General features: G+C 31.1%; 1 protein-coding gene across 1 annotated transcript; it reads right to left on the reverse strand.

Annotated features, from left to right (window-relative positions):
* Positions 1–19,522: 19,522 nt before the first annotated feature.
* On the reverse strand, positions 19,523–41,769 carry LOC148271801 (uncharacterized). The gene is made up of 7 exons (XM_088240917.1): positions 41,739–41,769; positions 37,226–37,256; positions 32,966–33,150; positions 30,947–31,237; positions 26,870–26,996; positions 24,185–24,319; positions 19,523–19,959 (listed from the first exon to the last, which is right to left on the reverse strand). Exons 2-7 carry the CDS (start codon positions 37,229–37,231, stop codon positions 19,828–19,830), a joined length of 876 nt encoding a protein of 291 aa, XP_088097043.1. The 5' UTR covers positions 37,232–37,256; positions 41,739–41,769; the 3' UTR covers positions 19,523–19,827.
* Positions 41,770–72,089: the final 30,320 nt, after the last annotated feature.

Consider the following 72,089-nt stretch of genomic DNA (forward strand, 5'->3'; position numbering starts at 1 on the left):
CTATGGCCGTGAACACTTCATAATTTATGACTACTACCGCTGTTTGATCAATAGCCTTCAGCTTCTAAATTTTGACAGCAAATTAATTATTTATTATTACGATAATGTTTATTATTCTGTCAGTTGCAATGCTTATATGAAAGTGGTGAGCTGGAGATAAACAGCAACAATGTTTTGAGTATGTCTGAATGCTTGTAGACTGTCTGGATTTCCTCCCTAGGTAGTTATTAAAATCTAGATTTGTCGCAACAGATAAAGATGACATTTTTGAAAAAGGAATATGTAAGTAAGAAAGGAAAGTGAGGTTACTGACTACGTAATAAATGTAAGCAACGAATGTCTTGAATAAGTAGAAGAATTTGTGTATCTGGGAAGCGTGTTTTCAAGAGATACATACACTTATGTATGAAAGTAATATATGTATGGAACTGGTAGAGGAAGGATGAAAGCCGCGTGAACGCAGTTGAAATGCGATCTTTTTGACGAATGTGAGGGAAATCGATGTATGACTGGGTTATAAATGATAAAATCAGGTGAGAGTGTAAATCTGAGTCAATTATAATTGAAAATAAAAGTAAAAATTAAGAAAGGGTCTCTGAGACGATTTGGTCTTGTAGAACGAATGGATGACGAAATAATGGTAAAAAAAAAATATGGCGAAAATGAACGGTATCGTGAGAAGAGAACGACCAAGTTCAAAATCTTAAGTTTTGTCATGTCAAAAGCAGACTGAACCGAAAGGCATTGTATGAATGTGGAAGAAGCTAGAAATGTATGCCAGGATAGACGTGTGTGGTGGTCTATTCTCTCTGCCTATCCCTACGGGGAAATGGCGTGATGGTAATAATAGTAGTAGAAGAATATGTAAGTCTAGACATTTACTGGGTTTTTTATTTGTCATCACAAATTTAAATCTTAAGAACTCTCTAAGGAGGAAATCCAGCAGGTCTGCAAACATTTGGACATACTTAAAACATTGTTGATAAAATCAACTAGCATAAAAATTTTGCCTAGTAGGTGAAATGGTTCAGCGCGTTTGCCTACCAAGCTAGAAGTCTCGTGTTCATGTTTTACTGAATAAAAAAAAAAAAGAATGGAGTTTTTTGCAATTTAATTGTTGTTTTATTTTGATTGTTATTTCCTTATTATATTATATCTTTTTTTATTCAAATTTTTAATTTTAATCTATATGATAACTTTATTTCCTTTCACTTTATTATAATTATAATTTTTGACCAATTTCAATTTAAATATATTTTTTAATTTTTTATTATTTTTATTTTACTTTATTTTTTTTATGAAAAAAAATGATTATTTTTACAAATTAGGAAACAACAAGATGCACATACGTCTTTTTTTTTTCTTTTCTCAAATATAGAAAATAATAATTATACTAGAAGAATATGTTACATTTCAAATATTGATGAACCTAAACGCCTACCGAAAAGACAAAATATTCTGAAGATCTCGAAAAAAAAATAACGATAAATAATAAAAATAATAATAGCTTAGTAATTCCTTTTTCATAATTTATTAAAACAATAATATGATCTAAATGAAACGCTTAGCTTGCTATATCAAAATAAATACAATAAAACATAATTGCACCGGTCATTTAACTAGCGTGCGCTCTCGCGCACTGCTAATAGCCGACTGATTTGAATGAATGAGAAAAGCACACACGACTTTTTTCCTTGTATTATGCATGGTACATGTATTCATCGTGCTATCTGGATGCTGTTGTCTCTTTCACATAAACACCGGCCACAAAACAGCGTCTCTGCCGTTCTTATTACAAGTTCTTTACTCGTGCTCTTTCTTATACAGTTAAACAATTTTTGTATGGTATTGTAATCCCTTTAATTCCTTTATTTAAACGTAGTTATGTGAAAAGCAGCCAGCCCACAACTTTTAAACAGTGAGATTTTGATTTCAGAAAGGTCGATTATATGTTTTGTTTAAACAGCCAGGCGGCTTTCATCCAAACAAACTGAAATAATTTCCTTCTGAAAATTTCATAATGTCAAAATGTCATGAAAATGAATGTCGGCTCATACATTCAGAGTTTGTATGAGGTCCATCAATATAAGATTTAACTGCCATTAAAACCATTTAATCTGGTCAAATATACAATTAAATTCTTTTAAACAAATTACAACAGAGATGAAAAACATTTAAGAGAAGGCAATAAAGAAGTCTAGGCATCTATAGGGCTTATGACCTGTCATTGGCTGGTTTAAGTGGCGACTTAACACACTGTGTAACATTCACCATTCTGCCCATATTTGAACATCTATATTCCTTCAATTCTTTCATCTGTTGATGTTTGTGAAGTTAAAGAGCTGAAACCTTTATTTATGCGGGTGAGATTCATCTAATTGAATTATTTCACCTACACACTAGGCAACGCCTGTAGATACCTAGACTTCTACATTGCCTTCTCTTAAATGTTCTTCATCTCTGTTGTAATATGTTAATATAAACAGCTCCCCGGGGAGTTCAATCCAGTCCCTGTCTACAAAAATCTCGACAAAATTAAAATTATTGTTAATAATTTTTTTTTTGTGTTATAAAAAATTAATGCATGCATTATTTATCATTTGCCAACGTTAAAAACTTTCCAACTGTTGGGTAGATTTGATTACTCACTCTTTTCACAAAAGTGCTATTATCTCAGTTTCACGTTTCTATGGCTGGCCGTTTTCTGTATAATTACGTTAAATTATTCATTGCATAACAAAGATAAATATTCTTTACATTAAAATCATGCATATTTGTACAAATTTTACTACGCAAATGGTGGAAAAATGACAATTTGAAGATAACAACAAAACTTCACCGTTAAAGAAAATAAGAGATATATATCAAGTATTATATCCTACGTAGACTCGTGTTATACCATATCCACATAAGTGCTTTTATAACTAACTAGAGAGACCGTTAATTAAATTTGTACCTTCAATCATTTTAATTCTAATTCGGGGCAAGTGTGAATCAAAAGCACTAAAAACCAGAGAATTTCTCTGTTTGGCCGATTGAGCAAATATACCCTTATTTTTATAGTTTTAACAGACGAGCTTTTGTTCCTATAACTACTCCTGTTCCAACTGACCTTATAGATAAAATTGTTAAAAATTTAGAACGGAAATGACAGGCCAGAAATGCTTCTTCGTTTAATGCTATCAAATTAGAAGTATTAGTATGAGTAAAAATAAGTGTTTCTTGTTACATAATTGAAGATTGAATTTTGACCTGAATTGATTTGAAATGTGATTTGAATTGAATTTGAGTTTTGAGAAATATTGAGAAAGTCAGAAATATAAAAGAAAATGAATTCTAAGTATACAGGCGTTGCCTAGTATGTAGGTGAAATAATTTAATTAGATGAATCTCACCCGCATAAATAAAGGTTTCAGCTCTTTAACTTCACAAACATCAGCAGATGAAAGAATTGAAAGAATATAGATAGTCAAATATAGGCAGAATGGTGAATTTATTGTGTATGCAGACAATTGGTAGAATTTTATATTTAATTTAATAAAGTATCCAAAATAAAACAAGTTTATTGGATTGTAATTCTACTTTATTTTTTTAATTTTTTTTATAAAATTTTTTTTTGTATAGAAATCCACAAACATAAAATAGCAATTATTTTTAGTATATAAGGAAACTTTGTAAATATTTAGGTTAGTTTGTTTGAAAATGTCCTAACAAGACGAAACGCGTCACAACATATACTTTGTATATTTTATAAAAAAAAAAAAAATAGAATTACAATCCAATAAACTTGTTTTATTTTGGATACATTACCAAATTAGAATAGTGAATGTTACACAGTGTGTAAAGTAGCCACTTAAACCAGCCATTGACAGGTCATAAGCCCTGTAGATGCCTAGACTTCTATATTACCTTCTCTTAAATGTTCTTCATCTCTGTTGTAAAATGTTAGTATAGCTCAAACTTTACTTTCCTCCCCTCTCTCTGCTTCCATGAACGTTTATATTTCTTAGTAAAAATTCACAACCAACAATAATTAATTAGATGCAGGTAGTAGATGTTCATTTGTGTAAGTATAAATTAACAGTTGAAATTAAAAATTAAAATTAAAATCAAATGTAAAAGTTAAAATAAAAATAAAAATTAAACGTTTAAATTAAATTTATCGAAAAAAAAAAACTTAAGATAAATTCTATTTTACACATATATAAAAAAGAAAAAATAAAAGAATTTGTGATGAATTAGTCACTCAGATACCAACATAATAATAAAATTCTTAAATTCCACACAAGTCATGGTCAAAATATCTTTGTCTTCATTGGTTTAAAAAATTATAAAAATCTTCCCAATGAACTAAAACCTATTAAAAATAATACATCAATTAATCAATTTAAAGTAAATCTAAAGAAATTTTTTGAACACGTGTAAAAACTACATTAAATTTTAATTATTATTAATGTACTCGTATTATTATTTTATGTTTTTTCATTATATTCCTATGTTTTTATTTTTTTCCCATATACTCGTATTTAAAATAATATTAACTCTTATAATGAACAATAAACAACTTTACTACAACAGTGTAAGTCACTCTCCAAGCACAAGAGTTAGTCTCTTTTTATGAGAGTTAGAGTGATAACATTTATTAGATGTGTCAAAGTAGATATGTAAAGAATTTTTAAAAAACATGTACCATTTATGAAATTCATTCATTAAAATAAAAAAAAAAATAAAAAAAAAAATTGTCAAATCGTCTGCCGTACAGAAACCAATAAAATCATTATTTATTTAATAAAATAAATAAAACAATTTTTTTTTTAACCCCTATTTTTTTCCGTCGACCGGTTTCAAAAAAAACAAGGTTCTTCGTCAAGGTTTACATAACTAATATTTTTTTTTATTTTATCCATGTTTACTAAATACTACTCGTGAAGCCAATAGATCAAGTCTTTTTTTCCCTAAAAGGGTGGTTATTTGAGATCCATATTTTCGAATGTCAATGGGTGAATTTTGAATTGCATTTGTACGGCTTCTGGGTGTGTAAAACAGTGCATGATATCTCGCTCTAGTATAATTATTGGAAACATACAAACTAATCTCTTTCAGTATTAACAAAATTTTGAGTTTGTCCAAATTTTTGTAGACAAGGACTGGATTCAACTCCCTGGGGAGCTGTTTATATTAACATATTACAACAGAGATTCCCAGGTGCAACAGATGAAAGAAGGAATATAGATGTTCAAATATAGGCAAAATGGTGAATGTTACACAGTGTGTAAAGTGGTCACTTAAACTAGCCATGAACAGATCATAAGCCCTGTAGATGCCTAGACTTCTATATTATCTTCTCTTAAATGCTCTTTCAGTATTTTTGGATAATATATACTTTCAGAAATCAGCTTATAAAAATGTTTCACAAGAAAAATTCAGGGGTGTAATCCAGCGTATTTATATATTTTGGAATTCAATCATAAACAAGTACCTGGTACCTATTTAAATTCAATATTTGAATATTAACAATTTTTGGTTTTGAAATTTAATCACAAACAAGTACCTAGGTACTAGGTACCCACTTATCAATGAAAAGTCTTTTTACAAGCTAATAGCAGGTAAGCCAACGTTCGGGCAGGACAACGTCTGCCGGGTTCGCTAGTCTATTATATTATTTTAATTTTATGCATTTAAAATACTAACAGATGTACAGGTTAAATGAAAATAAATAGATACTATAAATACTATACTATAAAAACAGTAACCATTAAATATCACGTGTTAACTTAATTATACTTAAATAAAGCGACGACGCCGACGCGCGACGATTTAAACTACATATGTAAGAATAAAATTGATTTAATATATTAATATACGAGTACTATATTAGTATATTTAATATACTATATATTAAATAACACTGGGAAACATACAAGACGACGACATAATATTAGTCAAAAATGCTGAAATACACAAATATAACACCAGACAACAACAACACTATCATATTGAAAAAGCAAAGACAAACACAGGACAGTCAAAAATACTACATAATGGACTTAAACAGTACAACGACTTACCTTACTACTTGAAAACTTTTACTGGAGACAGATTTAAAATCAATCTGAAAAAGCACGTGATGACTAAACTAACTAGACTAGACGAGACGTAAAATGACCAGACAATATTAAATTTCTAATGTTACCCTAACGGGTTTTTTGTTGTAAATTGTAAATATTTTTTTTTTAAAAAGAAAAAAAAAATTACAAACGAAATATGGACAGTACAAAGAGATAGTGGGAAAAAAGAAGGAAATTGATGAGGAGTAGTGAAGGATGAATATAGAAAAGTAGGAGTGGAAAATTGAATTCGATTTGATGATGAGAAAAAACAGCAAAAAAAGACAATACGTCTTTTCTTAATTATTTAGAATCAAGCCTATTAGTTCTCTTCTGTACCAATTTTTTATTTTTTTAAAATTATTTATAAATTTATTGCATAAAAAAGTACATATTTAATATCAGGGAATCTAAATAAACGTAACAAAGACTGGATTCAACTCTCTGGGGAGCGGTTAACATAAACATATTACAACAGAGATGAAGAACATTTTAGAGAAGGTAATATAGAAGTCGAGGCATCTACAGGGTTGATGACCTGTCATTGGCTGGTTTAAGTGGCCACTTTACACACTGTGTAACATTCCCCCTTCTTCCCATATTTGAAAATCTACATTCCTTCAATTCTTTCATCTGTTGATGTTTGTGAAGTTAAAGAGCTGAAACCTTTATTTATAAGGGTTAGATTCATATAATTAAATTATTTCACCTACACGTTCTTCATCTCTGTCTAAAATGTTCTTCAGCTCTGTTGTAATATGTTTAAAATATTTGCCTTAAAACAGGTTGTACCTAGTTAGGCAGAGAAGAGAAAAAAAAAGAGAAATCTATTACCTAAGTATGTATGTAGTAGATTAAAAAATTGTAATTTTTGTTAATAAACCATTATTATTATTACTTGTTTCAAGAATTATTTTTGAACATTCATTTCTATCAATATTAAATTTATTATTATTATTATTATTTATTTGTTAATTTATGACATAATACAAGGTTTGTAAAGTTTACATATTACATTACATTACATATTTTATTTGTACGAAATATTCCCAATCAGCAAAAGTGCTGGTATGAGGGGATATTTTTTTTTAATTTCAAGTTTCAAGGTTTCAAGTTATTTATTTTTTATTAATGACAAAATACAAGGTTTTTAAACTTCACATATTATATTATATTACATATTTTATTTGTACGAAATATTCCTAATCAGCAAAAGTGCTGGTATGAGGGGATATTATATATAATAACACAATAGTTTAAATATAAATCCGATAAAAAAACATCACATATCACTCGTCACACGGGCTATAAGAACTGTTTTATGTAGATCTTTTTTAAGTACGTATGGGTTTTTTATATTTTTTAGATCATTAGAAAGTGAATTGAAAAATGTATTGCTGTATACAAAATACTGTTTTTTTTTCTGTTGGTCCTAGGTTGTTCGCAAGTTAAATTATTTGATGCTCTTTTATTTATTTTATGTATGTTGCAGTTAAAATTAAATTTAATATTTGTCTTTATTTTATTCTTTTTCATCTTAAATATAATTTTTATTTTTTCTGTGTAGATCAATTTATAATCATACATTATTGTGGCATTACGTACACCCATGGACAAAAAAAGTTCGCACTTGTAATAAAATTCTTAATTTAAAATAATAAATATTCTCAATCGCTTGGATTTTTTTAAATATTTTTTTTTGTAGATTTGATGACTAAGTAATGTTTCCAAGTAAAATATAAAAATAAAAGTTCAATATATATTTATAAATAGGGTTTTTTCCAGGTAGTAGCTCCGTTACCATTGTTCTTGTACCCGACATAATTGATTTATGGCACTGTGTCTTTATTGGCAATCGCAAATAATTACATTTGGTTAATAGATTTGTGTGAAGGGTAAACAGACCGATATTTTAAACAAAAGAATATAAAAATATAAGTAATTTTTCGGGTTCGATAGTATTTTAATATTTTGTAATATCGTATTTGCTCTTAATCACTAAAGAAATTCTGTTTGACATCGACAAATATAGATTTTTTATAATATCTAATGATATTTTATGTTCCTAAACATGGTTAATGATTTTGATCAATTCCTGGGTATTTTTGGCCCGTTGTTTTGTAATTTTCTGTTTCATTATTGCCCATAAATTTTCTATCGGGTTAAGGTCCGGACTGTTTCCAGGCCAACTCAGTGATGTAACTCCCAAAGACTCATTGAATTTAATTACCTGTAAGAAAAATGAAAAAAAAAAAAAAAAAAACTCAATGAAGTCACTGAAATTAAATATTTAGGTGTAATGTTGGATTTAAAACTTACATTTCACCAAAACGCTAAGATGGTAATAAATAAGATTGCAAAAAAAATATCAATTTTGGGAAGGATCAGAAGATTTATTGATAAGGACTCCTGCAACACTATTTACAAAGCAATTATTGAACCACACGTTAACTACTGTAGTAGCATTTTATTTGTATCAAACAAAGAAAACATAGATAAACTAACTGTATTACAAAATAAAGCCTTTAGAATCATTTTGAAAAAAAAACAGATATACGAGGGTAAAGTCGATGGTAAATGAAATAAAATTATTAACATATAAACAAAGAATATTTTACAATACAATGATATTTGTTCATAAAATTATAAACTCTAATAAAAAAACAGAATTTTGGAAAAAAATTGATCGGAACCAGCATGAACACGATCACAATACTAGAGAAAAGAACAAAATTAGACTTCCATTTAGGAAAAAGGCAAAGTCACAAAATTCAATTTTATTTAAAGCAATTAAAAAGTATTACGAAATGGAAAAAAATATTTATGAAGAAAAAAACATATCAAAATTTAAAATAATGGTCAAGACATATGTGATAAACAATTTATAAATTAAATATATTTGCAATGTTATTATTAGAACACACATAACAATATGTATGATATGTGTGCCCTACTTTAAGATTTAAATAAAATAAAAAAAGATATGATAATACAAACCAAGTTACATCAAATTAAATTTATAAAATAAAGTTATATACTCACAGATCGAGCTCGATGGCAAGGCGCAGAATCATCTTGAAAAATAGGATTTGAACTTAATTGTGTAATGTCTTCAACTGTAGGAAACAAATGATTTTCCAAAATAGTTTTGTGTTGTATGGCATTCATAGTGCCTTGGACTATCTATAGTGGACCAAAACCATGAGCTGTCATGCACCCCCATATCATGACATAGGGTGAATGCTTTACTGTTCGGGTAATACATTTAGGGTGAAATCTTTCGCAGGTTTTCACCGGACTATCGTCTTGCCATCTGGACCAAACACATTAAATTTAATTAAAATACTTAACTTCAATATCAATACATAGATGGCGCTCCAACTCGCTTGTGGATTGTTTCTCAAATTCGTAACATAAATACAAAAATCAAAAATGTTACCTGGTGTGGATATTCGCTAATAAGCGGAATGGGGAATGTTGTAGTACTTAAAGTGGCCACTTAACCCAGCCAATGACAGGTCATAAGCCCTGTAAACGCTCGAATATCCATAATTCTGAATTTGAAAAATTCTACCTCATCTCTGTAGGGATATAAATAAAAACATTAAATTTAGATTCATCGGAAAAAATGACTTGTTGTCAATCGTTTATTGTCCAATTTTGGTGCATTTTGGCCCAATCAAGACGAGACTTATTCATTTTCTCCGTTAAAAGGGTTTTTTTGCGGGACTTCTTGCTTGGAATCCCTGCTCCAATAATCTCTTGGAAACCGCCCTCACCGAGAACGTGGTTTGACACGTAGACTGGATCTCTCCGTGTATTTCTGCAGCAGTTAGAAAACGATTTTGGTTGATAAGCTTGGCAACCAGCCGATCTTCTCTAGGAGTTGTCTTGCGCTGCCGACCACTTCCCTTTTTTCGCTCCAGAGAGCCGGTTTCACAATTGTTTTTTTAAAAATTCCTCACAGAACACCCCGAAAAACCGATTCTACGAGAAATTTTACGATTTGACATATTTTCCTGTGACAGAGTAATAATTTTCGATTTTACCGCGATAGACATTTGACCCAAACTCTCCATATTTTCGTGGCGATGTTTCTTCAGACGTGGTTTTTAAAAGACTGATGAAGCTTTTAAAAATGTAATTACTTTAAATGTGTAGCCAATATATTCCGTAAAAATAAACAAAAGCAATTGTAAAATAATAAAATCGTTTCTAAGAAATAGAGTCAGGAAACTGGGAATTACAGATAGCGGGGTAAGTGCGAACTTTTTTTGGTCCATAGGTGTATATGAATATGGATTTCAATAAATTAAAAAATATATACATTTAAAAAGTGCATAAATGCTGTTGATGTTTAAATTTATTTCAACAGAGAGGGAAAACATTTTGAGATGGGAATATGGAAGTCTAGGCATTTACAGGGCTTATGACCTGTCATTGGCTGGTTTAAGTGGCCACTTTACACACTGTGTAACATTCACCATTCTGTCCATGTTTTAACATCCACATTTCCTCAACTCTTCCATCTGTTGACTTTTGTGAAGTAAAAGAGCTGAAACCTTTATCGCGTGGGTGAGATTCATCCGGCTGAACCAAATCACCTACTAGGCAACGCCTGAAAACAATTTTTCAATTTTTATACTTCTTCTTTTACCAGGTAGTAATTCAACAATGTTTGATTATGTCCAAATGCTTGCAGACTGGCTGGATTTCCTCCCTAGGGAGTTGTTCATATTTAAATTTATTTCAACAGAGAGGGAAAAAATTTTGAGATGGGAATATGGAAGTCTAGGCATTTACAGGGCTTATGACCTGTCATTGTCATTTTTCCCTCTCTGTTGAAATAAATTTAAATATGAACAACTCCCTAGGGAGGAAATCCAGCCAGTCTGCCAGCATTTGGACATAATCAAACATTGCTGTTGATGTTATTTATAATAGATATTACAATTTGTTCCGTTTATCCGTACTCATCAAAAGATTGACCTTTTAGAAGTTCACGGTATCGATTTCACGTTGATTATAATAATCTACGTAGCGAATGATGGACCTTTCTCTACTCTGACTATATACTATATATAACATAGTCCATCTTGTATTTCAAGATGTTATCGAAGGTTACTAGATGATGAAAATTAATGGTGCAAACAACTAGTTTGAAAAACAACTTGCTAGAATGAATCAATCCGAAACTTCTAGACGTAGGTTCTGTTGTGCAGATGATGAAACACCTTTACGCATGGAATGTTAATGTAATGCTTCATTTCACAAAAGAATCCGTATCCTCGGAGGACTATTTGTTAAAACTGAGGATGTAAGAGCACCCGCCCTCTGGCCTATTGACCCGTTACTTGAAGGACCTGGGCCTCGATTATGATGGGAAGATAAAGATGTCATACCTTAACCTTGACGGTATAGTTGAAGATAAATTCCCTCGAGCGATTAAAAAGATATCCTACCGACCCCCCACCTTCAAGTTTTGGGTAGGTACATCGATATGAAACAAGGGGAAGCGTACGTCACGGTACACATATCTACGCTCTAAAATGACAAATCTTCAGTATGACGTCATTGTTAAAGATAAAAGTCTCCCGACCGATTATTACGGTATACTACCGGTACCCCCCACCATCAAGTTTTGATGTAAGTACATCGGTTTATACCGACGGGTCTAGAAGCCCTCAATACGCATTAAAAGAGTCAAAAATTTCGTTCCACCTTGCAATTTTTCCTTTAATTATGATTTATTAAAATTTTTATTCGTTTTGAGGTTGGCACTGATTTCTTAAAAGCCTATTAAAACTATGAGAGAGAAATAAGTTTTGAAGTCGAATTAAATTCTGACACAACTGTCACTTTAATAAAACGAACGCCTAGATGTGAAAATAATGTCGCTAAGTTCTGTTCTAGTCACAAAAAAAGATTATCTAGGCGTAAGAAAGTTACCATTGTAAAAAACAAATTTAGTGATTATATTTTTTCCATCTGTTTTACTATCTTTCCGAGTGTATGTATCGAGACGTTAAAGAAGCTGGTTTTTTAGTCGATCTGTAGATACGTACAGACGATTGTATGATTTCCAAAATTCATACAAAATTTATGTTCAAGCGAGAATTTTTTGCTTGAATTGGGATTTATTGGAGTTTATAATCGCTTTGAAGTGAGCACTTTTTATAACAGAAGCCTATTTAAACTATAAATGAGAACTGTTTCAAATGTTAATGAGATAAGGAACGTGGACTTTTATTGTTTGCATGAAAATTGATCAAAGAATCAAATTCAGTGTTGCTAATGAAATAAACAACATTATTAAAGGAAAAGTTCCGAGATATTTTCAAAATAAACTAAAAAATAATGAGTTCTTTCATAGAAACTATGCAACAAGAGGATCTAAAAATATAAATCTGGAAAATAAATCAAAAGCAATGTCCCAGAACTGCCTTGTGTACAAGGGAATACAATTATTTGAGGAAATGCCAGAAAGCATAAAAAATGAAATAAATGTAAATATTTTAAAAATTAGATGTAAAAAGTATACATGTGAAAAATATTAGGTAGTATATAGTGTAAGTAGTGAATACAATTAATGAAAATGTAAATATGAAACAATAATATTATAAATTAGGATATTAAGTGTATAATTGTGATAAAAAAATGTTAGAATAAGTATAGATGTAAATATTGTGTTGTAAATATATATTAGACTATGTTTATCGTAGAACTAAATAAAATAAATAAATATGATGTCGATATGACAAGCAGGTAGAACATACCGAGGTAAGATACAGATAGTACAGAAGTTAAGTATACCGTCTCGATATATACAGATGAAGATAGCGTTCATAATCGAGGCAATGAACCGCGATTACGAACGGCTATCTTCATCGGTATATACTGAGACGGTATAAACTAATATCGATATTTATGTACGAAAGTGTGTATATTTGTATGAAAACTCAAATTGTCCTTGTCAGTAACCGGTAATAAAAACATGTTAAAAAAAAAATTGTGAGTGTACAATTTTTTTTTTAAGAAAAACATTTTACTTTGTAGATAATATTGAAGATAAATTTTAATTTCTTTGAAAGTGAAATGTATCTTCAATTTTTAGTTTTTTGTAATTAACTTTTACATTTTTTATATAAACATTTTTTTATTCATTTACGCGCCCTACGGGCTTTTACATATATTAAAAATAACATTCAAGTGCAGCAGTGAAACATAAGTATGTAAATTTAGTAAAAATTAAAGATAACATAAGAAAGACTAAAAGATACAATAATAAGTAAAAATAAGGAAATGTACTTGGTATGTAACATAGGTATATGGATACATAGAAAATTATCTAATAAATTTACATATGAAAACATACACACATATATACACACGCATATGCATACATACACACACACATATACATACATGCATGTACATATATATACATACACATACATGCACATACATATTCATACATATAAGTTTATACATTATTATAGAGATACATGAGAAAAAAAAAATAGTAAATAAAGAACAATAATAAGAAATTTTATACATATTAATTTATAACCTTTTAAATACTTAACAATATTTTGAGTTTGTCCAAATTTTTGTAGACAAGGACTGGATTCAACTCCCTGGGGAGCTGTTTATATTAACATATTACAACAGAGATGAAGTCATCATGATGTCAGTCATGATGACTTCATCTCTGTTGTAATATGTTAATATAAACAGCTCCCCAGGGAGTTGAATCCAGTTCTTGTCTACAAAAATTTGGACAAACTCAAAATAATGTTGATAAATTACCTGGTCCATGAAGAAGTATAGAAATTGAAAAAATAATATTTTCAGGCGTTGCCTAGTATGTAGGTGAAATAATTCAATTTGATGAATCTCACCCGCACAAATAAAGGTTTCAGCTCTTTAACTTCACAAACATCAACAGATGAAATAATTGAAGGAATATAGATGTTCAAATATAGGCAGAATGGTGAATGTTACACAGTGTGTTAAGTGGCCACTTAAACCAGCCATTGACGGGTCATTAGCCCTGTAGCCTGGACTTCTATATTACCTTCTCTTAAATGTTCTTCATCTCCATTGTAATATGTTAATTTTAAATACTTAACCTTGGCTAGTGTCTCGGACTCACGGACCAAAGGTCCGTGGTTCGAATCCTACTTTACCCCAACTCGATTCCATTTTCTAATAGTGAGTTATTTACAACTCGTTGAAAATGGCCCTCAAAATTAAATATTTGGGTAAATCATAAGAACGCAAATATTTCTTTTTTATAAAAAAAAAAAAAAAATATTCATATAAAGACAGACGAAATATATCAACTTCACCATACTCGTTACCTAGCTGGTGTAGTCTAGGTATTGGTAAATTGTAATAATAATTATGACTGCCAGGAAATTAAAAAAATAACGTTAGCTGCCGGGTATTTCGAACAAGATCAGGTTACCAACAAAAATACGTTGAATCTTTATTCAAATTCTAGCGGACCCGACAGACGTAATCCTGCCCGAACGTTGGCATGCCTGCCTGGTCCCGAAATAGTTTTTTAGATATTCGACCTTTCCACCAACTGGTTTCAATTGTGAATCAATGATGAATTCCAAAACCAAACAATATTAATATTAAAATATAGAATATAAGTAGGTACTTGTTTATGGTTGCATCCCAAAACATAAAATAAATATTTTTTCAATTATGGCACTCTTTTTGCAAACGTCAAACTCCGGTTTTCTCACCAACAGAGGGGCGTACCTATGTAGGAATACGATTTTTAAAAATGTAATAAATTTAATATTATATAAGTATTACCAAAAATCCTGTAAAAAAAATAATGGGTTGAAATTATAAGGAATTTAAGGAAAGAATCTGATTGAGATCTACGTCGTCGCTTTATTTTAGTATAATTAATTTAATACGTGTTGTTTAATGGTAGGCCCTACTGTTTTTTTAAATACATTTTTTATAATTTCTATCTATATTCATTTAACCTGTACATCTGTTGGTATTTTAAATGCATAAAATTAAAATAATATAATAGACTAGCGGACCCGACAGACGTTGTCCTGCCCGAACGTTGGCTTACCTGCTATTAGCTTGTAAAAAAACTTTTCATTGATAAGTGGGTACCTTGTACCTAGGTACTTGTTTGTGATTAAATTCCAAAACCAAAAATTGTTCATATTCAAATATTGAATTTAAGTAGGTACCAGGTATTTGTTTATGATTGAATTCCAAAACGGAAAATAAATATTTTTTGAATTATGGCATTCTTTTTGCACGTTGAACGTCAAACTCAGGTCTTCTCACCAACAGAGGGGTGTACTTATGTAGGAAAATGATTTATAAAAATGTGTTGAATTTAATATTATTTTAGTATTATCAAAAATCTAGTAAAAAAAAATGTGAAAATTATAAGGAATTTATGAAAAGGATCTGATTAAGATCCACAAAAATAAATGCTGTTTGTAAAAATTAAAAATTAAACTTTTTAATACACAAAAAAACAACATCTCTCCATTTTTTTGTAAATGCATTATTTTCCAATGCAACCCTAGTAGATCGATGACTAAAACATTTATTCGCCTTACTTCTTTTTTACATATAAGATTGAAGATTTTAATATCTACGAACACGCACAGCGCAAAGATCTATATTTCTCTGAAAACCAAACGTAAATCGGTTAAGCCGTTTAGGAGGAGTTCAGTGAGATCACACGTATTTATTTATTTATTTATTTAACTTTTTGTACATAATGTTATTTGTACATTGGCGGGCTTATTGCCAAATGGCAATTTCTTCCAACCAACCAATAAAATAAAAGTTTTATTTTTATAATTCAAGTTACAGAACATATTCAATAGAAAAAAAAAAAAAAAGATTAAAAAGTGAAAAATATATAAAAATATAAATAAACGTATTTGTTTATAAATTACCTTAAATCAAAACTATTACTCAATGGGAAAAAGGAAAAAAGCGGAAAGAGGAAAAAGGAAAGGAGGAGAGATTAAGGAAGAGAAAGGAGATGTTTCTTCAGACGTGATTTAAACAGAGATAATGTAGTAACATCTTTGATGGTGGGTGGGAGATGATTCCACAGTCGAGCCGCATGGACACTATATGAGTTAGAGAAGAAAGAGGAATTGTGTATGGGTATTAAGAGAGTGCCTTGAGAATGAGAACGAAGAGGTAAACCATGAACTGATAAGCGTTGAAATTTTTCACACAGGTATATAGGAGCGTTAGGACTATATATAAAGATGAAGTTTTTCGTGCGTAAATATCGATGTTAGTTCAAACCGTCTCGATATGTACCGATGAGAAAAGCGTTCATAATCGCGGTCCAAGAGTTATGATTGACATTTCATTTTACTTTACTTTTATTTTTTATTTAAACCAATCCACAAGTCATTAAATAAACATTTATGTAAATTTGTTGCAACAGAGAGGGAAAACATTTTTGAGAAGAGAATATGGAAGTCTAGGCATATACAGAGATTATGACCTGTCATTGGGTGGTTTAAGTGGCCACTTTACATGCTGTGTAACATTCACCGTTCTGCCTATCTTCGAACATCCACATTTCGTCAACTCTTCCATCTGTTGATTTTTGTGAAGTTAAAGAGCTGGAACTTTTATCACGTAGGTGAGATTCACCCGGCTGAACCAATTCACCTACTAGGCAACGCCTGAAAACAATTTTCCAATTTGTGTACTTCTTCTTTTACCAATTTATTACCAATCAAGATCAGAATAACTCCCTAGGATGGAAATCCAGCTCGTCGGTAAACATTTGAACATACTCAAAGCATTGTTAAACCCTTATGGGTTGGTATATAAACGGTCAATTAAGATATAAATAATTATGAGACACAATTGCTGCAGGAATACATCAACCGAGCTGTCTTTGGACGCTTCACTTTAAAGCCTTAGCATTCTTGGCATTGGTGAAAACAAGCCATTGTTAGTTCTGTTATTTTCCACGGCAAATAAAGTGTTAGTATGGGTGGCGCGATTTAAAACATTTATGTTAATTTGACATATTTATAATATTATGAGCATATTACCAGATAAAATTGTATTTTTTTTATTTATTTATTCACACTCTTTATCAAAATACAATTCCATGTTCACTTGGCCCAGCTAACAAGGGTACATACCCCGTTCTAAGCTAGGCAATTACATTTTAATGTATTATAATAGTTAACAAATTAATATAGAACACCGACAAACAAAATATAAACTTATTCGGATTACTTCACTCAAATCAACAAATGGAAGAATTGAAGAAATATGGATGTTCAAACATAGGCAAAATTGTGAATGTTACACAGTGTGTAAAATGGCCACTTAAACCAGCCAATGACAGGTCACAAGCCCTGTAAATGCCTAGATTTCCCATATTCCCTTATTGAAGGTTTTGTCCATCCCCGTTGTAATTTGTTAATCTTAATGACTCCTGAGGGGGTGAAATCCAGTCTTTTGTCTACAAACATTTAGACAACCTGTCAATGGTTATGCCGGTAGATAAAGCAGTTGTATGAATCAATCGTTTCGCCTCGGATGTCAATATATTTCATGATTGTAGGATTTCTTTTAGGCAGGCAATTTCCAAATTGTAATATGTATTATTTTTAATTGAATCGGCATTCACTTCGTAACACTTCATTATAAATTATTATGAAAATAAAACTTTGTTATCAGTGGATCACAATTTTATTCTTTTACAAGAACACAACTATAGTTTCGGGAGAGCACTCCTCCCATCGACGGGTGATATAAAACTAATATAATAAACACAGAATATTGTTCACAATGTCATCGAATCTAAACAAAAAATAAACAGATTAATCAGTGAAACTTAGAGCAGGGGGGTTTTATTCTTATCTAAGGTGTTGGCTTATGAATGGATGGTTATTTTAAGTACAGATATGAAAACATGGACAGAACATTAAGTCGAATTTATTTCTTAAAATTTAGCACATAAGTGGAAGTTGCAATAAGTAAGTCTAAGATTTAATGTGTGGGAAGACATCGCTCAGCTAAGAGAGTGTTAACAGACGCGGGTCTAAGAGGGTGAGTGCGGTGAGGGTGGTCGCAAAGGGAACATAGTCAATAAAGGCGAGGGGTGGTTGAATGTGTGATTATTAATTAGGTTGTTTTCAGAATTTAAATTTTTGTGAATTTCTATAATTTCTAAATTATTCATATTACTGCCTTTGTTATTTACTTGGTGCAGGAGTTTTAGGGTGTGATTATGAAATGAGTGGTTACTGTCTATTATATGATTCGCGAATTCCGAGAAATTATTATTGGTCAGGCAACGGCGGTGTTCGTTTAGCCTAGTTTTAAGGTTTCGCGCTGTTTGTCCAATATATACTTTTTTGCATTCGCATGATATCTGGTAAATGCCCAGATGGCCCGTCGATGGGAGGAGTGCTCTCCCGAAACTATAGTTGTGTTCTTGTAAAAGAATAAAATTGTGTAACACTAATAACAAAGTTTTATTTTCATAATAATTTGTAATATGTATGTCCATTTTACATCACTTTTTTTTCTCTTTTCTATTTGATAAATCTGATATGTATATTTTGTATTGTGTTGAGAATTAATTGGATACTCTGTAATGTTCTCAATGTAACTAAAAAATGAATGAATAAAATAAAATAAATGAAAAAAATGCCGGGCAATGTGGACGTGAAAAAAATACTCAAAAAGGTTGATGCCCTAAGCATCACCATCTACACAACGGAGGAAGACGATTATGGGATTTCATTTTTATAGATACTTTGAACTAATGTATACTTTTTTATTTTATTTTGTGAACTGCTGTTTTTGTAATTTTATAAAAGGTTCATTGAACCGTAAATTAATAAATAAATAAAAGCAACTAATCAATAAAACAATAACCATTTTATTGGTAACCTTTTACCATTTTTATTATGTTATAAATATTACATTTTGTACATTAAAAGGTTAAAGATAAATTAATTTGACATTGAAAATCATTGTAAACATTTTCAATGAAACTGGCACTTATACTCGTACATGTTAAATAAATAAGTTATAAATAAATATAATCATCAAAATCCTCACTAATATTGCACAAAAGTTCTTCGATTCCCCTTCAAAATTCATTGAAGATCACAATTTTTTTTACAATTTTAAAGCTTTAGTCGCTTATTGAAATAAAATAAAATTACTATCCTCATAAAATATTTCAATGGCTAAAAAATTATAATTCACAAAAACAAAATCAAAAGTAGAAACTAAAATTCGACAGATTAAAAAAAATTGTCAAAAAATGTAAAAAAAAAAAATTAAGTACTTCTTTGCAATAACATGGCAAAAACTGTGAGTTAATATTATTTTCCGTATCAAACAAGATACGGAAATTAATATAATTGTTTTACACGTTAAAAATGCCTGCCTTAAAACAGGTTACACTGATTAAGGCAAGAATAGAGTCGTATTCAAGCAAATTCAAAGGTTTGTTATTGACGTTTTACAAACAATTATGAATTGTGAAAATATAATTGTTATTTAAAAATAAATAAACGTAAAATTAAAAATAATCATATTGGAAGTATAAATAAATCGTATTAAATAAGTATCACAAACATAATTTCAAAAACACTTTTTCATCCATGTCAAAAACTGGGCGAGCGGTCAATCATTGGGTCATATGGCAAGTTTGGGGTTAATAAGGGCCTTGAGCACCGGAAGAGTATCCACCATTGGCAGGTCCTCGTCCGTATCCGTTTCCGGCTCCGGTATCTTCATACCGGATCTTGGGCCTGTATCCTTGCTCATCAGCTTCGTAGGTGACGATCTATGGAATAAATAATGTTGTTAACCCTTAGAATGCTGAAATTTTTAAAAATATATACAGAGTTATTGACGAGTGACATCGACTCTTTCATGGCGCTACATCTTCTGAAAAAAGAAGATGCTTAACAATAGTTGCGAGAGATACCGTTATTTTAACTTTAATTGTTAAAACAAAAAACTTTACCAATACTCAACAGACAGACTTTTTACCGAGTTTCTAGTACTAGACATAAGGCAAATATTTATAAAGACAACTTAAGGACACTTTCATCAATAACCTGACAGACATATTGACGGACAAAAAATTTACGACACTAGGCGAAGACAAAAAACAATACTTCTACCACCAAAGAAAAAAAAACAAATTTCGAACAAAGACACTTTCTGGCCCCTAAGCCAAACAACTTTTTATATATCGTTAAGCAAAATAAAAAACAATGTTTTTAAAACTCTATTTCACAAATGGATGGCTAAAAAGACTAGACAGGAAGCTGAATCCTTTCTCATATTATTCATGTAGGTATGTTAAAAAATATTTTTTTAAATATTTTTAATTTTTACACCTATAATATATTGATATGATTTGAAGATTGATGTACTATTACGTATAAAATAAATAATATACTGACACTCCAGAACGTGCCTGTGGGCCAGTGGAGTGGCTATATCCATAAATAAAAAGTTATTGAATGTACCTATTGTACAGACATATTTATTGTCAACTATACATGTATTTATTTATTAACGGACATCGTCCATGTATACAATTTATTGGGCTTAAATATTACAATAAAATAATAGTTTAAAACATCAAAAAAATGAAAAGAAGCATTGACAAACATAAGGGACATCAAAACAAGATTTAGACTTTTTTGGTTTAAGTTTACAACGATTTAAACGAGCACTAAATAAATAGTCCAGAATTTTAATGTCTTGAGTTAATAATACGACAAAGATAGATTTGTTTTATATATTGGATTAAATAAATGAAAACAAATTGAATTTAATATTTTAATTAAAAAAACATTATTGTTCCATTAATTTTATTATATTACACGCTGATTTCTGACTGTTTTTATGAATAATACAATTATTCTAATAGTTCCATAGCCTTTGTAAAAGTATGAAATATTGTTCTGTTTTAATGTGAGTAAATGTATTATATAACACGTAGTTAGCCTACAAATTCATTTTAAATGTAAGTAATTATGTCAGTTAGAAAGCATTTTAATCCTTTATAATGCGTTCTTCTGTCTTCCCTATAAGGAAAGTAGTTTATCTTGCTTTGAAATCTTCTGAATGCACGTATTTTTAAGTGATTCAAGCTACTATAGGTGAATTTCACCCACGTCGATGAAGGTTTTACCTATTTTACATCACAAAAAACAGATAACAGAAGAAAGGTAGGAACTCACGTTCTTGATTTCCACTCGCTCATAGTGAGTTTTTTGCAACTTGTTGAGAATGGTTCAGAACATTGAAAGATTTAAGTAAATTGCAAAAGCGCGACTAATGCATTATTCTTCAGATGTATTGATTTAACTATTTATTTTGTACACTTTACTTTCCGGGTTTATTGCCAAGTAACAATTTCAAAGGAAATATGAACGTGGAAACAAATGCCATTTTGTTTTCCCTTAGTGGTGAGCAAATGGGATAAAACACCACTTTACTATGTCTTTGCAAACCTCCCTCCATCCCTCTACATTCAAACATCTTATCTTGCTCACACGCCGGCAATACTAACTTTTCACCTGTCCATCTTCAGGTATTTGTTGAATTTGGTCATGCTTTATCTTTCTCGGCCTTCCTCGTTTTCATCATCCACGAACATTAGCATCATTAATAATTTAAGTCGTTTCTTTGCTGGACATTCGGTCTACGTATCCAAACCAATTCTTGATGTTGTCGATAATAGAATAATATAGACATAACTTATATTGATTCCATGTATTATATGTTCGGCATACTAAATGGTATAATCGATGTTCCATCATAACTGGGACAAGTGAAATTCAATATTCCGACTCTTAGGTTGAGAAAAAATTAAGAACTGTTCTTCAATCAGCATAGAACAAACTATGGCCTTAATTCTCCAATGACTCTTCTTGGTCGTATTGTTAACTCAAGACAAGATCTGGACTTTTTTGGTTTAAGTTTACAACGATTTGAACGAGCACTAAATAAATAGTCCAGATCTTGTCTTGATGTCCCTTATATTTGTCAATACTTCTTATATTTTTTTCAAATGTTTTTGACAATTCTTTTATTGTAATATACCCTATAAATTGTAAACATGGACAATGTCTAAAATAAATAAATAGATAATGCCTATTGTATGTTTTAAACACATCGACAGCATTCAGCTTACTTTCATGTATATATTTTTCCAATTCCATACTTTGCTTTCATATGAAAGTATTTGAAGCAAACTAAGATATCTCCATTGAAAACGGTTTTTTTTTTATTAATGCCAAAATAAACTGTACACAAAAACCTACCTACTTAAATAATAGCAAAATTCAAAACCATCCCTAAATCTTGCAAAAACAGATTTTATTTATACTCTTGACACCGCAAACTAAGCATTCTCCATTGAGTTGGTGAACCATTATCAAAAATCTCACTATGAGGATTTCCAGCCCAACCCGGAATTGAATTTAAAAAATGTTTTCGTGTACACGTAAATATTTAAAAATTTTGGAGTAGGATGAAATATCTCAAAAACGCACCCAAAAATAAATAAAACATGTAAAAAATAGTATTCATTTTAAAATCAGAAATAATGACGTCACTCCTTATATCTACGTGTAGTATTTCCGGTTTCCGCTTTAAAGGCCCCGCACCTTGTAATAATACTTCGTTGACATTTCAACCAGAGATTATGTCAACTTTCTAGGTATTTATAAATTGTAACGTTCGTAAAAACTACCATACCATAGAAATGAGGAAATTACAATCAACTAAATGAAGTAATCAAAGCGATATTCCAAAGATTCTTGTCAGAGAAGGAGGCTGGAGAAATACAACTTACCGCGGTCAGTGAAAGTAAGAACGCCAACCGTTTTATGAAGTCACTACTGAAAAGTGACACACTGATTACAGCCATTTGGCGCCTTATTTGATAAATGGAACTTAAAGAAATTATATCTTTGTAAATAACGCACAAAAAAAAATGTAAATATATTTTTGCTTAGTCAAATAGTACGCTAATTGAAAAAAAAAATTAGAAAACAGTGGAATTCCTCATTCTTTTTTCAAAAGTTTACGCAATTATAAGCAGCGAATTTCGAAGAACAGATAATTTTCCTTTCAAACTCAGTTCACCTTCTTTTCGGCATTCATCCTCTTTTCAACAATATTCTCACTATTTCCGTCCCTTATTCTAGTTGTTTTTCCTCAAGGTTGAGATCCGTGCTACAAGCTCCTGACGTCACTGCGGCCTATGACGATCTTTTGTGACACCCGTCACGGGAACCCTCCCGTGAACAGTTCTCGCCCTCCAAGCCCAAGTATTTTAAGAGCCTGGCTACTGTGTGGAAGACGAGAGTTCTCATTTTGCTAAATCTCCTCCCTCAAACCCAGGTCCAAAAAGTATCGAGTTATTAAGTACAGGACGAGCTCTTTGACATCCTCAGGTTTAACCGGTGGTCCCCCGAGGATGCGGCTTTTTTGTGATGTAAAGCATCATATTCACATAGAATACGTATCCATAGCCGTTTCCTCATCTGCACTGCAGAACCTACATCTAGGCGTTTCGAAAAGGCTCATTCTAGCAAGGCGTTTGTTTAATCTGCAGTGCCCTGTAAAAGCTCTAGTGATAACCCTCACTTGATTTTGACTGAGCTTTATTAGGTCGAAAGCAAAACTTTACGAGTACCCTTTTATCAATTCCTTCACATGGCCAGGTACTAACAGAATTTTATCTGTTTCCTGGCCCATGGCCTAAGCTCGTTAGAAGTAGCACATTTGGATAACTCACAGTAGGGCTCAGGACATATTAGGGCTGTTTCATCTCCCAGCCTAGCCAATTTATCAGCTGTCTTGTTAACGTCTATTTCAAACATTATTTCTAGTCGTAAAGTCATATTTTCTTCCCTTTAAAAACAACCGTTTTTGATTTTTCAACATTGATAAGAAAATCGCTCTAAACTTGTTAGTCGAATATTTGAATGCTAAAGAAATTACGCGTTCATCATTTTATTATGTTAAATCATCTTCTTTACCTGTTTTCTACCATCAGGAAGAAGCACATAGTATTCTCCTTCGGCTTTATCTCCTTGACGAGACTCCTTGTGTCCGAAATCGTTTCCTGACTGTTCATCCTTCACCATGTATTCGAAGTTGTAGTTGGCTGGCTCCTGTCGAAATAAAATCAGAGTTAATGAAAACTAATTGCATCGAAAAATATAAATTATGATAAAGACGACGCGCCACATTTTTCTTTCCATAGACCGCTTAGTGCACTTAATTTTGTGAACACGGTTTCTGATTTTTTTGGTTTTCAAAACTGCAATGATTTGTATCAAATTCAGTTATAAAAGTTTACGTCTGTTACAGTATCTTTATAAATTGAATAACATCAAATCACACTATCGTTATGTTATTTAGACAAAATTGTAGTGAAGGACCGCCTTAAAAATTGATTTGACAAGTCCAGGGTCAGGAATTGAACCTAGGATCTTAAGCACGGTAAATGAACGCGTTAACCACTACACAACGTTGCGGACTCCACTTGATTTTCTTTTTCGAGATTTTCACCTGAGAGTAGCCATCGAGTCGAAAACACTGGTGATGGTATTAGGTGTCACATTAAAAAAAACAGTAAAAAAAAATCTTTTCATTCGTCTTTTAATTTGGTCCCAGATCCTATGCATTCGTTATTTATTTATTTTAAAAGAAAAAAATCTAAAATTGAAATGTTTGCTCGATTAAAAATAGACAACACATTTTCCATCAACAAATAATTTCAATGTTTTTTTATCATTATTATTGATTTATATACTATCAAACTAAGCCAAAACATTTTTTTGAAATAAATTTATGTATCATATTTTTTTATTATAAGCGCCAAGGTTTTTTTTAAATATTTTGATAATACTACGCCAGTGACGTCACAAGCTATAGCCAGTTTAAAGCATTTACTTTGTGGTCAATAACTTGGATAAATGTTACCAAATATTTCAGTAGTCAGACGGCAAAAGGAACCATCTGTAATTTCCAAAAATGTTCAGGGGAGCTAAAATAAGACTCAATTCTAGGATTTTAATCAAATAATTGAATATTTTATTGTTATTTTTTTAATGATAAATTATCATTCTAAATGATGCTGTTTTTTTTTTCTAAGTGTATTTACTTAAATATTCATTAAAACTTTTGAAAACTGAAAAAAGAACTGATGGTCCCTTCTGCTATCTATGACTATTGATTTGTATGTAACAGTTTTCTGTCACTTACCAGTTTCATCAGGACACTAATTATACTAATATTAAAATCCTACTATACACCTTCACCATATACGTTGCATAAAAATATAAATCCAGCGTGCTTATGGGTGTATACAATTAGAAGCTAACATCAACGTGCACTCATTTCATGAAAATATTTTCAATCTTTTAAATGGTTATTATACTATACAAATATTTACTCCGAGTAATAATTCTCTAGAGAAGCCCTTAAGCTATATTGCATAGAACAAAAACGTTCCAAATTTTTGGTTTAATTTTAGTATAGTTTATAGTTTAACAACAAACATGTAATGGATGGTTTCGGTTTGTACTTGCAATTTTCAACCCAAGTACCTACTGCCCGTTAAATTGCTATCATCTGTAGGTAACTTTGTGGTCAAAAATCATAAAATAGTTTCTCTCCGTACGGGCGACTCTATTAGATTATTACTGTTAGAATGTTTATGTTGTCAAATATATTTTAATAAGTATTTGCAAAGTAAGTAGATTCTATTTTTATGATTAAAATCCAAAAACATTACAAAGTCAGTTGCTTAATAGAATGCATGTCGTGTTGGTTTTATATTTTTGTGAAGGTGTAAAGTCAGTTTTGCATGTCGGTTTGATTAGTGACCTGACGAAGAGACGGGAACGTCTCGAAACCGGTAGACATAGGAAAGTCGGTAAGTGGTTACATACAAATATTCATAAAAAATAAAAAAAAATTGTCAGTAAATTATCAATTTGAGACCCATTGCTTATAAAAAAAATAACGTTTAATTATTTCTAAAGTATAAAAGTAAAAAAATATTTGAAATGTTCAAAAAACTCCTTTTGAATTAAATAAAAAAAAAAAACATTTTATACCACTAACTATTAAAAGACTGGTAAATAATTCCTTTGCGCGCGATGATGTAACATCGTGTTACCATTAGTAAAAGACGGAATAATTTTAAGTTCAGATATATGAAAAAAAAAACCCATGGATTCGTTCTGTTTAAATTTCTTTTTTTATCAATTATGTGATTAAAAATATATTTTAGCCCAGTTATAGCAAAATAAATGAAAAATCACAAAAACGTCGCTCATGTTACGCGCGTGCGCCCCCCATCACTGTCATCAACCGACTGAAGACTGAATCTGTCTGAGACAACACCCACTGCAGAACAGCGTCTCTGTGTTCCTTATTATGACTTCTATCTTCGTGCTCCCTCTTGTATAAGGTATCTGTATTGCTGAATTAGCGGACATTCATTCTTCGCGTAGCAAGGATAAATATTTTCGTTTTAACATTTAGCATAGTTATACAAATTTTACTCTTTAAATCGGGTGTGAAATTGTCCTATTGAAGATTAAAAAAAATACGAATTAAAAGTTTAAAAAAATAAGACAGATATATCAAGTCTTGTGTCCTATGTCGACTAGAGTGACATTACAGCCACACGAGAGTTACAATATGCTTACATTGTACTGGTCATCCCCTCCATAACCACTTCCGCCGGAGTACCCTTGGTTGGAAGGAAGATATTGGCTGGATGGAGCTCCGTAGCTCTGGGAAGGCTTAGAGGCGCCAAAGTTGGACGACGATCGGCTAAAATAATACAAAGATTTTGTCAAAAATTGTAAGAAATGCTATCGAAATCATAGCTGCATTAAAGGATAAGCCATGGCAGTTACATTGGACGAAATGCTCAGGAAATAAGATTTTGTTATTGTGCGGTTTTCAAAACATCACAACTTTTAAACCAAATGAAATAATTTCATTACACAAAGAACTTTTTATGTAAAAATAATATTATATTGATAATAATAGTACATATTGATAAAGCGTATCTGTGACAAATAATGTTTTTTGCATGTATATTTTATTTATTGATACTTTGACAATTTTGTATTAATTTTGTTTTATTTTATTTATTTCGAATACAAACAGATGTACAGGTTAAATAAATATATTTTTTTTAAACTATATAAAATGTATACATAGTCGGGCCTGCCATCCTATTTTATGTATTTACTTAATAATACTGTAATAAAGCGACGACGGCTTGAAGTTTAAACTATATAAATAATAAATATACTATATGTTAGAATAAGATAAATATGGACAAAACAAGGAGATAGTGGAAAGGAAAAGAAGGAAATTGATAAGGGGTGGTAAAGGATGATTGAAGGAAAGTAAGAGTGGAAAATTGCATTTGATTTAATGATTAAATGAATTATGAATGAAGAGCATGAATCATGCCCATTAATTCTCTTCTGTACATATTGTATGGAGTCTTAAATATATCAAGTGTATTTTTTTTTTTGTTAAATATTTCACATATACGAGGGATCGTAGAATGTTTCCGATGATATATACAGAATAATGTGGCGTATCCCGTGCCGAGGAAAACATTTTACAATCGGTATTTGCGGTCAGCGCGTAAGCCTGCCATGCAAGAGGTCTCGGGTTCGATTCCCGACATGGTTGTTGTGAAATATTTATTTTAAAGGGTGTTTTCACAATAGAATATTTCATAATCCCTGGACTGGTACCTGAAGCGTAAGACTGATTATCTTACCTTCATGTAACAAAAAAAATGTCAATATACGCTGCGATTGGTGTACCAATGCAGTGCCCTATGCACCATTCGGTGCGGAAAGGGAATGATGATATTTATTTTTTAAATTATTATTGTAGGTTTCTTTGGTGTCCTGACGAAGAGACGGGTACGTCTCGAAGCCGGTAGACAAAGAAAAGTCGGTAAGTGGCTATATACAAATATTTATTTATCAAGATCTATCTAAATAATGTTTTTTAACTATCGAATTATATCGGAAAGGGAACGATGCGATGATAAAGAAACATGCCTTAAATTAATTGTTCAACATAGTTAACATAATAAGATTATAAAAACGTAATTAATCTAAATAACCTTATTATCATTGTAAACATAATAAGCAAAATAAACTAAAATAATCATAAAAAAACATAATAAATTCATATAAAATTTAAAATTTGCTACCAAAATTTCATATTCAGGAAACAATTTTTACCTTAAATTGTTATCAACAATATTTTGAGTTTGTCCAAATTTTTGTAGACAAGGACTGGATTTAACTCCCTGGGGAGCTGTTAACATTAACATATTACAACAGAGATGAAGAACATTTTAAAGAAGGCAATATAGAAGTCTAGGCATCTACAGGGCTTATGACCTGTCATTGGCTGGTTTAAGTGGCCACTTCACACACTGTGTAACATACACCATTCTGCCCATATTTAAAGATCTGTATACCTTCAATTTTACCATTTGTTGATGTTAGGGAGGAGTGCTCTCCCGAAACTGTAGTAGTGTTCTTGTAAAATAATAAAAATTGCGTAACACTAATAGCAAACAATATTTTGAGTTTGTTCAAATTTTTGTCGACAAGGACTGGATTTAACTCCCTGGGGAGCTGTTTATATTCACATATTACAACTGAGCTGAAGAACATTTAAGAGGAGGTAATATATAAGTCTAGGCATCTACAGGGCTTATGACCAGTCAATGGCTGGTTTTTGGCCACTTTACACACTGTGTAACACTCACAATGTAACATTTAACTTCACAAACATCAACAGATGGAAGAATTGAAGGAATATAGATGTTCAAATATAGGCAGAATGGTGAATGTTACACAGTGTGTAAAGTGGCCACTTAAACCAGCCATTGACAGGTCATAAGCCCTGTAGATGCCTAGACTTCTTTATTACCTTCTCTTAAATGTTCTTCATCTTTGTTGTAATATGTTAAAATAAACAGCTCCCCAGGGAGTTGAATCCAGTCCTTGTCTACAAAAATTTGGACAAACTCAAAATATTGTTGAATATTTATTGATTGATTTGGTGTTTATTTTGTAGAACTCCATATTTAAACTTATAATTAGAAATCAAACACTGATTTGAGTATACTGAACACTTTGTTTTATTTTTACAAATATAAAAACTAAAATTTCCTGACAATTGTTTCGCCTTAGTTCATAAGATTATTTTTATTTGTTACTTAAGCACCTTGAATTACATAACTATATAAGGACATTCAATCCATCTAATCTTCACATCAGTTAGAAAATGCCCTAACAAGGCGAAACAATTGTCACGAAATGTTTGTTTTTATATTTGTAAAAATAAAATAATATGTTCAGTAGACTCAAATCAGTGTTTGATTTTTTATATTATGAGTTTCAATTAATACTTGTTTACACAAAGTGGACATCAGATTTTTATTTCAACCTAAAAAAGCATTAATATGACGCAAGAAGACTTATATCTGTTTTATTCATGAATAAAATACCTTATTGTTGGGATTTATGCATTTTAAACTTCAAAACGGCAAAAAGTGGACCGTCGTGGTTTATCCACTGAGGCCCGGGTATACATAAACACGCAGAAACATATGAAAAACTTTATAAAACAATTGTTCGTCCCCAGCTAGAATATTTTACTCCTATTTGGGCACCTTACTATAATGTTTATATTAAAAGACTAGAAAGGGTCCAACAAAAATTATTTAAACAGGTCGATTGAAGGTTAATCCTTAACTACTTTCACCATACTGATAGTATGCAGAACCATTGAATCAACTCTCTTCAAAACCGAAGAGTAATGTTTGACCAATTTTTTTTTAACAACTAATAAAATATTAAATTGGTTTCCCTGATCTCCTTGAAAGACTTCCACATTCCGTGTGCCGTCTAGGCCGACAAGACAACTATTTAAAACACTTTACAATACCTAGAATATGCTAATAATATCTTGTCTGTATTGAATGCCACAGCAACTTATTTTTGGAATCCCTAAGTTCAGTCATATCACTTCACTACTTCGGAAATTACACTGGCTACGTTTTCCACAGAGGGTGAAATTCAAACTCTGTTGGCTTATGTATAAGTCACTGCGCAACTCTGCTCCAGAATATCTAAGGGAACTTTGCATTCCAGATGAACTTGCTGACCGACGTCTTACGCTTAGATCAGCTACATCTACGTCGAAAGGAAAAGTTATCATACCTCTACGCAAACAGTGCACTAAATTCGGCGAACGCGCATTTGCGGTCGCAGGCCCTACGGCATGGAATGCTCTCCCAGCAGAGGTGCGAAACTGCGAAACTGCGAGAGTGAAGTGATGTTTCGGAAAAAACTTAAAACCCACTTGTTCTCTAAATCGGCGGCCTCCGTGGTGTAGTGATCAAGACGCTTGACTCACGCACGGAAGGTTCCGGGTTCGATTCCCGGTGAGAACACAAAAATTAAAAATGTGATTTTTCTCAAGCCTGGGTGCTCTGTCATGTAATTCACCACTGTAATTAGACCTCCTGGCCTGTTGTGGTGCAAAAAAAAAAGTAATGTAAATGTAATGTAAATGTAAATAATTTGAATAAATAGTAATTATTAAACAATTTAATTCCGGCTTTCTAATCTTTTCTTTTAAGATTTCTAAATTTGCTTCATATATTCCAGGTTCTCTGGCAAAGTAGATAATTTCATGTTATTAAATAAAAAAAATATCAATTATACCTGAAAACGGCTTGTGTTTGTCCACCTCCATTGGGAGCACCGTATTTGCTTGATGGGGCACCATATTTGCTTGATGGAGCACTGAACTGGCTTGACGGGGCGCCATAGCTGCTTGATGGAGCACTAAATTGGCTAGATGGGGCACTATATTTGCTTGACGGAGCACTGAACTGACTTGACGGGGCGCCGTAGCTGCTTGATGGAGCACTATATTGGCTTGATGGGGCACCATATTTGCTTGACGGAGCACTGAACTGGCTTGATGGGGCACCATAGTTGCTGGATGGGGCACTATCAAAAGATTTAAAAGGTATTTAGTAAATATTTATTTAATTTATCGCACCTAAGCGATAATAGTGACACAGGTTGAGAATTGTCGTTTTCTGGTAGAAAATATTATTAGGTTTCTAGCAGACTAAAAATTTTCGAAAAATTGGATTTCTTTACAACTGACATCAATTAATTTGTATTCAAAAAGGAAATAGAAAATTTACGTATATTATGATCACAAAAACAATATTTTATAATATTCAAGTTGTGGTTTTATTTAAATTATTGTTAATTTGGGATGAGCTTTAAACTTTAAAAGTACGATAAATCTAAACCAATAGAATGTTATTATGGTTTTTTTTTTAAATTGAAAATCAGTGTTTTTATAATTAATACATGGATATATAAAAAAAAAAAAAAAACATATTTCAACGAAATTCGCACAAACTATTGTTATAAATATTGTTGATAAATCCACCTGGTCCATGAACAAGTATAGAAATTGGAAAAAAATCAATCGTTTCCTGGTTTTAAGTGAAATAATTCAATGATATGAATCTCACCCGCATAAATAAACGTTTCAGCTCTTTAACTTTACAAACATCATCAAACTAAAGAATTGAAGAAATATAGATGTTTAAATATGGTCAGAATGGTAAATGTTACACTGTGTGTAAAGTGGCCATTTAAACCAGCCAATGACATGGCATAAGCCCTGTTGATGCCTAGACTTCTATATATCCTTCTCTTAAATGTTCTTAATTTCTGTTGCAAGAGTTGTAAAATAACTCACTATTAGAAAATGGAATATAAGTTGAGGAAGAGTGGAGTTCGAACCTCGGACCTCTGATCCCTGAGTCGACCACACTAGCCACTGGACTACAACCCGATTGAGATCCAATATTACAAATTCGTGCCAGAAACTTGATGTTATCGAGCAGAAGTATCCCTGAATATATTTTCTATCCGCACAATTAACGGCCTAATCCTTTAAAAACTTTTTTAATAAAAACGGCCATGTTATGCTATGATTTTTTACTCAAATTTAAGGATTAATAAAGGGATAGGTGTGTACAACCTGCTTGTATTGTCCATAAGGACAATTAGCGAGTACTTTTATTATAAAATTTCAATAGTTAGCCAAATACTGAAAAATGGTTTTTATGTGTAACGTACTTAAAAAATGATTTGATCAAACATAATAGTTAAAATTCACTGCATTTTTGTTAATTTTACGATTTAAATGAGAAAATGTTCCTTGGGTATGCCCGCATCAATGGTATTAACAATATATTTATACGACTACTCAAAAACATTAAAAAATATATTTGTTTTGATTAATATAATTACATAATGGTTAGATGTTTTATTTTTAAAGCTGTTCCATTCCAAAAAAAGAAGACAAGCTCTTGTGTTTGGAGAGTGACTTACACTTTTTTATTTATTTGGTAATTTGAAATCATATAATTTCGAAATATACATGAGAAAAAAAAGCGAAATAAAAAGAAAAACGGAAAATATTAATACAGTAGCAGGCACAATTTAAAATAGAAAGCTGTTTTTACTCAGGTTGAAAAAAAAATCTTAAAATTAATTTACTGATATATTAGTTTTAATGGTTTTTAGTTCATTGGGGAGATTAATTATATTTTTTCAATAAACAACTTGATTTCCTGAAATCAATATTATTTGAGTTGAGTCACTGTTATTTTTAAGATACGGTATGAAACAGAAATAAAAGCGACTCACCTGCTTGACGGGGCGCTATATTGGCTAGACGGGGCGCTAGGAGCCCCGTAACTGCTAGATGGAGCGCTAGGGGCCCCGTAACTGCTAGACGGGGCACTAAAGCTCTGCCCAGGAGGCAAATATCTGTTCACCGGAGGTTCGGCACTGCAAACCACTACCATTGTGGCGATAAGAGCAAAAGAGATCTGAAAATAAAAACGGAACGGAAATAAATATTTATCTCTTTTTTTCCTTCATTAGGCAGTATCTTCAAGGTGCCTGTGTAAAGCATTGAGGGGACATCCTTAAGCCTACCATCCACCCGCAGCTGTTATAGAGTCCTGGTTAGAGAGTTATTATAAATATTCCCAAGGAATACAAACTCTTTGCAGATTAAGGAGGGGGGAGGAGGAAGTATGGACAGAGGCCAGCACGTCGTCCCCACCTCTCGGGATCCCCTCAATGCCTCTGTTTTTTTTATTCAAAAAATATGTTCACAAACAATTTACATAAATAAACGTATCCAAATATACAAAAACAATTTCTTAAAACTATAGAAACATAACAAACATAACTTACACAAAAAACATAAGTAAACACACGGATATTTAAAATTAGAGAACGACTTTGGATAAAGAAGGACTCCCTGGGTGGTCAGAGGCAGAGGATCCGAATACCACCCCCATAAGGGGAGGACAAAACAAAAGAACGTGTGCGTTCCGCTAGTAAGAAAGCACAGCCCCAAATGAATGAGCATCCTACAGGAACAGTTGCTTGTCCCACCATATTTTACCCACCTAGGCGTCCGCGCATCTGAAGAGCTCCCAACGCGATACACAAGTCCGGACAAACTGACGGAAGGGTGCAAAATTCGTACTGTTGGCCATCAGATCCATATTCCACGCAGGTTGCATGACCCCTGTCAGACCATTCAGAATCTCATCTGCCACAGGATGTGTTCGGCCGATTGATGGTTATCTCCGCAAGCACAGCTCGAGACAGGGGCAAGTCCAAGTTTATGAAGCTTGTCTCTAAACTCCCCATGTCCCGAAACCATTTGTGCAGTATGATGGTCAAACACCAAGAACTTACTACACATCCTGTGTCTGATGGAGGGTTAAAAAGACCACGTCCATCTCCCCGTACATGCCATGTAAAAGCAGGATTCTTACGAGGAAAATAAAAAAGACAAGAAAATATTGCCTTTTCCCATACCTGTTAACAGCCTTGACCACGCAGGACAAGACGATGGAACAATACGACAATTCAACCGTTGTTTAAACGCGTATCGCCGGAAAATAATAGAAGTGCGTTACAAGTGATTTGTTCTTAAATTCAGAGGGGGGGGTCAGTACTATGCAAACTCCTGACGTCACTGCAACCAATGACTATCTATTGTGACAAATCTTTGTGAACATTTCTCGCCCTACTAGTCCAGGTCTATAAAGAGCCTGGCTACTGTGTGGAAGGCGAGAGTTTACACTCTGCTGAATCTCACCCTCCAAGCCCAGATCCGTAAAGTATCGGGCTGTTGGGCAGACAGCACGCTCTTTTACATCTTTAGGTTTAACCAGTGGTCCCCCGAAGTTACCAAAGTCATCTTCAATTCTCAATAATGTAAAATCAAATTTTCAAATTGAAAACTTTATCAATATCATCATCATTCCCTTTCTGCACCTAATGGTGCATAGGGCACTGAATTGGTACACAAATCGCAGTGTATCTTGATCATTTTTGTTACATAAAGGTAAGACGATTGGTCTAAGGCAACAGTCTAGGGACTTTAAAATATTATAGTGTAAAAACACATTTTTAAATAAATATTTCATGTCAACCATGTCAGGAATTGAACACGAGACCTCTTGCATGCTAGACAAACGCGCTGACTACTGAATGATACCACATATGAATACAATAGAAAGTCGGCCTCGTGATGTAGTGGTCAGCGCATTTGCCTCCTATGTAAGGGGTTATGGGTTTGACCAGTGACATAGTTGACATAAAATGTGTATTCAAAAATATTTGACACATAAACGTGAATATTTTATAGTCCCTGGACTAGCATCTTATGCGTAAAATCTTCATCTTACATTCTTACGAGTATAACAAAAAAAAATCAAGATACCATGGGATTGGTGTACCAATGCAGTGCCTTTACATTCCTAGCAGCTTTAATGGATACAAAAAAAAATGTTCTAAAGCTACGTACTGATGTCAAATAATATAGGGTGTTTTTTTTAGTAGCCATGGGTTAGTGGACGGGAGCGCCCCGCGCTTTTGCGGTTGAGGAGTACTTCACGAAAAATAGTTATTTTAATATGACGAGGCGTAGGTTTTATTTCGATTTTGATATTCAACTATTAAGGAATGGCACGTAAACTAATTGATATTAACATAAGTACAAAAATTTTCAATGTGCGAGAAAAAATTCTGCAGTTCTTTGGGCATATTTCCAGGGAAGACTCTGATAGTTTGAAGAAAACTATTCTCCTAGGAAGTGTCAAAATACAAAGTTGCGTGGACGTCAACCGACAAGATGGAGCGGCACAGTCACTGAATTATCAGAATCATCACTAACGAATGCCTATAGAAGAGCACAAGACCGTTCCAGATGGAGGGAGACTGTCCACAGACGAGCCATGCCTGGAGTCAGGTGTAATCACAATTCTCAGACATGAGGCATGGATTAAAGAGAGAGAGACAAAAGTTTACATAAACTGGATCGGTCGGAAACGGCCTGAACTTTCCACGTCTGTTACTACTCCTGAAAACGTAGAGCAAGTGAGAAGGGAAATTTCGCAAAATCCGCGTTAGCCTATCTGAAAGATTTCAGCATCAACGGGTATAAGAAAGACGCCAGCTTACAAAATTATTCAAAAACAATTTAAGCTTCATCCATACAAGTTCCAAACAAAAAGTTAATGTATTCAATTATATTTAATGTTTAGAAGTATAAAATCTGCGGGCGGTTATCTGTATAATATATGAGTTGTAAAAGAATAAATTAATGAATAAACATAATGTCCATATTTACAAATCACAAAAGGGACGGAGAAAATTTTAGAGAAGGTAATATGCAATTCTAGGCATTTACAGGGCGTATAACCTGTCATTGGTGGCTACATTACACACTGTGTAACATTCACCATTTTACCTTTGTTTGAACATCCATGTTTCTTCGATTTCTCCATCTGTTAATTTTAGTGAATTTAAAGAGCTGAAACCTTTATTGCTGTGAAGAAATTCATCTGATTGAATTATTTTACAAACTAACCAGCGTTTGAAAACCATTTTCCATTTTTTTGATTTCTTCTTGGACCAGTTAGTTTTATTACAATGTTTTATATCGAGGCTATACTGACAGAATGCGTAAAGTCAGCAACCTTTATATAATTCAAATATTTTTTAATGAAGGTGCAAGGTGTCGATTTCATATTGTATGACTTGCCTAGAATAGAAATAACTCTTTCACAGCTTTAAAAAAATATGTAATAAAGTAAAATTTGAGGCAAAAGAATGCGTTGAATAAACAAAAAAAGCTTTTAATGCGATTATCCCAGAACTTGTTTAAATGATTTACGCATTCTGTTTGTAATGCCTCAATAAACTTTATACTGTATGTAAACTGTAATAATATTTCATAGTAAAACTTTATTGTTATAATAATGAAGAAATTACAAAAATAAAACACTTGTTAATTATATTAATGGGCTATTTGTTATTGTTCAATAGTTTTTCACTGTGATATGATATATTTGTAATAAATTATTTATTCCAAAACTCTGGAACGGAGATGGGATTCGTGATCCAATAAATGTGTACATGATTTTTGAATAATAATGAACATATAAAATATAAGGAGCATTTTAACCTACGTAAAAAGTCGAACAAGAAAATAGCAATTAATGTGTGTCACGTTTAATTTATTCTAATACATCTTTTTTAATTTTTCTTATTTTATTTTATTTCATTATATTTTATCTCTAATTCTTAATATTTTAAATTTCGACACTTGTCACTTGTGCAATATTTACACACATGTCCACCCTTATTCCAATTTAACACCCACCCTCTCACTCACTTACACTCACACAAACACACTAGTCTGTATTGTACGTGTATTTAATGTATTTCTGTGGATATCTGTCTTTGGTTTTATTCTCTGTGTATTTTATTTGTTGTATTTTTGTTACATGTATTACTGTTGATATCCCCAATAAATAAAATAAAAAATATGAAAGAGAACGCCGATTTAATAATAATATTATAGATTAAACATACCTTCATTTTGGTGGTATCGTACTTTCCTTTTCTGAAACAAAATACAATAAAGAATAAATATTTGAAGAACTAAATTTGTGATTTTCAATCTGTAGTCTAATTAAAAGTAAAAAATTTCTTGGATATAGTCGTTTGAAAATGCCCTTTATTTTAGAATCTTGACGTAAAATTAATCAATTGATGTAATATAAGATAAATAAAATTATGTTTAAGGTTCGTTTAAAAAAATATATATTTAAAAATTTACTTTTAAAATTGAGACAAAGCTTTGGCCCTGGACTGGATCTCATTTGGCTCTAAAGTTATGATGTAGTGAAAATCGCACAATCACAAAATCTTGTTTACTGAACATTTCGTTCAATGTGACTCCAGTGGTTTATCCTTTAAGGTACAGACATTCTCACCTCTTTTAATCAACAAAAAATAATAATCAGGAACTTCATCGCAATGGAAATTTGGTACAAAAAATGTTTAACACGCAATCAAAATTAGAGCATTAAATTGGACGCCAAAGTTTCTAAGTTTCTATTCTATGTAAATGTATCTACATCAAACTACAGTGCCCACTCCCAAATAAGGAGAATTCATGCGTTTGCAAATGAATACACACATAACAAAGATATATTTAATGGGACATTTTTGAATTTAAAATGCAATGTATAAATTTACTACCTTCAAATTGAAATACCTAAATAATTTTGTTGATTTTATCTGTGTACCATTTATTCGCTTAAATCAGTATTCTAAATTATTATTTTATCTTACGTCTTCTAATTTTAAGATTTTCTTAATATAATTTTACGAAAAAATGCACTTCTGTTCTCTCCACTGCAATAAATGCATGTATTATTATGTATACCAATATATTCATTACTGATATGTAAAGATGATTATTTACACAGATTTTTTTTTTTACTCTTCTTAATTTTTTTTTTTTTTTAGAAAAAGAAATATTTGCGTTCTTATGATTTACCCAAATATTTAATTTTGAGGGCCATTTTCAACGAGTTGTAAATAACTCACTATTAGAAAATGGAATCGAATTGGGGTAGAGTGGAATTCAAACCACGGACCTTTGGTCCGTGAGTCCGAGACACTAGCCACAGGACCACAACCCGATTTAATTAATTTTTACTATTTTTTTCGCTACTTTTGTGTCAAAAACATGTCTTTTTTTATATCTAGAAATGCATTTCTGTTCTTTCCACTGCGATATATGTATTTACTCTACGTATAGTATACCCATATATTTTACACTAATATATAAAGATGTTTTTTTTTCATATTTTTATTTTCCTTCTTTATTTTTTGTTTTTCTTTTTGTGTAAAATAAATGTCTGTCTTTCAATGTATACATATATTTAAAACATGTTAAAGCCTACATATCGTTTAAATAAATAATATGTACGAAAAATAAATTATTTTGATAAAAACGAACTACTTTGAATGCCCGGCGTCACTAGTTCATATGAATCAATTAATAATAATAATAGAGCTGTGAAAGATTTCTGCTTTACGGTTATTCAGTGGATCAATCACACACAGAGTAATTTCAGAAATACTAAACTTTAAAAAATCACAGCGCTGATAATAATTTAAATAAACATTTTTTCGTTTAGTTTAATAGTCTGTTAACAAACAAAATAATAAAAATAAAAACACTGAACTTCCTTATTTGAATATTTTCATAATTTGGGGATGTTAAATTTTTAAAAATTTATTTCAAATAAAACACTTTGTATTTTTTTTACCACATACGCGTCAAATACAATAACACTACTAGTTTCAAGTATTCTGAATCACCCATCATCAAGTGTAATTATAAACTTAACTTAAATATAGATATTAGTACTTAGGTACTGATAGGGTCAGGTAGAAGGGGTAAGGCATTGTTAGGTAGAGAGGGTGGGGTTTTCCCAATTGTGGAGAAATTGACAACAGGGGTAAAGAATTTCGGAATCTACTACGTATTATTATTAAAGTCTCTGAAGTTATTTTCTACCTTTATTTGTGACAAAATTTAAAAAAGAAAAATATATATTTGCGTTCTTATAATACACCCAAATGTTGAAAAAATACAAAAATTCATTTTAAAAGTTATTTTGAAAAAACCGTTTACTTTTCCCACTGCTCAATTATTTAAAATAATTAAGGTTTTAGATATAAAATTGCTATATAAAAAGAATTGTTTGCTTCAAAAACATAAAGATAAAATAAATAGTAGTATTTTTGGTCTCAAAACGTAAGTACGCTAGAACAAGTGGTAATATCTTAATTCCTAAATTAAAAACAACTACTGCACAACATCATTATACTAACAGAGAAATATTTTTCTTTAATGAATTGAACAAAGATAATAAAAAGTTCAGTCAGTATACAATATATTTAAGAAAGAAGTGAAAAATTACATCTAAAATTCTTCTTTTTGTAACACTGATTGAAAACATCGCTTATATCTTTTTTGTAATTTATTTATATTTGCTTAAAAATATTATTAATTAAAATAAAATAAACAATTGTAAGACGTCACTCCCCATTATTTACAAAATAATTGTTTATTTCTTTTACGTTATGGGAAACGTTAATGTAAATAAATGTATTTGATGAATGTAAAAAGTTGCATTTAGTTGTTGTATTGTATTTTTATTTGTTATTAATAAATAAAAAATAAAATTAAAAAAATCAATTTTGGTGACCATTTTTAACGAGTTGTAAATAACTCTCTATTACAAAATGGAAATCAAGTTGTGGTAGAAAGGGGTTCGAACCTCGGACCTCTGATCCCTGAGTCCTCAACACTAGCCACGGGACCACAACCCGATTCAAAATGTAAAAATTTAATTTTGTGCGAATAAAAATAATGGTTCGTATCTACAATGTGGTTTGCAAATACAGAAAAAAATATTGCTAAAAACTCCACGGCGGTGTTTGTTACCCCTTTTTTTTATTTCTCGCAGTTTGGCCGATATATTTACTGTTACAATCTCCACACGCAATTTCATATACACCCCTTTTTCTCAAAGATCTTTTTTCTTTTTGGAGTTATCAAGTATTTTCCCTTAATCGTTGTTTGAACAGAACGCAAGTTAAATATTGTGGGGTAAAAATTTACATGTTTTTAAAAAATTTTAACCAGTGAATGAAATTTTCATACCTGATTTATTTTCAGATTTTATATTTTATATTTTTGTTTGCAGAATACCAGTATTTTTACATGAATTTATTTCAATTTTTATGCGTCAATATTTTTTATATTTTGTCGCAATCACGTCCATTGTTTTAAGCCATTCCCTTGATTATATTTAATTCGCGATTATAATTGGCTATTGGCGATAATAATTAAGGGGAATATTAATATTGTTTATTGTGTATGCAGAAAATTGGTAGACTGCCGTATTTAATTTGGTAATGTTTCCAAAATAAAACAAGTTTATTGGATTATATTTCTACTTTATTTTTTATAAAATATACAAATGGTATATTGTGACGCGTTTCGTCTTCTTAGAACATTTTCAAACAAACTCTTTCTCTCAAAGTTTGTTTGAAAATGTCCTAACAAGACGAAACGCGTCACAATATACGCTTTGTATATTTTATAAAAATAAAGTAGAGTTATAATCCAATAAACTTGTTTTATTTTGGATTCATTTCCAAATTAATATTGTTATTTCAATGGGCATTCACTTCGTAACACTTTTTTACAAATTATCATGAAAATAAAACGTTGTCATTAGTATTAAAGAATTTTTATTATTTTACAATAATACTACTACAGTTTCGGGAAAGCACTCCTCCCATCGACGGGTGATATAAAATGGGTTTTTTAACTCTCCCGAAACTGAAGTAGTGTTCTTGTAAAACAATAAAATTTTGTAACACTAATAACAAAGTTTTATTTTCATAGTAATTAAAGAGGAATATTAATTAATTTGTTGAACAAAGAGTGAAAACTGGTAATTAAAAACTCGTACGTACTAAAAAATTACAAACTGTTTTACTGTAAATAAATTCACTATGTTTTTCCACCAAGTAAATGCAAAAGCAAAAAACAATATATTTAAGAAACCTATATTAAATGTTAAATTACCCAAACATTGCAAAACCGTGACCCAGATCAATTATATAAATTTGTAAAAAAATGGTTACTAGATTTAAAAAAAAAAGAATTAAGATAATTTACTCAAAAACATTATTAAATAGCGAATTGTTTAATCAAATATTGTATGACTGTATAATAAATGAACTAATAGGTAGTCATGTAATTGTTTATTTTTCATAAAAATGTCTGCCTTAAAACAGGTTGTACCTAGTTAAGCAGACTAGACATAATCCAGAGTAATCTATTACCTAAGTACTTGTATATATGTAGACGATAAAGCGATTTTAAGTTTTTTGTTAATAAACCACGATTATTATTGTCAATATCAATTTTTCTGTTTTTTTTGTAACGAACTTTGTAATTTCAAGCCGCTGTGATAATTTTAAGTAACTGAATGTTTGTGAATTGTCTTACCTTATAAGTTTAACTGTACTTCAGTTTAAAGACACAAAGAGTTAATGATGCTCTTACGAAGATTCGTGGGCTTATATACTAATGCCTGCTTCCAGCCTGCATTGTGAGTTGCAAAATCAGATCATTTTTTGTACTATGGTGATATACGGTACCTTGTCTTCGCTGTTAATCCTTTCACCTCGATATTCAGTTTAACTGGTGCAATAATAAAAAGCTGATGAGCAGGTGCATAAAAATTATAACTTTTAATATCCTTTTTATTAAAGAGTACAGAGCTACGGGAAGTTAAATATAAAAAAAGGTTTCTTCACGCTGTAAAAATTTAAGTATTTTATCAGCATTCCCTTTCCGCACCTAATGATGCATAGGGCACTGCATTGGTAAACCAATTGCAGCGTATCTTGATCATTTTTGTTACATGAAGGCAAGATTTTTTATTTATTATGGATAACTTATATAGCGCCATTTTCGTAATAAAATACCTCAAGGGCGCTTTACATGGTGATTCTATTGTTAAGTTAATTTACTTGAAGCTTTTAAATTTGTAATTTAATTAAAATAATTTATTTTGTTGTCACGTGCTACGGATTTATTCAAATGGTTTAGAGAACAAGTGGGTTTTAAGTTTTTTCCGAAACATCACTTCACTTTCACAGCCTCGCACCTCTGCTGGGAGAGCATTCCTTGCCATAGGACATTAAAACCTCTCTGCTGATATTTAAAAGTATTATCGTTCCCCACATTGATTATTGCTCCAGTATTTTATATTTAAGTAATGAAGGAGATCTAAAAAGACTCCAAATAATGCAAAACAAAGCGATGAGGATAATATTAAGATATGGGAGACGAACAAATGTTAAGGAAATGATTCAACTTCTAGATATCATGACAATTGATCAAAGAATCAAATTCAATGTTGCCAATGAAATAAACAAAATTATTAAAGGAATAGTTCCGAGATATTTTCAAAATAAACTAAAAAATAATGAGTTCTTTCATAACTATGCAACAAGAGGATCTAAAAATATAAGACTGGAAAAAAAATCAAAAGCAATGTCCCAGAACTGCCTTATGTACAAGGGAATAAAACTATTTGAAGAAATGCCAGAAAGCATAAAAAATGAAATTAATGTAAATATATTTAAAATTAAATGTAAAAAGTATATATGTGAAAAATATTAGGTAGTAAATAGTGTAAATAGTGAATATAATTAATGAAAATGTACATATGAAACAGTTAATATTATAAATTAGGATACTAAGTGTATAATAGTCATAAATAATGTTAGAATAAGTATAGATGTAAATATTGTGTTGTAAATATATATTAGACTATGTAAATACATAGAACTAAATAAATAAATAATAAAAAATAAAAAAATATAAAAAAAATAGGGCCTGCGACCGCAAATGCGCGTTCACCAAATTAAGTGCGCTGTTTGCGTAGAGGTATCGTAGACGTAGCTGATCTAAGCGTGAGATGCCTGTCAGTTAGTTCATCTAGAATGATCGGTCTTACGTTTCAGATACCAATCCAGGGGCTATAATAGGTTCTAGTGTGAAAACACCCTTTTAAATTTTACTACGGTTTTTTCAGAGTTTTCATCCGCTATAAATAAATATTTTATTTTAAATGTTATTTCCGACTTGCGAAAATACCCTGTTGTACGGCAAAGGTTCTATAAAATAGATGAACAATTAATAAAAATAAACTACTTTAAATTCAATATGTATCTTTTTCTGGCATAAGTTGGATTCGTTCCGATGTTTCGGCTATCATTGAGAGAGCCATCTTTAGGTTAAACTTAAAGACACAGGACATCTTTTCACCTTCGAACCAAAGATTTAGCTTGAACCTGGAAATTGCAGTGGGAAATTACATGCAAATAATAAAAGAGGCAATTGAGATACTCAAACACCCAAATAACATATAAAAAGACGACAGGCTGAAATTAAACTCAACATGGTTCCCGGCAATACACACTACAAAGACACGGCATGCGCCTACTGCCGACTGCGACACAGTACAAATTACTTGTACGTGAATACATATTTTTTCTAGGGAAACACTCAATTTACTCCGAATATGGCTCTTGCAACGGTAGCCGAAAAGTCGGATTGAATCCAACCTACACGGAATAACCCAAAAAATATACATAATTATAACAGAAACCGTAAAAACGTACGCACCCATTTGCTTTAAATGACGTTTAAAGCTCTTTTAAATTAACTAATAATTGTGATAGGTTTCCGATTTTTAGGACAACAAACCATCATGCCGTTTCCCCGAAGAGTAAGCAAAGAAGATAGAACGCCACGTCACTCTATATTTGCATACGTATCTCACTTCCTCTACATTCAGACATCGTTTCATAAACGCGCGCCGATTATTCTGACTTTGACATGTCCGTTTTCAAGTATTTGTTAAATTTGGTCATGCCTTTCTTTGTCTTCCTCTATTTCTGCATCCATCAACATTTTAAAAACCAATATAAAAAAGCTACGCGTGTTATTTTTTAAAAACGAGTTAAAAATAATAAATAAAATTTAAAAAATCCCTACTCTAAAATATTCTCCATTTCTGTTGTTTTTAAAAAACTAAGTGTTGTTAAAAACTAAGTGTTGTTTTTCGAAATATTAATGATATTCTTTGATTTACTATCAATCTAAGAACCATTCCATGAACCTAAGCGCATTCCGTCTTCAAGTATTTGTTAAATTTGGTCAGCCATGTTTTTCTTGGTCTTCCTCTATTTTTGCATCCATCAACATTTTAAAAACAAATATTAAAAAGCTACGCGTATTATTTTTTTTAAAACGAGTTAAAAATAATAAATATTTTTGTTTAAATCCCACTCTAAAATATTCTTCATCTCTGTACCTAAATAACTAAGTATTTTTTTTCGAAATATTAGTGATATTCTTCGATTTACTGTCAATCTAAGAACCAGTATTCATTCAAAATTTACGTTAAATTTTTACTAAAAGATTAAAATTTCGAACATAATAAAAATTATCAAATAATTTAATTTATCCCTAAAGGACACAAAATGAATTCAGAAAAAATAATTTAGGTATAAACGGGTTAAATGCATAAAAGGAAACAACTATTAGGACGTGAATTCAATTGACGAATATTAATAAAGCACGCTTTATAATTGAAGACATGAGTGGATAAAGGTGTTAAGTGACAAAAACCGAAGTAAAAATATCTGGAATTGTTCAAATACACTATTACAATAGGAAAATATCACATACTACAAAAACCGATAAAAATTTAGAATAATTAATTGCATTTTCAAAATCGAAATGGATATTGTAAAGAAATGTTTTTATATATAACCTTGAAAAAAAAATTAAACAAAAATTTGTGACTGGAAAATCGCGACATGTTTGGTATTGATATTTGTGACTCCAAGATTCGTGAAAATGTTTAATAACAATAATTTAAACGATTAGGAACAAAGTTCAAAATTAGCGTGACTTGTAATGCACTAGGGGCGTGGCCAATTTAATGGCCGTTTTCGCGGGAATTCAAAATTACAAATTAAAAAATATTATTTACGAAAAAAAAATTTTTCTTACTCTACAGTATTTCATAGACCCTTGTTACTTTAAAAATGTAAAAAGTGATACATCCTATTATTGATTATATAAATCATCTCTGTTTTTAAACACTTTTTTCTGCAGATCTGTTTCATAGCTACTCAAGCAATTTTATAAAGGTACTCGTATAACTAACTTATGAATCTTACTCTGTTTTATTTTTAGCAGTGTTTATTTTATACTTAATTGCATATGGAGCTAATAAGTCAAGACTTTTTCTCATGTTGTTCTTGTTAAGATGGGAGGTGTGGAGTAAGATGGATACGATCTTTACAACTAGGAAGTGGACTATAGGAATAATTGTTTTTTTAAATTTTTTATTTGTTCATTTTTCCATACACATATAATTTACAAAAAAATATAATCACAAAAATACACTTTAGAAAAATACTTCTTAAAATTAGGCTTAAACATGAATTGGGAAAAATGCCCACAAAGGCTTCAGCGTCTGAGCGTGGGCCATTACTTTTTAATTAGTAAAAAGTTAATAGCATATATATATGGTATGACATAAACATGAAAAAAAAGAAAAGAAAAACTAAATTAACATATGCTGATATTACGAAAACATGATTTATTTGCAGAATGCATTTATTTTTTTATTTTTTTTTTAGAATGTGTCCATCTGTTCCTTCTATGCTGATCCGAGACCTCAAACCTACTTTAAAATGTACCAGTGATTTTGTAGTTCCTTGGTTAGAAAATTGAAGGATCTTGGACCAGCATATGAGAAGGCCTCTGTGCGAACTTAGTTCTGCATCCTGGAACTGACAGTACACTATCGGATCTATTACTAATACGATTTAAATTATTACTAAACAATTTCCTATTCAAGTAAACATATTTTATGCACTGAAATATAAATAATTTTCTGAGACTAAGGAGTCCACTCTCTACATATAATTGATTACTAAGAAATAGTCTACGTTTTTTGTAAATTATTTTAATTATATTTTTCTGTGCAATTTCTATTGAGCGACTATGCGCGTCCAAGACTCCTCCCCACTCTATTATACCATATGTTATCGAAGACTGAATTAAAGTGTAATATAGTGTTTATTTGGTTATTTATCGTATCCACCCCCCTCCACACGTCACATCTTTTTTTTTTTTTTTTTCACATAATTATTCTTCTAAACATTTTTTTTAATTCCTGCTTTGGCGGGTTTGCTGCAAAAGCAGTTTTTTTGCAGGGATTTCTCTCTTTAAACATTTTGGTAACACAATATAATAATGTTTACATAAAATATTTTTAAAAAATCTTAAAAATATCAATAAAATAAAAGTTTAAAAAAAATAAATACAAGTAAATTAAGTCTTTTTTATAAAAAAATATATAAAAAAATAATAAACAAACACTTTTTTTGACACTGTTTTAAATTGTTTGGTTTCCCCATTTTATTTATATATTTTTTTTTACACACTAAACTTAAAATTTAAGAAAAAGATTCTTAAAACCAATTTTACTTTGTTTTTATTCATATCACTATTCTTAACAATAAGAACAACATTACAAAAATATTTGACGTATTAGCTTCATATGTTTCGATTGAATATTAAATAAACACTGTTAAAAATAAATAAGAAAAGATTCTTTAGTTAATTATATTTTAACAAAAAAGCTGGTGTAGCTTTGAAACCAGTTGGCAGAAAAAAAAAGTGGTTAAAAGAAAACAGTTTGATATTTATTTTATTATAATGAACAACCAAAAAGTTAGTACTTCAATTTCAACAATAAAATTTGGATACAATCAACCTTTCCCTCAATAAACATCCAAAAATTACACATGATCCGAACGGGGGGACCAAACGACCCCAGCGCCTACTTGTATACGGCGTCAGGAGAATAAAACGTTGGAAGTGTTTATGACCGTGCAATAATTTATTCATGTTTTCGCGTACACATATTTTACTCATTTGTGTATTTTATTCATTTTTGTTAGTTTACCGAATGCTTATGCACATAAAGTGAAATTGACAAAACCGGTCTATGGGGGATTTGAATCCCCCCTTTTGTCCGGCTAGGTTAATAACACCTTCATGCGCTCTCAAAATCGGTTGCCGGCTACTTTTTGATAGCGCATTCGGCTTTATGTGAAAGAGCTGTACATCAAATCTTTGTTTATGTAAAAAAAGCATTTTTTTTTTAAATTGCAACATAACGCTTTCATCCACTGATCTCTTCAACTCGGTTTTTTTTATTTTTTATTTTATTTTCTTTAAATTATTTTCATTAATAATATTTTAAGCATGTTTAAGAGTTTAAAAAAAATGTATGCCTTTTTATGATTTACCTAAATATTTAATTTTTTAATTAAAAATAGTAAACAAGTTAGGAGCGGGAGATTCTCCACCTTCTTACAGTGCTTTTTTAAAAATGTTTTTTTTATTTTTTATTAGTGTGTTTTATTATTCTTAAATGTGAGGATCAGTGCTATACAATTCCTGACGTCACAGCGACCTGTGAATGTCTATTGTGACGGGAATACTTCTCGCCCTTCAAGTCTGGATACTGTGTGGATGGCGAGAGTTTTCATTTTGCTGAATCTCCCCTTCCAAGCCCAGATCCGTAAAGTATCGGGCTATTGGGTAAAGGGTAAAGAGTAAAGAGCGAGCTCCTCAACATCCTCAGGTTTAATTAGTGGTCTTGCGAGGATAAGGCTTCTTAGTGAGTAACATGTTCTATTATAATATTTATATTTCTAAAAAAAAACTCATTTTTTAGCTGGATATACGTACTACTCTTTGTTGAGTAAATAACAGCATTTATCGATACTATACCTGGCGGATTAACTTTCGTTCCCATCCTTCCTTTGGCTCATCCTTATGGTACCTACCTAACATCAAGATAGAAGAAATTCAAAATTAGAAGATTCGGATTTAGAGCAAAAACCAAACAACATTTTTGACTTCACATAAAATCGGATAAGAAGTGGTTGAAATCGTCGCGCGTCGTGGAAAACATTTTATATTTCATTTTGTCATCCAGTGCCAGAAACTGAAGAAAATTCACATCATATTAAAGGTATCCATCCCATGCTCCTATCCTTTATTCAAATATTTCCCAATCACAAAACGGAATGAAATTCGTTTTTCATTTACAGTCCGCATTTTCGTTAACACTCTTTGTTTAGCATTTTCGTCGGCAGATTTGAAACTTACACGTATAATAAACGAGCTGAACCCAGCAATGGCACTTTGCTATTGCTAGATTCGAGTACATACTCGTTCATATTTATTAAATGAACACAATCGAAAGCTTTTTTTTTTTTTTTAAAGGAAAAACACGCTAAGTCTCTATTTTGAGGCTTGTCAGCAGGTGGGATAGAGGGGATATGGAAGAAGGTAATGAAAAATATACCACAACACCCAGACCAATTGAGAAAAAAATCTTTCTTGGATTTTTTTCTTGCAACTGGCGGGAATCGAACCCGCGACGCCAGTTTCACAGATAGCCGTCTAACCAACTGCGCCACGGCGCCTGTCGCTTGATATCAATTATTGTATTTCGTAAATATAAAACATGTAAAAAAGCTTTTTTTTGTGTTTCGTATTGCATCAATTGTGACGATATGCGGTGACAATGAATTTCGATAAATAGGTATTTGGATATTGTTTTCCTGTGGCCGTCTTAAAGATGCCTCCCCGATGCTATGCAAAAAAACAACTGCATTTCGGAGCTTTTATGCCTAACTCAAATAGCCAAAATTGACGTTTCGTTGTCATTAAAAAATATAGAGTAACTTTTCATTGATAAGTAGGAACACAATGTACTTGTTTATGATTGAATTCCAAATAAAAAATAATTCATATTCAAATATTGAATTTAAGTAGGTACCTAAGTGATCGTTTATGTTTGAATTCCAAAACATAAAATAATTAATTTTCAAATATAGAATTATTTTTGCAAATGTTAAACTCTGCTCTCCTCGTCAACAGGAGAGCACTCTATTCAGGAATACGATTTTCAAAAATGTATCGAATGTCAGTTAACATTATTTTAGCATTACCAAAAAATCGATAGAAATGAAACTTTTATTTTATTGGCTGGTTGGAAGAAATTGCCATTTGGCAATAAGCCCGCCAATGTACAAATAACATTATGTACAAAAAGTGAAATAAATAAATACTGTATTATATATTATTCCCATTAACGCAGGACTGGGATGGACCTTTAATGTATTTTCAAAATATCGAATGCAATAAGTTATATCCCATCTCTGTTGCAATCAATTTCTTTTCATGTTCCCAACCATGTCCTCAGAAGTCAAAATCTGCTATTTATTGAATCTTCTAAGAGCAACTTTTGTTTTTATGCCCCAAGGTCCAGAATGTGTAGATTAGTCAATTCGTCACATGACTTGGAATTCTTTGGGATAAATCTCCTGGGTTTTCGTAGAACTCGTCGCCACCAAAACAGTGTGGGATGAAGACGAATTTTCATAGTTAAGCTTAAATATTGCGGATTAATGTTAAAAATAACTTGACCCAGATGCCGACCGTTTTGTTGCAAACTCTCTCGCAATCGAGGCATCATGTTAGCAAAAACGCTCTCGCAGAGATCTGGACGGATAGCTGCTGCCCCGCGTCTTATGTTGTGTCCAAGAAGAACTATAATTTATTTATATATACGCCCAGTAGGCTTTTTTAAGGATATATTAATACATAAAAAATATATTATAAAAGAAAGTAGAAAGACACAATGGTATATAATAGACTAAGTGTAAGTGGAAGCGGGAGAAACACTTTTTTTTTTTTTTTTTTTTAATTGTTTTTTTTTCATACATATATTATTTGCATAGAAATAGATTTAAAAAAATACGCTTTAGAAAAATACCTCTTAAAATTAAGCCAGAAGATGAATTGGAAAAAATGCCAACAAAGACTACAGCGTCTGAACGTGGGCTATTCCTTTTTAATTATTAAATAGTTTATAGCACATATTATATATGGTTGACATGACCATGAAAAGAAAAGAAAAGAAAAATAAACAAAATAAAATAATAATAAAAGAAAAACCAATTAACATATATGCTGAAATTACGAAAATATGATTGATTTGCAGTATGATTTTTTTATTTTTTTTTAAGAATGTGTCTATCTGCTCCTTCCATGCTAATCCAAGACCTCGAACCTACTTTAAACTGAACCAGTGATTTAATGTTTTGTAGTTCCTTGGTTAGAAGATTTAAGGATCTTGGACCAACGTGTAAGGAATGCCTCTGTTTAATTTGATTCAGTGATCGTATGAAAGAAGACAACTTGTTATCAAAGAAATCAAGACTGGTATGTTTGTTGGCAGACCTGAGAATTCTGGGCATAGGGAAATAAAAATCATATTTATTTCTATGGTTATCGGTATGAAAGAGTCAGTATTTTTTTTAGGACTCGAATGTCGGATTTATTTCCACGGTCTTGAAAAGAAGATATTTGTAAGCTAGTTTCTAACTCAACAATGTTTGAGTATGTCCTAATGCTTGCAGACTGGCTGGATTTCCTCCCTAGGGAGTTATTCATATTTTAATTTAATTTAACAGCGAAGGAAAACATTGTTGATAAGGGAATATGGACGTCTAGGCATTTACAGGGCTTATGACATGTTATTTGCTGGTTTATGTAGCCACTTTACACACACCGTGTAACATTCACCATTCTGTCTATATTTGAACATCTATCCCTTCAATTCTCATCTGTTGATATTTGCCATTTCAATTATAGAATTTAAAATTTATTATAAAATTTTCAGGCGTTGCCTAGTATGTAGGTGAAATAAATCAATAAGATTAATCTCACCCGCATAAATAAAGGTTTCAACTCTTTAACTTTACAAACATCAAAAGATGACAAAGTTAAAGGAATATAGATGTTCAAATATGGGCAGAATGGTGTGTAAAGTGGCCTGTGTAACATTCACCATTCTGCCCATGTTTAAACATCAACATTTCCTCAACTCTTCCAACAGTGTGTAAAGTGGCCACTTAAACCAGCCAATGACAGGTAATAAGCCCTGTAAATGCCTAGACGTCCATATTCCCTTCTTAATAATGTTTTCCCTCTCTGTTGAAAATAATAAAATAGTTTCTAACTCATTATTCGTATATTGGTCTCTGGATAAGCCCAACCTTTAGCCTATCTTTCTTAAAAATCGATGTTGGACTGATTCAATATTTTTGATGCGAACATCATAATATGGAGACCAGATAACAGAGGAATACTCTAAGTGTAGGCGAATTAGGGAACATAAGATAATTTGAAGGGTATTGATATTTTTGAAATCAGTTGTGCTTTTGTTAATAAATCCAAGGAGTTTTAAGGATTTATTGAAAACATGTTCAATATGTTTTGTAAAAGAAAGTTTAGGGTCAAGTATAATACCCGAGTCACGTATACTAGACACAGGTGATAACAAAAAAAAATGTGTGCTCAAATGTTAAAAGATAATAAGTTTAAAAAATCAATTGATAATTACTATAGATAGTAAAAAGTTTGTACGAGTATATCCCTTCAATCTTAATTAAGCTCGTCTCGACCTTGCATACTTACCTATATACAAACATTAATAAATATAAATCCTTTTGCCTTGCTCGATTTGTTGCACCATCTTTTCAATGGCCGAATTATTTATCGTTTGAGGCAATAATAAATGAAGCATCAATATAAGCTATTGTCTGCCTTGTGTTTTAATGGTTAACGCGTTTAGTTACCTTGCGTAAGATTCCGGGTTCGAGTCTGATGATATCGAAACGACACGTCAAATTGAAAATCTTTGTAACTGTTACCATATTTTTTTCTCTATCGTAGTTTATTGAACTTTGCATTGGTATTCAATAATGAACTTCAGCCCTACGGGAAATTGGATAAAAAAAAACTTGCGCGCAGTAAAAATTAGAGCTTTAACCTAGCCGGACCATTTTTAATTCGATAACTCAAGTAAAGCTATTTGCCGTAGATTTTTTGTAATCGTGAATTTAATAGAAAGAAGCACTTTCCTGTTTTTGTTTTTCAATTTTGACACACCTGTTTTTTTTAATTTTTATTTAAAACAAAAAAAGACGTAAATAATACAAGGGTCAATTTCACTTTATGTACATAAGCATTCGGCAAACTAACAAAAATGAATAAAATACACGAATGAGTAAAATATGTGTACGCAAAAACATGAATTAATTATTGCACGGTCATAAACACTTCCAACGTTTTATTTTCCTGACGCCATATACAAGTAGGCGCTGGGGTCGTTTGGTCCTCCCGTTCGGATCATGTGTAATTTTTGTATGCTTAGTGAGGAAAAGGTCAAATTGTAGAGAAAAGTTTCTTGAAATGTAAGAAAAAATAATAAAAAATATTTTAATAAAAACGCACTACTTTGTTTGACGTCACTGGTTCATATAAACCAATCAATGATGGGAGAGCTGTGAAGGATATTCGGTTGGCTTATCGTAAACGAACCAATGGGAAAAACTAACTTTTACGAGTTATTTCAAAAATACAAAACATAAAAAAATCATTACGCTGAAAATACGATATGCAAAAAGGATTTTTTTTTGGCTTAGTTTAATAGTCTATTAACAAATAAAAAAAGACACTGAACGTCCTCATTGCGTAGGGGAAGGTGGTCTGAGATGGCATACTTTTTGAAGAAGTTTTTTTTAGTTAGTCCAAATTTTTGTAGACAAGGACTGAATTCAACCGCCAGGGAGCTGTTAATATTAACATATTACAGCAGGGATGAAAAACATTTGAGGGAAAGGTTTATATAAGTCTAGGCATCTACAGAGCTTATGACCTGTCATTGGCTGGTTTAAGTGGTCATTTTACACACTGTGTAACATTCACCATTCTGACAATATTTAAAGATCTTTATTCCTTCAATTTTACCATTTGTTGATGTTTGTAAAGTTAAAAAGCTGAAACCTTTATTTTTGCGGTGAGATTCATCTGATTGAGTTATTTTACCGATATACTTGGCAACGCCTGAAAATATTTTTCAATTTTAAATCTTTGATAACAAGGTAGGTACTTTTTTTTTTAGAAAAAGAAATATAAGTGTTCTAATAATTAACGAAAATATTTTAATTTTGGTGACCATTTTCAAGTTGTAAATAACTTACAATTAGAAAATGAAGATCAAGTTGAGGTAGAGTGGGATTCGAACCTCGGACCTTTGATCCGTGAGTCCGCAATACTAGTCACGGGACCACAGCCCGTTTCATAATAGATTCATAATAATCGACTATCAACTAAGCAAAAAAACACAATATGTTTATGTTTCATATTATCAGCGGTTTGTTATTTTAAAATTACCCCGCGTATGACGTCACAAGTTCTCTTCGGAGAGTTTCGTTTTTTATATTATTTCTTCATATACGAATACAATTTATGGCATCCTTCAGACCGTCAGTACGTGCTTATCACTAAGATCTTTAATGTACATATTATATTTTCTCTTAATTCTATAACATGACAAAATTCGTACATATTATATATAAAAAATAAATTTATACGTGCTTAAAAAAACATGCAACAGATAATGATCTAAATAACAAAATCAATAACTGTATTTATTTATTTTATTTAAATGTTTAATACAGCTCGACTACCGATTAAAATGAACATATTTATTAATATTTTTTCTCTCATAAAATTAATTATAAAAATAGGGATCTCACTGGGGTTACCCGTGCCAAAGATGCGTAACAATATTTTTTTTCAAATATTTTACATTTGAGAATAAACAAAGAAGACTTACTTAATAAACAGAGATAATAAACAAAATATTCAAACAGTTTTAAACACTACGTATTTATGTTTATAATTAATTTATATACATCTATATTATTTTTATTACAAAAAACACAATGAAAGAACAAAAACATAACATAATCTGTATATTCGTGGAGCATTTGAATTAATATTGGTTTTGGGCGAATGAGACAATCAATTTTATTTCTACCTTGCTTCACTATTCATTTTTAATAGCCTATTTGAACATTTTTTCGTTATTAATTGTTTTAATAGATAGTGGAAGTAGGTTATAGATTTTAATTTAATAAAACTCAAAATCCCTTTTTCCGAAAGTGGTATTATTTTATTTTATTTATTTTATTTATTTAATTTTATTACTTTAAACGGCAAATCTGCCTTTTACAAAGATTTATAATACTAACCTATTTGCATATATATATATATATATATATATATATATATATATATATATATATTTTTAAAAACATAAATTTCCTTATACCCAAGATTTATAAAAAAAAAGTAAACCTAAAAATTATACAGCATATTCAGTAAAAAGTTTAAATAATAAAACATTCTACAATAATATAACAAGAAAATCATAAGTACTGTTTCATACAGCTGGGCAAAGTGAACAAAAAATTGTATATATTATGAAATGCATGAATAAATAAATATAATTATCATTCACCATCTTTGAAATAGTTTAAAAGGTTTGTTCCATAGGAACAATACCCTACACTAAATATATCAGATACGTGGGAATAATTATTGCCGAGTTCAAGAAGTCTATTTAATACGGCATTACAAGTATACGCTGTCCGTGAATTGTTGTTGCGCATTAGTTTGTATTTATATTATTGGGTAATTACAAAAACATGTTTTAAAAATAAGCGCAATAGATTATTAAGGTCCAGTATATTGCCAATAAAAACAAAAGTAAACAATGACGAATAAGTGACTAGTACATATTATTACACATAGTTAGAGAGGAAGAGTCTAAAACTAGTAATCCCAGCATGCAAAAGATCCACCTCTCTCCAGTGGGCTGTTTAACATACCAATTATCGTCCCCACAGAGATTATCAACGGTAAATTAGTCCTGCATTCTGCAAGAACAAATGGTCTTTGTTAACTAGCTTTTAATTTGCTTGGTTCATATAATTTTATGCGCTTCAAAATGTAAGGATTATAAATTATCCCGTTCAAAGGCCACCGTAAGCAAGGCAATGCTCCTTCTGGCCAGGAAACTTATGAGACCAAGCACCAAAAGGAATAATGATCGATGTAGAAAATCATGTTCCAGAAGCCAGATCCTCAGCATACGTTTCGTTTTTTTAATAAATGTTGATGTGTTTTTATTTTTAATGGGAGCATGTTATAAATCTATTTGTTTTTATTTTATTTATTCATAAAAAAAACATATACAGGTTGTTCTTTAAACCCTGTCACATCCGAAACCACGATGATCAGTATGAGCAAGAAGACATATTGCCACATTAAAATACATTTTTAGAACGAATAAAATTAAAAAAAAAAAAAAAATCAAAAAAACAAATGATTGTTAACTTCTGCAGGAGAAAAACGAGGAAGGGGGAAAAGAGAGTCTGACACACCGTTAACCACGCGGCCACATCCCGCTTGCTTCTTCCCTGCAGAAGTAAGCAACCATTTGTTATTTTTAATATTTTATTTTTACAGATTTTCTTCGTTCTAAGTATTTTTTTAAATATGCCAATATGTCTTCTTGCCCATACTGATCATCGTGGTTTCGGATGTGACAGGGTTCAAAGAACATCCTGTATATTACAAAAAAATAATTACAACGTATCCCAAACTCAATGAGGCTGGCTCAAAGAGCCTGGTGTTGGGTAGGGATACAATATTATGGAAAGTGGAAGCATGTACATGGTTAAAAAAACAGCAAATATAAAATAAATAAAAATATTACGTCAACATATATTTCAATAAATATCCGGACAATACGCACAAAAGATATGAATGTGTTGTCAATGTTTAAAATATTTATTTAAGAACCAAAATTTATTTACGAGTACCGTAAAACGGGGTTAAATTGCATCACTTTTTAATAACTTTTCAGACATAATGATTTTTTTTCATCGAGGAGATGAGTAGTGTTTTTGACAATAAATGTCATGGTTATATAATATATTTCCTTTACTTTTTTGTGGTTATAAGTATATTTTGTAGTTTCATATACAAGCTATAATTTTTTGAAAAATGATGCAAAGTAAGCCCTAGGGCGGGGTGACATTGCATCACTTTTTTTTTCCTTCAGTATCTTAATAGATTCCACATGGACATGGAAATATTAATATGAATATTTTTTGGTAAATTTAGTAAGAAATACTGGTATTATCAAATACATGACAAAATTCAACAAACGAAACCACTTTACTTACCTTAGAATGATACACACTGTTGAAGATGTGATAAGAATTACCTATAGAAATTATTGATAAAAACTGCACAACCAACCCAAACCGCTAATCGCTCAGTACTAAAGTACCATATTGAATGAAAAATAACCTTAGGTAAGAGTGAAAAGTGACATCCATTGAATATTTGGAGAAACAATGAGTTATTGTTAGTAGCAATGACAACAGGTGTCTCTAAAAACTTTTTTTTTTTGATGCAATGTTACCCTTGATGGTGCAATTTAACCCCGTTTTACGGTAATTCAAATAGATCAAGTCAAAGAAGGAATCGTGTGTTAGAAATACCACGTTGTAAAAAGAGGCTCGCACAGAGACATGCATATTTTATAGGCCCAACGATTTTTAATTGTCCTTTTACTGATAATATTTCATTAATCCAAGCTTTCAAAATTTTCCTTCTTTTAAAAAACGTGCACTATCCTGGATTCAAACTAAAGATATGAACTCTTTTTTTCTATGATTTATTTTGTTGCCCTTTAATAATAAGGAATATTTTAGTGTTTTTTGTTAATATTTTTTATTTCCTTTTTTAATTACTATAAAAAAATACCATATTATCTTTTACAGAATATTTTATTTTTTCTTTCTTATGTTATACAAAAATATTATAACTGTCCATTATTTATTATAGGAGCAAAAATTCATTAACATTTTCTTGTAAACTTACAGACAGGCCATCTTTTTGTGGGATTTTTTGTTTACTATTTGTACTATTAATATGTATTTCATTGCTTTGTAATTATGCTTTATTTTTTCTGGTTACTATTTTACTCTGTTTTATTATTATGTTCATTGTAAAAAAACAAAATAAAATAAATAAATAAAATAAAAAACTCCCTAGAGAGGAAATCCAGCCAGTCTGCAAGCATTTGAACATACTCAAACATTGTTGAATTAACTACCTAGCAAAAGAAGAAGTATAAAAATTGGAAAATTGTTTTCAGGCGTTGCCTAGTAGGTGATTTGGTTCAGCCGGATAAATCTCACCCACGTGATAAAGGTTTCAGCTCTTTTACTTTACAAAAGTCAACAGATGGAAGAGTTGTGGAAATGTGGATATTCAAACAGAGGCAGAATGGTAAATGTTACACTGAGTGTAAAGTGGTCACTTAAACCAGCCAATGACAGGTCATAAGCCCTGTAGATGCGTAGAATTCCATATTACATTCTCTAAAATGTTCTTTATCTCTGTTGTAATACGTTAATATGAATAGTTCCCTAAGGAGTTGAATCCAGTCCTTGTCTACAAAAACTACTTCTTCTTTCAACTTCTACTACTTTTTCCAACCAACAAAACTATTCCTTGATACCGAGACTGCATAGTGCGTAGGTTAGGTAACACTTATGGAACGGCTGCAGACATTCCGCCAATTCGTTACTATCTTATAAGTCCACAATATCAAGTTTATTTGTAGCTGCTCGTCAAACTATTATTGACAATTCAATTCCATAAATTAAAAAAAAAATACTAACTTGTTTATTTTTAATACCTTATACTTGTTTTTTATTTTTTACTATTATATCAAATTGCATTGTAGTATTGGCAAATACGCATTTCATAGATATATATTTTTATATCTTCCTTTTTCGCGATAATATATGCTTGCTTGTTTTTAATTTAACTTAAATTTGTCTTTCTTGCTTACAACACTTTATTTTCTGTGTTTGCTGAACAGAATTTATTTCATAAGCTTTGCATTTTCTGTTTATATGCTTACTGTTTTTTCTTGCAAACCTTTATTATTATTGTTATTTTTTAAACTTTGTAAAACTTTTTATTTTATCCTTTCTAACTAATTTCACACATTTTTTCTGTGTTTATCATTTAGTATGTTAGCATGTATTTAATTTTTATTTTTTGTAAATGCCTTTTGGGCGTTAATGAACAAAATAAATAAATAGACAAACTAAAAATATTGTTGAACAATATTTTAATTATTTGTTTATACATTTTCTAGAAACTTTGCCTTACAATTCAATTATTAATTGTTATTATTTTTTTTTTATACTTTTTTAGCTTGTATTATGTATACGTAATTTTAATGCGTTTTTGATATTTTTTAACCTGTATTGGGTGCGCATATTTTAATTATTTAAAAAAAACTTTTTTATTCTTGTAATTTTTAACATTTACACTCTCGTACTAGTTCCATTTGTATTTGTATACATACATGTAATTTTTTAGACTTTTTATATTTTTTAATTTTTCTTTCCCAGTTTGTATAATGTATATATCATTTTGAATTTATTTCCATACCTAGTTTTGTGTTTATTTTGTTATTTTTAAATATTTTTTCATACCCTTTTAATTTGTAGTGAATCATAATTTTTGTTCTGCTTTTGTAAATAATGTTATAGTTTAAAATATAAAAACCTTTTAAAAAAAATATTGCTATCTGCATGTCCCTAAATGAGTTTTTTTTAAAAACTTCTTGGGAATATTATATAAAATTATGTATAGTATGTTTTTCAATTTAATTTAAAAAAAAAAAAAAAATGCTTTAATTTTAACAGCGCGGAAGAAATATTTTTTTATGTCTAATTTTCCGTAGTACAGAACTTTTCATTCCTCCACAAAATTTTCTATAAATATGCTGTAAGTATATGAAGGTCATTTTCATCTCTTTTTCCACCGATTTTCTTTCGAATTACTGTCAAAGTTATTAAACTCACATTATTCCAACGATTCGGCATATTAAACACTTAAAGACATTGAATTTTTCATTTGGATTTATCGAGCGGCATCCTTAAAAACGAGTACAGCCTTCATCTCCCGGAAATGACGTCACATGGCATGATCTGATTTGACAGTTCTCATTCTTCAGATATTTGTTAATCTCAGTCAAAATACACATAATACCTGTGAATTCGTATTCGGTAGATAAATTTAATATCCTTCGAAGACACAATACGGTTTTGACCTTAAAGATGTGTTTCGATTATTTGGGCACATTGACTGATGCAGAGTATAAAGGCATCGGAAATTTGTCGTCATGCGTAAAAAAATCTTCACGATTTTTTAATACAAAGCAAAAATAATAAATTGACATCATTATCGTTTCCTCTTTCGCACCCAGCGATGCGTAAGGCAGTGGAATTAAAAAAAATATATGATGATTGGTTGCGCGAGTGGTTGGCAGGGGCGAACCGTATATAGAAGAGATTATGCGCAGCTTACCATTATATTTAACAAACCATTATGATGTTTAACTGTATTTTTATGAAAAGAAAAACAAATAAATAATTACCATTTATTTTAAATCAATTCCACCGTTTGTATTTTTATCCTCATATAAATATAAATATTTATAAAACGCGCGCAGCGCCTGCGGTGAGCCAAGAAACGAGCCGATTATTCGAGCTTATTTTTTCATACAAGTATACTATATTTGAATGTCTTAACTCCAGTGCGGGTTTTTTTCTAAGATTAAATTTGATGATTACACAAATTATTTGAAGATTCTTGATTTAGAAAACAGCATTTCAAACATTATTTCTTAAGCTTTACAAATTACAACAGGGATGGAGAATACCTTAAATAAGGGAATATGGAAGTCTAGGCATTTACAGGGCTTACGACCTGTCATTGGCTAGTTTAAGTGGCCACTTTACACACTGTGTAACATCTTGTGTAACAATGTGTAAAGTCAGTGTGTTTACACAGTGTTTCACACTGTGTAACACTGTGTAAAATCTTAATGACTCCCGAGGGGGTGAAATCCAGTCTTTTGTCTACGAAAATTTGGACAAACTCAAATATTGTAATTATTTCTTAAGGGTTTTTTTCTTTGAGATGGTACTTTTGACACAGGATTATAATAACTTTCATGCGTCATATTGCAGGACATATCGCGCTCGACGCAGCCGTTTTTAGCATTATTCATTTCTAGAACAATTCAGCCAGTTGACATTTTAATTAAATACTTAATATCGACTCAATTCATGGTGTTTATTTTTTTATGAGTTATGTATTAAATTATTGATAATATATTTTTATAATATACTATACGAGTATCACAAAGTTACGTCATTTGACTTAATTTCATGGATGAGACTTGTTGTATCACAAAGAACCACAATAAAATAAAAATTTAAAGTACCTTTATATTACTTACATTATATTATGTATCTTGTTTTGTGATAAATGGGTATCATTATTTTAATGAGCCATTGTTTTCGTCAATATTTGCCAGGCGCTCAACGGAATTAGTTCCGCGGAGTGTAAACTTTTTGCATTTCGGTAGTCGATTAAGTTATATCTTTACTAACAAAAAAATAATTTTATCAATATAGATAATCAACAAAATGTTCAGACAGTGATAAATTTCAAACTTCGGTCGAGGGCCAAAAGTAGTATGGATTAAAAAAAAATGTTTATGTTCAATGTGATCCAAAATGCAAATTTGTATACCCCTTTCACTTTGATGTCTACAAAAATAAAAGAAAACTTCAACGTTTGCATGTTTATACAATAAGTTTATTAATAAATGCATTCATAAAAAAATACACAATTAATTTTTAAAAATATTAAAAATACATAACATAAATCTTATTGCAGTGTTAAATTACAAAATAACCTCCATATCACGACATCAGTAACACTCTGTGATGTTAAATTAAATAATAAGATGAGAAGATACGAATAGCACCTCGTTTTATTGGCAGTCAGTGTATTTAAGATTCGATTTTATTACTCGGATTATAATTACCCAATTTTCGCGTGATATCACCGAACATGATAAAGAGATTAAATCGTCTCTGACCGTGAATACGAGAATGCGTACTTACAGTCGTACGCTGCCGCCGGTTAACAAAGGTGGGTAAAATAATGGAACCATTGTTAATCTATATATTATTTATTTATCTTATGCCCGGGCTTATGCCCGATGTGCATTTTTAAGGACATGTTTATGATTGGAAAATTATTTTAAAGGAACGTAGAAAGACACAATCGAGTGAAAGCGGGAGAAAGGTGTTTATAATTTAATTTAATTCAGTAATCGTTTGAAGAAAGACAACTTGTTATCAAAAAAATTAAGACTGGTATGTTTTTTAGCAGACCTAAGAATTCTCGGCATAGGGGAATGAAATCCATAGTACGTTATATGGTTATCGGCATGAAAGAGTTAGTTTTGTCTGAGGTTTCTTGCTGGGATATTTAATTTTATTTAGCTCAGTAGTTCAGGCGCATCAAAGAGTGAGTTGAGAATTTTAATAGGACTAAAAGGTCGGATTTATTTCGACGGTCTTGAAGAGAAGATATATTTAAGCTAGTTTCAAACTCATTATACGTATATTGGTCTCTGTATAAGCCCAACCTCTGGCTTATTTTTTTTCAAAATATTGAGCTGATTAAATATTTTTGATGTGAACATCATAATATGGAGACCAGATAACAGAACAATACTCTAGGTGCGGGTGAACTAGGGAACAGAAGAAAGTTTTAGGGGTATTGATATTTTTGAAGGCAGTTGTGCTTCTGTTAATTATTTCAAGGAATGCACAAATACCATACAAATACATGCCTATATAACGCCTGCACAACACCTATTCTCCTATACGGATGCGAATCGTGGCACCTCACTATTGTCTAAAATATCAAAATACTGAGTTTTGAGAATAGGTGTCTCAGAAGAATCTCGTGTGTTGTGGTTTTAATTTGTGAGGCATGAAATAATAAAAGAAAGGACGTAGCAAACTCCGCACCTGATAGTGCAAAGGATACTGGATTGGTAAACTAATCGCAGCGTATCTTGATCATTTTCGTTACATGAAGAATGGTAGGCAAACGCACTGAACATTAAGCCACGGCGCTGACAATTAATTTATAATTAAAAAGTTTTAGCTTTTTTTTGTTATTTTTATGTTAGTATAGAACTATTTATACAATGAAACATAAAAATTCTTCATCTTAGAACAGGCTGGGCCAGTTAGATGGAGACTTTCCTAACCAGATGACGCTCCGTATTCATTTTATAATACACTAGTTTCATATAGATATTAAATGTGTATACTTATTTATGCAATAAATTTATAAAATAAATAACATTAAATTTTTTTATCGTAATTTTACAAGAACACATTTTTTCAGATTAATTGTGTTAGTATTATTATGAATTATTAATTAAGAATTTAGATTTTCCTTTTTAAGATTTGTATTAAGATTAAATTTATATTTTAATTGATAATTTAGAACACAGTGGCTACTTAAACTAGCCAATGGCAGTTCATAAGCCCTGTGGGTGCCTAGACCTATATATTACCTTCTCTAAAAAGTTCTTCATCTTTGTTATAAAATGTTAATATACATAGCTGTAACAGCTCTCCGGGGAGTTTGATCCAGTTATTGTCTTAAAAAAATTTGGACAAACTAAATAAAATGGTTGATTAATTTATAAAGTGATATTCCATTTATTTTACGATAAATGAATTTTTTTAAACGGGCTGGATTTCCTCCCTAGAAAGTTATTTAGATCTTTTTTTTTGCAAAAAAAGAGGGAAAACAATTTGAGAAGAGAACATTAAAGCCTAGGCATCTAAAGGGTTTATGATCAGTGATTGGCTGGTTTGTTAGTTGAAGAAATGTGAATGTTTAAGCGTTTCGAATCTGCAAGACTTTTTGTGATGTTAGCTATCATGTTATTTTTATCATATTATGTAAATGTTATCAACTATCAAATATCTAAATTTAGTAAATGGGGTCTAGATTTTCAACCGTCCATGCGCTCAGTAGCTGCAAGACTTGTTGCAATCTAACTTCTATTTTTATATATCTGAAAACATCACCTAAGCTCTAACTTTATTGTCAAATTTAAAAAAAATGTAAATAGGGGCTAGATTTCTTACGGTCCATGCGCTATGTAGCTGCAAGACGTGCTGGGATATTTATTTATTGTACAGTCCCTTGAGGTGATTTTCACAAAAATAGTACTATATTAATTATCCAACTATAATAATAATTGTAATAATATTTCAACAATATTTGAGTATGTCCTGCAAGACTTGTTGCTATCTAAATTCTAATTGTATAAACTTGCTTTTTATTTCGTTTTTAAAATATCACTTAAACTCTTCATTCATTGTATTCGATGTCAAATGCTAGATTTCTTATTGTACATGCGCTCTGTAGCTGCAAGACGTTCTGTTATCTAGCTCATATATATCATAATTGTAATATATCAGAATTGGAGACGAGGAACTAGAATCCCTACCGTCCATGCGCTCTGTAGCAGCAAGATGTGTTAGGATATTATTGTACAGCGCCCTTAAGGTGATTTTTACAAAAATTGCGCTATATAAATTATCCAAACATTATTATTATTATTATTAAGCATAGGCAGAATAGTGAATGTTACACAGTATGTAATGTAAGCCCTGTAAATGCCTAGACTTCCATATTCCCTTCAAAATTGAATCTCAATAACTCCCAACGAAGAAAATTTAGCCTATCTACAAAATAAAAATAAACATGTTAATATGCCGGTGTCTGTACTTGAAGCCGAGATGAATTTGTGTACCACATTCAACTTGAATGAAAATCTTCAGGTTACATAACTCGCTTTAGTCATCGTGTACCCACATAAGCCTTACTGGCAGCGCGCGGGAGAGCGCGTAATGGGATCAGATTACTTTCATGGCCAAGATTCGGCTGATCGTGACGGTTTGTGGATCGCAACTGATCTATAGCGGCCGTGATTGGACCAAGGTAAAAATTATGGCTTTTTGGTTGCAGGGCGCATGGGAATCTTTGAAATGCGATCGACGCAAATCGCAAACAAATATATTGGTTAGGAGAATTTTCACATACACATTTTATGGAGTTTTATTTGCTAATTTTAGTACTTAATTAACTAGGACAAAAAAAAAGGATGTAGATGGCACAAAATTGTTTTTTTTTTATTTGAAAATTTATTTTATAATCCTTACAGATTATTATGTAAATTCATACAAATATTTTTTACATCTTTTGAAAAGTTTGTCTGAGTCTTTTGTTAAGTTTTGTCTACTACTACTACTACTACCATCACACCATTTCCCCGTAGGGGTAGGCAGAGAGAATGGGCCGCCACACACATCTATCCTGGCATACATTCCTAGCTTCTTCCACATTCTTTGACATGACCAGACTTAAGATTTTGGTTTATCTGATCATGCCAGGTCTTCCTTGGTCCTCGTCTCACGTTGCTGTTCATTTTCGCCATATATAATTGTTTTACTATTCTTTCGTCATCTATTCGTTCTACGTGACCAAACCATCGCAGAGACCCTTTCTTAATCTTATCAATTATACTTGACTCAGATTTACACTCTCGCTTGATTTCATCATTCGTAACCCTGTCAACACATTGATTTCTCACACATTCGTCTAAGAGATCGCATTTCAACCGCGTTGACTCGGCATTTATCCTTCCTCTGCCAGTTCCACGTTTCACTTCCATACATAAGTGTTGGGACTAAAACTCCGTTGTGCACTGCCAGTTTAGCTTCGATTGCCATATTTTTATTAGAGAATACTGCGCTTAGTGCTCCGTTCATTTAGTTGCCAGCATTCACTCTTCTTTCAACATCTTTTTCTACTCTTCCATATCTTGAAATATGCTTCCTAGATACACAAATTCTTCTTCTTGCTCGAGACATTCGTTGTTTACATTTATTATGCAGTCAGTACCCTCACTATCCCTTTCCTAAGTTTTGTCTGGTAGTTTATTGTATAATTTCAGCCCCTGGTTTATTAGTCTCGACTGTCGTTGTCTCGTTTTAGAAGGTTATATATGATATTTTTCTGATATTTTTTATTTTTATTTTATTTGGGATTTTTACAGCTATTACATTAACAAAATAATTAGAAAAATCTTAACAATACTAAAGCCAATTAAAAAAATTCACTGTAAATATAATGACACATAATATGTAAGAAAATAAGTTTAGTAATTGTATTTGTGTGACGTTTGTATTCATGTGTATGTGAATGTGTGTATGCGTGAATGAATGAAGGAGAGGATACATGTGCGTGTGGGTATGAATGAGGGAGAGGGTGCGTGTGTATGGGTGCGTAAGTATGAAAATAATATATTTGCTTAAAACTTGTAAATTGTATTACAAATGGTACAATAAAGAGCTTAGTAAAAAGTTAGAAACCTTTTTGTTAAAATTCAAATGACGAAATGATATAAATAGTTTTTTTTTTTTTTTAAGTATGTTAAATTTAAATAAAAAAGAAAAAAAAAGCATTTTATTTTTTAAATTTAACTGATACACATCGAATAAATAATATGCGACAAGTCCTATACAATACAGTAGGTAACCACAAATTCTCGTATAATGTCCATGTTGACTACAATTTTTTACAAGTTTAAGTTCTTCGTCTACAATTACATTAGTGGCTAATTTATGGATAAATTTTAATGAATCTAGTTGAAAGAGTTCAGTTATATTTCATTGCTTAGTTTGTTTTAAAAGTTCTCTGGTTGCTGTTAGATAGGGAAGGTCATATGATAACTTTAATATTTTATTTTGTTGGCTTTGCATTATTATTATTATTATGGATAACTTGTAAAGCGCCATTTTCGTAAAATAATACCTTAAGGGCGCTTAACAAAGTTATTATGTAAAGATATAGATTTAATTTTAACTTTTTAATTTAAGGAAAATAATGTATCAACAACATTTTGAGTTTGTCCAAATTTTTGTAGACAAGGACTGGATTCAACTCCCTGGGGAGCTGTTTATATTAACATATTACAACAGAGATGAAGAACATTTAAGAACATTCTAAATTACCTTCTCTTAAATGTTCTTCATCTCTGTTGTAATATGTTAATATAAACAGCTCCCCACGGAGTTGAATCCAGTCTTTGTCTACAAAAATTTGGACAAAGTCAAAATATTGTTGATAAATTACCTGGTCCATGAAGAAGTATAGAAATTGAAAAGTTAACATTTTCAGGCGTTGCCTAGTATGTAGGTGAAATAATTAAATTAGATGAATCTCACCCGCATAAATAAAGGTTTCAGCTCTTTAACTTCACAAACATTAACATATGAAAGAATTAAAGGAATATAGATGTTCAAATATAGGCAGAATGGTGAATGTTACACAGTGTGTAAAGTGGCCACTTAAACCAGCCATTGACAGGTCATAAGCCCTGTAGATGCCTGGACTTCTATATTACCTTCTCTTAAATGTTCTTCATCTCTGCTGTAATATGTTAATGAAAATAATGTACCTTGTCACCACATGCTAAGGATTTATTCAAATGATTTAGAGAACAAGTGGGTTTTAAGTTTCTTCCGAAACATCACTTCGCTCTCACAGTAGTCTGTTTATATCATTTTGATATCCTGTTCCCCATAGTATTTGCATATAACACATTTTAGTTTTTACATAAGCTTCATACATTAGAATTTTTTACATTTTTGGAACAAAACTTTTGATTTTTAAAAAAAGACTCGATAATGTCGCCACTTTGCTAATAAAATTGCTGATTTAAATAAAACTAAGCCTTGTTTAACGTTTGCAAATTAAATTTATATTTTTGATGAATGTCGTTAATTGTATCGCGTTGGTCGACCAGTAGGTACCAACGTTGATCGGAGAAAGTCTGGTTTTCGTTTTCGTTTCGCCGCGCTTTGTGCCTTGTTAGGTTGGTGTATGTGGACCTGGGGTTTTATGTTGCCAGTGTTCATAATTGAAAATCAAACACTTACAAACTGATTGTCTCTATATGTTCATGAAATGTCAGAGTGCTCACAAATCTAACGCCCAGATCCTTAACATTCGATGTTCGTTTCAGATTCTGACCATTCATTTTGTAGCAAAAAAAATGAGTTTTTCAGGCCCTAGTGAAGGACGTGACCGAACACTTGGAAACATCAAACCTAAGTTTGTTTCACCTTCCCCATTCAGATATATTAGATATATCCGCTTGAAGAAGACAAAAATCGTCAGAAGTTGTCACCTCTAATAATAGTTTTAAGTCATCCGTAAAAAACAGAAAACGCGGTTCAAAATTACATTTTTATACTATTAATAAAAATTGAGAACAACAATGGACCCAGGTTAGAGCCTTGCGGGACACCCGAGAATCTAAGGAAACTCTGACGCGAATAGACCGTAGGAGACGTATTGGTTTTTGTTTTGGAGGTAGCTTACCATTAATTTTAACATTGATTTCATCTACCCTTAGCGGCTGTTACAGACAAAGTTAACAATGAATACAGCTTAAAATTTTAGCCAACTTCCGGAGAATGTACACCAACATCGAAAAAAAAATTACAATCGTATTTTTCGAACACGCGAATTTTTAAAATTCCCGTTATTTTCTGAACACACCTCGAATATACATTTATTATTTTAATGTTGTTTTTATAGCAGTCGGCCTCGTAGTGTAAAGGTCAGTGCGTTTTCCTACCATGTAAGAGGTCTCGGGTTCGATTCCCGACATGTTTGATTTGAAATATTTTTTTATATTTTTTTACAAAGAAATATTATCGTTCTTATAACTTACCCAAACTTACAACAACTTCAACATCCTTTAAAAGTGAAATTTCCAAAAATAATTCAAGTTATGATGTTGCGCCTTGAATCCGCAGCCTATATTATGCAGGTTATGTGCAGTTCTGTATGTAAGCACATAATAAATGAACACTGTATGGTCAACTATAGTTGTATTATATATTATAATGTGCAACTGTGTGACCAATTTTCAAATGTAGATATATTTTGAATAATATATATTACATTTACATTTCTAGTAATATAATAAGTTTTGTATGATTAGTTATTTTATGGTATGTATATGTTTTATGTGACAACATTTACAATAACAATATTATGTGGAAGCCTCTGATTGGACTTTATGATATGTGTTTATGGTATAATTGATTCTTATAAATGTATAAATGTCTGTTGGCTTTCCAATGAAATAAAATAAAATTAAAATAAATAAAATAAATATTTCAATTTTGGTGGCCATTTTCAATGAGTTGTAAATAACTCACTATTGAAAAATGGAAATCAAGTTAGGGTAGAGTAGGGTTCGAACCTTAGACCTCTGATCCATGAGTCAGCAACCCTAGCCACGGGAAGACAACCCGACTAAAGGGTTTTCACACTTTAAACTTTTGAAAAGTAGACAAATATATTGTTTTCAATGTTTAAAATATATATTTATGAATCAAAATGTATTTAATATTCAAATAGATCAAGTCTTAGAACGAATCGTGTGCTAGAAATACCATATTGTAAAACGAGGCTAGCACAGAGACATGCATATTTTATAGGCCCAAAATTTTTTTATTCTTTTTATTCTGATAATATTTCGTTAATTCCAAACTTTAAAAATTTTCTTTCTTTTAAAAACACGTATTATCCTGGATTCAAACTAAAGATATTACCTTTTTTCTATGACATATTTTGTTGCCCTTTACTAAATAGGAATGTTTTTATGTATTTATTTAATTTTCTGAAATTACTAAAAAATTTAATTAAAATTAAATTACTTACATTACTAAAAAATTAAAAAGTACCTCCTAACCTTTTACAGAAAACGTTTTTTTTCTTTTCTTTTTAAAATACAAACATAATATACGTGTCTATTTATTTAGGGAGCAAAAAATTCATAAACATTTCTTGAATACTCATCAACGGGCAATGACTTTGTGGGATTTTTTGTTTACTATTTTTACTATTCATGTGTATTTCATTGCTTTGGAATCATTTTTTTAATGCTCTGTTTTACCTCTATGTACTCTATTGTAAAAAAAAAATACAAAAAAAATTGAATAAAAAAAGAGTTTTCACACGAGAATATTTCAAAGTACCTGGACTGGTACGGGAAGCGAAAGACTGATCATCTTACTTATTTATTTTTTTATTAGGTAAACAAACAGTATGTACACATACATTGCAGATTTCTTTGTATATTAGTGTAAGAAACTCATGCACACACCAAAAAAATTGTTCACACTTAATACAATAATTTAAATGATGTTAAATATAATAAATGTAAAATAAACAAAATGAAAAAAATGTATATAATAATAATAATAAAGTTAAATATCTGCTTCTCTCAAAATTTCTATAATTTTTGACCTCAATTTACATACATTGTCACAACATATAATAGCCTCGGTAAATATATTGTTATATTGGTCGCATATTCTAGGTATTGTAGATTGTTTAAAATAGTTTGTTGACGCGTTTTCAGTGTAAAACAAAAGATTTTGTCTTGTCGGTCTAGATGGCACACGGAATGGAAGTCTTTTAAGTAGTTTAGGTGAATCAATTTTATTATTTATTAGTTTGAATAAAAATAACGGGTCTTATATTATGCTTCGATTTTTAAGAGAGTTTATTCCATGGTACTGCATGCTTTCAGCATGATTAGAAACATTCATGTTTAACCGGTAGTCGACTTGCTTGAAAAAAATTTGTTGGTCCCTTTCTAGTCTATTCATACTTCCATTATAGTTAGGTGACCAAATTGGAGTACAGTATTCTACCTGGGGACGAACAAATGTTTTGTAGAGTTTTTCATATGTCTCTGCATGTTTAAATGGTTTTGATACTCGCATAGTAAGTTCGACCATTTTATATATTTTTTTCAGGACTGATTCAATATGAATATTAAACATTAGTTTCGTATCAATAATAACACCTTAGTCGCGAATTTAAGTATCTGTTATAGACTTACCTTTATGTAACAAAAAATATCAAGATACGCTGCCATTGGTGTAGTAATACAGTGCCCTTTGTACCATTAGGTGCGGAAAGGAAATGATGATGATGATTTCAAACATTTATCCGTAAGGATTTTTTTCACGTTCTGGCTCTGAAAGGTTAAATGCGCGATTTTGAAAAAAAACGGCGTTTAAAATGGCAAAATCGTATGATTTCCTAGCTTTTTATCAGACAACAGTCTTAAGTACAGTAAGAAACTATGTCTTTCATTTTAATAAATTTAAATGATGTTCTTTTTGCGTGGTAAACCAAAATTAATAAACTCTTAAAACAATTGGTGCAATCCAGATTTTCAAACTAGCATATAAAATGAATATTGTGAGATTATTCAGATTCTATGGCGGAAGACATGAACGCGTAGTGAAGCGCAAAACCTTCGCAAAGTAGACTAATGTGCTATAAAACGCAAATTCGTGTTCCGCGAAGAAAGAAGAAAATGGGGTGATTGCACCAGTAAAAGCTCGGCCCCATAATGTTTATAAATCGAATGTAATAAAGAATAACTGGTCAACCACCAATATGTATGTTGATATAAATGTAAAATATAATAGATAGTATAATTATGTACCAATATACAACTTTCTTGTATAATATAAATTAACTTATGACACATTACATTAAGTTTGAAATAAGGTTTAGTCTAGTATTAGGTATATATTGTATTGTTACTGTACTGTGTAGTTTTTAATATTATTTTTTTAAAGTTGAAAATTGAAAAACTATGATTTGTAGTATATGTTTTTACTTGATTTATTTTATTTTATTAAAGAAAATTCTTTACACAATAATTATAAAACACCAAAATATTTTGTATATGCATAATTGATACGGACGTTTCTCCCTCTTTTTTATCATTATTATTATGGATAACATATATAACGCCATTTTCGTGTTATTATACCTCAAGAGCGTTAACATAGTGATTCTAAAGATAAATAAGTTCAATTTATTTTGTTGTCAAATGCTACGGATTTATTCAAATGATTTAGAGAACAAGTGGGTTTTAAGTTTTTTTCGAGACATCACTTCTCTTTCACAGCCTCGCACCTCTGCTGGGAGAGTATTTCATGGCATAGGGCCTGCGACCGCAAATGCGCGTTCACTAAATTTAGTGAGCTGTTTGCGAGGCATAATAACTTTTCCTCTCGCCGTAGACGTAGCTGATCTAAAGCTAGGGTTTCCTAGGACAGCGGTGCCCGCATCTTAACGGCCGTAGTGAACGGTGATGCGGTGGACAGCCGTCATAATGTCGACTAGAGAGTGGTTTCCTAGGGAAACGGTGTTAAATGGTGTTGATAACACCGTTTTCCTAGGAAACCACACTCTAGTTACCGTTGCGACGGCTGTCCACCGCATCACCGTTCACTACGGCCGTTAAAATACGGGCACCGCTGTCCTAGGAAACCCTAGCTTAAGCGTGAGACGCCTGTCAGCAAGTTCGTCTGGAATGCATATTTCCCTAAGATATTCCGGATCAGAGTTGTGCAGTGATTTATACATAAGCCAACAGAAATTATATTCCACCCTCTGTGGAAAACGTAGCCAGTGTAGTTACCGAAGTAGTGGAGTGATATGACTAAACTTAGAGATTCCGAAAATAGGTCTCTCTGCAGAATTTAATACAAGTACTTTAATACTGTGTGAAAACTCGTGTTTAGAGAGGGAGTTTTACATTTATTTTTTTTACATTTATAATATAATACATACATGCAGTAACTTTACACATTTGTTTAATATTTTATTTTCATTTCATTTTTACTATCTAAAACAGATTAATTTTAATTAGATATTATAATCTAA

Source organism: Micrasema longulum, unplaced genomic scaffold (genome assembly GCF_059751315.1).
Source record: "Micrasema longulum isolate JH-2025_06_02 unplaced genomic scaffold, ASM5975131v1 h1tg002640l, whole genome shotgun sequence".
NCBI classification, from domain to species: Eukaryota; Metazoa; Arthropoda; class Insecta; order Trichoptera; family Brachycentridae; genus Micrasema; species Micrasema longulum.

What these genes read in the sequence shown, in the direction of transcription:
- LOC148271801 (XM_088240917.1), bottom strand. An exon ending in TATAGCGCCCCGTCAAGCAG is followed by an intron (nt 31,238 to 32,965) that starts GTGAGTCGCTTT and finishes ATCTTTTGATAG; the next exon opens with TGCCCCATCCAGCAACTATG. An exon ending in CAAACACAAGCCGTTTTCAG is followed by an intron (nt 26,997 to 30,946) that starts GTATAATTGATA and finishes GTATTATTTTAG; the next exon opens with CCGATCGTCGTCCAACTTTG.